This window comes from Narcine bancroftii, chromosome 8 (assembly GCF_036971445.1).
Source record: "Narcine bancroftii isolate sNarBan1 chromosome 8, sNarBan1.hap1, whole genome shotgun sequence".
Classification (NCBI taxonomy): Eukaryota; Metazoa; Chordata; class Chondrichthyes; order Torpediniformes; family Narcinidae; genus Narcine; species Narcine bancroftii.
In genome coordinates, this window is record NC_091476.1 from 110469629 (window position 1) to 110541260 (window position 71632).

A 71632-nucleotide genomic window follows, 5' to 3' on the forward strand; every position below is an offset into this window, starting at 1 on the left:
AGGCGGGGAATCAGAGGCGGGGAAACAGAGGCGGGGAATCAGATATGGGGAATCAGAGGTGGGGAATCAGGGGCAGGGAATCAGTGGCAGGGAATCAGAGGCGGGGAATCAGAGGCGGGGAATCAGAGGTGGGGAATCAGAGTTGGGGAATCAGAGGCAGGGATTTGGATGTGCGGAATCAGAGATGGGGAATCGGAGGTGGGGAATCAGAGGCGGTGAATCAGAAATGGGGAATCAGAGGCGGGGAATTGGATGTGCGGAATCAGAGATGGGGAATCAGAGGTGGGGAATCAGAGGCGGTGAATCAGAAATGGGGAATCAGAGGCGGGGATTCAGAGCTGGGGAATCAGAGGCGGGGAATCAGAGTTGGGGAATCAGAGGCAGGGAATCAGATATGGGGAATCAGAGGCGGGGAATCAGAGGCGGGGAAACAGAGGCGGGGAATCAGATATGGGGAATCAGAGGTGGGGAATCAGGGGCAGGGAATCAGTGGCAGGGAATCAGAGGCGGGGAATCAGATGCGGGGAATCAGAGGCAGGGAATCAGACACGGGGAATCAGAGGCGGGGAATCAGAGATGGGGAATCAGAGGCGGGGAATCACAGGCAGGGAATCGGATGCCGGGAATCAGAGTCGGGGAATCAGAGCTGGGGAATCAGAGGCGGGGAATCAGAGGCGGGGAATCATAGGCAGGGAATCAGAGGCCGGGAATCAGATGCTGGGAATAAGAGGCCGGGAATCAGAGGTGGGGAAACAGAGGCGGGGAATCAGATATGGGGAATCAGAGGTGGGGAATCAGGGGCGGGGAATCAGTTGCAGGGAATCAGAGGACGGGAATAAAAGGCGGAGAATCAGAGCTGGGGAATCAGAGGCGGGGAATCAGAGTTGGGGAATCAGAGGAGGGGAATCAGGTATGGGGAAACAGTGGCCGGGAATCAGAGGCAGGGAAACAGAGGCGGGGAATCAGATATGGGGAATCAGAGGTGGGGAATTAGAGGTTGCGAATCAGAGGCGTGGAATCAGAGGCGGGGAATCAGAGGCAGGGAATCGGATGTGCGGAATCAGAGTTGGGGAATCAGAGGCGGGGAATCAGAATCAGAAGCAGGGAATCAGAGGCCGGGAATCAGAGGCCGGAATCAGATGCTGGGAATCAGAGGCCTGGAATCAGAGGCGGGGAATCAGAGGCAGGGAATCAGATGCGGGGAATCAGAGGCGGGGAATCAGAGCTGGGGAATCAGAGGCAGGGTATTAGAGTTGGGGAATCAGAGGCGGGGAATCAGATATGGGGAAACAGAGGTGGGGAATCAGAGGCGGGGAAACAGAGGCAGGGAATCAGATATGGGGAATCAGAGGCGGGGAATCAGAGGTGGGGAATCATAGGCAGGGAATCGGATGTGCGGAATCAGAGATGGGGAATCAGAGGCCGGGAATCAGAGGTGGTGAATCAGATATGGGGAATCAGAGGCGGGGAATAAGAGGCAGGGAATCAGACGCGGGGAATCAGAGGTGGGCAATCAGAGGCGGGGAATCAGATATGGGGAATCAGAGGCGGGGAATCAGAGGCGGGGAAACAGAGGCGGGGAATCAGATATGGGGAATCAGAGGTGGGGCATCAGAGGTTGTGAATCACAGATGGGGAATTAGAGGCGGGGAATCAGAGGCAGGGAATCAGACGCGGGGAATCAGAGGCGGGGATTCTGAGCTGGGGAATCAGAAGCGGGGAATCAGAGTTGGGGAATCAGAGGCGGGGAATCAGAGGTGGGGAATCAGAGTTGGGGAATCAGAAGCAGGGAATTGGATGTGCGGAATCAGAGATGGGGAATCAGAGGTGGGGAATCAGAGGCGGTGAATCAGAAATGGGGAATCAGAGGCGGGGAATCAGAGGCATGAAATCAGACACGGGGATTCAGAGGCTGGGAATCAGACGGTGGGAATCAAAGGCGGGGAATCAGAGCTGGGGAATCTGAGGCAGGGAATCAGAGTTGGGGATTCAGAGGCGGGGAATAAGATATGGGGAAACAGAGGCGGGGAATCAGAGGCGGGAAAACAGAGGCGGGGAATTAGATATGGGGAATCAGAGGTGGGGAATCAGAGGTGGTGAATCAGTGATGGGGAATCACAGGCGGGGAATCAGAGGCAGGGAATAGAACGCGGGGAATCAGAGGCAGGGAATCAGAGCTGGGGAATCAGAGGCGGGGAATCATAGTTGGGAATCAGAGGCGGGGAATCAGATATGGGGAAACAGAGGCAGGGAATCAGAGGCGGGGAAACAGAGGCGGGGAATCAGATATGGGGAATCGGATGCAGGGAATCAGAGGCGGGGAATCAGAGCTGGGGAATCAGAGGCGGGGAATCAGAGTTGGGGCATCAGAGGTGGGGAATTAGATATAGGGAAACAGAGGCGGAGAATCAGAGGCGGGGAAACAGAGGCGGGGAATCAGATATGGGGAATCAGAGGTGGGTAATCAGAGGCAGGGAATCAGATGTGCGGAATCAGAGATGGGGAATCAGAGGCAGGGAATCAGAATCAGAAGCGGGGAATCAGAGGCCGGGAATAAGAGGCCGGGAATCAGATGCTGGGAATAAGAGGCCGGGAATCAGAGGTGGGGAATCAGAGTCCGGGAATCAGAGATGGGGATTCAGAGGTGGGGAATGAGATATGGAGAATCAGAGGCGGGGAATCAGAGGCGGGGAAACAGAAGTGGGGAATCAGATATGGGGAATCAGAGGTGGCGAATCAAAGGCGGTGAATCAGAGATGGGGAATCAGAGGCGGGGAATCAGAGGCAGGGAATCAGATGCGGGGAATCAGAGGCGAGAATCGGAGCTGGCGAACCAGAGGCGGGGAATCAGAGGTGGGCAATCAGAGGCGGGGAATCAGATATGGGGAATCAGAGGCGGGGAATCAGAGGCGGGGAAACAGAGGCGGGGAATCAAATATAGGGAATCAGAGGTGGGGAATCAGAGGTTGTGAATCAGAGATGGGGAATCAAGGCGGGGAATCAGAGGCAGGGAATCAGACGCGGGGAATCAGAGGCGGGGATTCAGAGCTGGGGAATCAGAGGCGGGGAATCAGAGTTGGGGAATCAGAGGCAGGGAATCAGATATGGGGAATCAGAGGCGGGGAATCAGAGGCGGGGAAACAGAGGCGGGGAATCAGATATGGGGAATCAGAGGTGGGGAATCAGGGGCAGGGAATCAGTGGCAGGGAATCAGAGGCGGGGAATCAGAGGCGGGGAATCAGAGGCAGGGAATCAGACACGGGGAATCAGAGGCGGGGAATCAGAGATGGGGAATCAGAGGCGGGGAATCAGAGGCAGGGAATCGGATGCCGGGAATCAGAGTCGGGGAATCAGAGCTGGGGAATCAGAGGCGGGGAATCAGAGTTGGGGAATCAGAGGCGGGGAATCAGATATGGGGAAATAGAGGCGGGGAATCGGATATGGGGAATCAGAGTTGTGGAATCAGAGGTTGGGAATCAGAGGCAGGGAATCAGAGGCGGGGAATCAGAGGCGGAGAATCAGAGGAAGGGAATCAGATTGCTGAATCGGAGATGGGGAATCAGAGGCAGGGAATCAGAGGCGGGGAATCAGAGGCGGGGAATCAGAGGCCGGGAATCAGATATGGGGAAACAGAGGCGGGGAATCCGAGGCGGGGAAACAGAGGCGGGGAATCAGATATGGGGAATCAGAGGTGGGGAATCAGAGGTTGGGAATCAGAGGCAGGGAATCAGAGGCTTGGAATCAGATGCAGGGAATCAGATGCGGGGAATCAGAGGCGGGGAATCAGAGCTGGGGAATCAGAGGTGGGGAATCAGATTTGGGGAATCAGAGGCGGGGACTTAGATATTGGGAAACAGAGGCGGGGAATCAGATATGGGGAATCAGAGGTGGGGAATCAGAGGCAGGGAATCAGATGTGCGGAATCAGAGATGGGGAATCAGAGGCAGGGAATCAGAATCAGAAGCAGGGAATCAGAGGCGGGGATTCAGAGCTAGGGAATCAGAGGCGGGGAATCAGAGTTGGGGAATCAGAGGCAGGGAATCAGATATGGGGAATCAGAGGCGGGGAATCAGAGGCGGGGAAACAGAGGCGGGGAATCAGATATGGGGAATCAGAGGTGGGGAATCAGGGGCAGGGAATCAGTGGCAGGGAATCAGAGGCGGGGAATCAGAGGCGGGGAATCAGAGGCAGGGAATCAGACACGGGGAATCAGAGGCGGGGAATCAGAGATGGGGAATCAGAGGCGGGGAATCAGAGGCAGGGAATCGGATGCCGGGAATCAGAGTCGGGGAATCAGAGCTGGGGAATCAGAGGCGGGGAATCAGAGGCGGGGAATCAGAGGCAGGGATTCAGAGGCCGGGAAACAGAGGCGGGGAATCGGATGTGCGGAATCAGAGATGGGGAATCAGAGGTGGGGATTCAGAGGTGGTGAATCAGAGAAGGGGAATCAGAGGCTGGGAATCAGAGGCAGGGAAACAGACGCAGGGAATCAGAGGCGAGGAATCATAGCTGGCGAATTAGAGGAGGGGAATCAGTGTTGGGGAATCAGAGGCGGGGAATCAGATATGGGGAAACAGAGGCGGGGAATCAGAGGCGGGGAAACAGAGGCGGGGAATCAGATATGGGGAATCAGAGGTGGGGAATCAGAGGAAGGGAATCAGATGTGCGGAATCAGAGATGGGGAATCAGAGGCAGGGAATCAGAATCAGAAGCAGGGAATCAGAGGCCGGGAATCAGAGGCCGGAATCAGATGCTGGGAATCAGAGGCCTGGAATCAGAGGCGGGGAATCAGATGTGGGGAAACAGAGGCGTGGAATCAGAGGCGGGGAAACAGAGGCGGGGAATCAGATATGGGGAATCAGAGGTGGGGAATCAGAGGCAGGGAATCAGATGTGCGGAATCAGAGATGGGGAATCAGAGGCAGGGAATCAGAATCAGAAGCAGGGAATCAGAGGCCGGGAATCAGAGGCCGGAATCAGATGCTGGGAATCAGAGGCCTGGAATCAGATGCGGGGAATCAGAGGCAGGGAATCAGATGCGGGGAATCAGAGGCGGGGAATCAGAGCTGGGGAATCAGAGGCAGGGTATTAGAGTTGGGGAATCAGAGGCGGGGAATCAGATATTGGGAAACAGAGGTGGGGAATCAGAGGCGGGGAAACAAAGGCAGGGAATCAGATATGGGGAATCAGAGGCGGGGAATCAGAGGTGGGGAATCATAGGCAGGGAATCGGATGTGCGGAATCAGAGATGGGGAATCAGAGGCCGGGAATCAGAGGTGGTGAATCAGATATGGGGAATCAGAGGCGGGGAATCAGAGGCAGGGAATCAGACGCGGGGAATCAGAGCTGGGCATTCAGAGGCGGGGAATCAGATATGGGGAATCAGAGGCGGGGAATCAGAGGCGGGGAAACAGAGGCGGGGAATCAGATATGGGGAATCAGAGGTGGGGCATCAGAGGTTGTGAATCACAGATGGGGAATTAGAGGCGGGGAATCAGAGGCAGGGAATCAGACGCGGGGAATCAGAGGCGGGGATTCAGAGCTGGGGAATCAGAAGCGGGGAATCAGAGTTGGGGAATCAGAGGCGGGGAATCAGATATGGGGAATCAGAGGCAGGGAATCAGAGGCGGGGAATCAGAGGCAGGGAATCAGACGCGGGGAATCTGAGGCGGGGAAACAGAGCTGGGGAATCAGAGGTGGGGAATCAGAGTTGGGGAATCAGAGGCAGGGAATTGGATGTGCGGAATCAGAGATGGGGAATCACAGGTGGGGAATCAGAGGCGGTGAATCAGTGATGGGGAATCAGAGGCGGGGAATCAGAGGCAGGAAATCAGACACGGGGATTCAGAGGCTGGGAATCAGACGGTGGGAATCAAAGGCGGGGAATCAGAGCTGGGGAATCTGAGGCAGGGAATCAGTGTTGGGGATTCAGAGGCGGGGAATCAGATATGTGGAAACAGAGGCGGGGAATCAGAGGCGGGAAAACAGAGGCGGGGAATTAGATATGGGGAATCAGAGGTGGGGAATTAGAGGTGGTGAATCAGTGATGGGGAATCACAGGCGGAGAATCAGAGGCAGGGAATAGAACGCGGGGAATCAGAGGCAGGGAATCAGAGCTGGGGAATCAGAGGCCGGGAATCATAGTTGGGAATCAGAGGCGGGGAATCAGATATGGGGAAACAGAGGCGGGGAATCAGAGGCGGGGAAACAGAGGCGGGGAATCAGATATGGGGAATCGGATGCAGGGAATCAGAGGCGGGGAATCAGAGCTGGGGAATCAGAGGCGGGGAATAAGAGTTGGGGCATCAGAGGTGGGGAATTAGATATAGGGAAAGAGAGGCGGGGAATCAGAGGCGGGGAAACAGAGGCGGGGAATCAGATATGGGGAATCAGAGGTGGGGAATCAGAGGCAGGGAATCAGATGTGCGGAATCAGAGATGGGGAATCAGAGGCAGGGAATCAGAATAAGAAGCGGGGAATCAGAGGCCGGGAATCAGAGGCCGGGAATCAGATGCTGGGAATAAGAGGCCGGGAATCAGAGGTGGGGAATCAGAGTCCGGGAATAAGAGATGGGGATTCAGAGGCGGGGAATGAGATATGGAGAATCAGAGGCGGGGAATCAGAGGCGGGGAATCAGAGGTGGGGAATCAGAGGTGGCGAATCAAAGGCGGTGAATCAGAGATGGGGAATCAGAGGCGGGGAATCAGAGGCAGGGAATCAGATGCGGGGAATCAGAGGCGGGGAATCGGAGCTGGCGAATCAGAGGCGGGGAATCAGAGGTGGGCAATCAGAGGCGGGGAATCAGATATGGGGAATCAGAGGCGGGGAATCAGAGGCGGGGAAACAGAGGCGGGGAATCAAATATAGGGAATCAGAGGTGGGAAATCAGAGGTTGCTAATCAGAGATGGGGAATCAAGGCGGGGAATCAGAGGCAGGGAATCAGACGCGGGGAATCAGAGGCGGGGATTCAGAGCTGGGGAATCAGAGGCGGGGAATCAGAGTTGGGGAATCAGAGGCAGGGAATCAGATATGGGGAATCAGAGGCGGGGAATCAGAGGCGGGGAAACAGAGGCGGGGAATCAGATATGGGGAATCAGAGGTGGGGAATCAGGGGCAGGGAATCAGTGGCAGGGAATCAGAGGCGGGGAATCAGAGGCGGGGAATCAGAGGCAGGGAATCAGACACGGGGAATCAGAGGCGGGGAATCAGAGATGGGGAATCAGAGGCGGGGAATCAGAGGCAGGGAATCGGATGCCGGGAATCAGAGTCGGGGAATCAGAGCTGGGGAATCAGAGGAGGGGAATCAGAGGCGGGGAATCAGAGGCAGGGAATCAGAGGCCGGGAATCAGATGCTGGGAATAAGAGGCCGGGAATCAGAGGTGGGGAAACAGAGGCGGGGAATCAGATATGGGGAATCAGAGGTGGGCAATCAGGGGCGGGGAATCAGTGGCAGGGAATCAGAGGCCGGGAATAAAAGGCGGAGAATCAGAGCTGGGGAATCAGAGGCGGGGAATCAGAGTTGGGGAATCAGAGGAGGGGAATCAGAGGCGGGGAATCAGATGCAGAGAATCAGACGCGGGGAATCTGAGGCGGGGAATCAGAGCTGGGGAATCAGAGGTGGGGAATCAGAGTTGGGGAATCAGAGGCAGGGAATTGGATGTGCTGAATCAGAGATGGGGAATCAGAGGTGGGGAATCAGAGGCGGTGAATCAGAAATGGGGAATCAGAGGCGGGGATTCAGAGCTGGGGAATCAGAGGCGGGGAATCAGAGTTGGGGAATCAGAGGCAGGGAATCAGATATGGGGAATCAGAGGCGGGGAATCAGAGGCGGGGAAACAGAGGCGGGGAATCAGATATGGGGAATCAGAGGTGGGGAATCAGGGGCAGGGAATCAGTGGCAGGGAATCAGAGGCGGGGAATCAGAGGCGGGGAATCAGAGGTGGGGAATCAGAGTTGGGGAATCAGAGGCAGGGATTTGGATGTGCGGAATCAGAGATGGGGAATCAGAGGTGGGGAATCAGAGGCGGTGAATCAGAAATGGGGAATCAGAGGCGGGGAATTGGATGTGCGGAATCAGAGATGGGGAATCAGAGGTGGGGAATCAGAGGCGGTGAATCAGAAATGGGGAATCAGAGGCGGGGATTCAGAGCTGGGGAATCAGAGGCGGGGAATCAGAGTTGGGGAATCAGAGGCAGGGAATCAGATATGGGGAATCAGAGGCGGGGAATCAGAGTCGGGGAATCAGAGCTGGGGAATCAGAGGCGGGGAATCAGAGGCGGGGAATCAGAGGCAGGGAATCAGAGGCCGGGAATCAGATGCTGGGAATAAGAGGCCGGGAATCAGAGGTGGGGAAACAGAGGCGGGGAATCAGATATGGGGAATCAGAGGTGGGCAATCAGGGGCGGGGAATCAGTGGCAGGGAATCAGAGGCCGGGAATAAAAGGCGGAGAATCAGAGCTGGGGAATCAGAGGCGGGGAATCAGAGTTGGGGAATCAGAGGAGGGGAATCAGAGGCGGGGAATCAGATGCAGGGAATCAGACGCTGGGAATCTGAGGCGGGGAATCAGAGCTGGGGAATCAGAGGTGGGGAATCAGAGTTGGGGAATCAGAGGCAGGGAATTGGATGTGCTGAATCAGAGATGGGGAATCAGAGGTGGGGAATCAGAGGCGGTGAATCAGAAATGGGGAATCAGAGGCGGGGATTCAGAGCTGGGGAATCAGAGGCGGGGAATCAGAGTTGGGGAATCAGAGGCAGGGAATCAGATATGGGGAATCAGAGGCGGGGAATCAGAGGCGGGGAAACAGAGGCGGGGAATCAGATATGGGGAATCAGAGGTGGGGAATCAGGGGCAGGGAATCAGTGGCAGGGAATCAGAGGCGGGGAATCAGAGGCGGGGAATCAGAGGTGGGGAATCAGAGTTGGGGAATCAGAGGCAGGGATTTGGATGTGCGGAATCAGAGATGGGGAATCAGAGGTGGGGAATCAGAGGCGGTGAATCAGAAATGGGGAATCAGAGGCGGGGAATTGGATGTGCGGAATCAGAGATGGGGAATCAGAGGTGGGGAATCAGAGGCGGTGAATCAGAAATGGGGAATCAGAGGCGGGGATTCAGAGCTGGGGAATCAGAGGCGGGGAATCAGAGTTGGGGAATCAGAGGCAGGGAATCAGATATGGGGAATCAGAGGCGGGGAATCAGAGGCGGGGAAACAGAGGCGGGGATTCAGATATGGGGAATCAGAGGTGGGGAATCAGGGGCAGGGAATCAGTGGCAGGGAATCAGAGGCGGGGAATCAGAGGTGGGGAATCAGAGGCAGGGAATCAGACACGGGGAATCAGAGGCGGGGAATCAGAGATGGGGAATCAGAGGCGGGGAATCAGAGGCAGGGAATCGGATGCCGGGAATCAGAGTCGGGGAATCAGAGCTGGGGAATCAGAGGCGGGGAATCAGAGGCGGGGAATCAGAGGCAGGGAATCAGAGGCCGGGAATCAGATGCTGGGAATAAGAGGCCGGGAATCAGATGTGGGGAAACAGAGGCGGGGAATCAGATATGGGGAATCAGAGGTGGGGAATCAGGGGCGGGGAATCAGTTGCAGGGAATCAGAGGCCGGGAATAAAAGGCGGAGAATCAGAGCTGGGGAATCAGAGGCGGGGAATCAGAGTTGGGGAATCAGAGGAGGGGAATCAGGTATGGGGAAACAGTGGCCGGGAATCAGAGGCAGGGAAACAGAGGCGTGGAATCAGATATGGGGAATCAGAGGTGGGGAATTAGAGGTTGTGAATCAGAGGCGTGGAATCAGAGGCGGGGAATCAGAGGCAGGGAATCGGATGTGCGGAATCAGAGTTGGGGAATCAGAGGCGGGGAATCAGATATGGGGATACAGAGGCGGGGAATCAGAGGCGGGGAAACAGAGGCGGGGAATCAGATATGGGGAATCAGAGGTGGGGAATCAGAGGCAGGGAATCAGATGTGCGGAATCAGAGATGGGGAATCAGAGGCAGGGAATCAGAATCAGAAGCAGGGAATCAGAGGCCGGGAATCAGAGGCCGGAATCAGATGCTGGGAATCAGAGGCCTGGAATCAGAGGCGGGGAATCAGAGGCAGGGAATCAGATGCGGGGAATCAGAGGCGGGGAATCAGAGCTGGGGAATCAGAGGCAGGGTATTAGAGTTGGGGAATCAGAGGCAGGGATTTGGATGTGCGGAATCAGAGATGGGGAATCAGAGGTGGGGAATCAGAGGCGGTGAATCAGAAATGGGGAATCAGAGGCGGGGAATTGGATGTGCGGAATAAGAGATGGGGAATCAGAGGTGGGGAATAAGAGGCGGTGAATCAGAAATGGGGAATCAGAGGCGGGGATTCAGAGCTGGGGAATCAGAGGCGGGGAATCAGAGTTGGGGAATCAGAGGCAGGGAATCAGATATGGGGAATCAGAGGCGGGGAATCAGAGGCGGTGAAACAGAGGCGGGGAATCAGATATGGGGAATCAGAGGTGGGGAATCAGGGGCAGGGAATCAGTGGCAGGGAATCAGAGGCGGGGAATCAGAGGCGGGGAATCAGAGGCAGGGAATCAGACACGGGGAATCAGAGGCGGGGAATCAGAGATGGGGAATCAGAGGCGGGGAATCAGAGGCAGGGAATCGGATGCCGGGAATCAGAGTCGGGGAATCAGAGCTGGGGAATCAGAGGCGGGGAATCAGAGGCGGGGAATCAGAGGCAGGGAATCAGAGGCCGGGAATCAGATGCTGGGAATAAGAGGCCGGGAATCAGAGGTGGGGAAACAGAGGCGGGGAATCAGATATGGGGAATCAGAGTTGGGGAATCAGGGGCGGGGAATCAATTGCAGGGAATCAGAGGCCGGGAATAAAAGGCGGAGAATCAGAGCTGGGGAATCAGAGGCGGGGAATCAGAGTTGGGGAATCAGAGGAGGGGAATCAGGTATGGGGAAACAGTGGCCGGGAATCAGAGGCAGGGAAACAGAGGCGGGGAATCAGATATGGGGAATCAGAGGTGGGGAATTAGAGGTTGCGAATCAGAGGCGTGGAATCAGAGGCGGGGAATCAGAGGCAGGGAATCGGATGTGCGGAATCAGAGTTGGGGAATCAGAGGCGGGGAATCAGATATGGGGAAACAGAGGCGGGGAATCAGAGGCGGGGAAACAGAGGCGGGGAATCAGATATGGGGAATCAGAGGTGGGGAATCAGAGGCAGGGAATCAGAATCAGAAGCAGGGAATCAGAGGCCGGGAATCAGAGGCCGGAATCAGATGCTGGGAATCAGAGGCCTGGAATCAGAGGCGGCGAAACAGAGGCAGGGAATCAGATGCGGGGAATCAGAGGCGGGGAATCAGAGCTGGGGAATCAGAGGCAGGGTATTAGAGTTGGGGAATCAGAGGCGGCGAATCAGATATGGGGAAACAGAGGTGGGGAATCAGAGGAGGGGAAACAGAGGCAGGGAATCAGATATGGGGAATCAGAGGCGGGGAATCAGAGGTGGGGAATCATAGGAAGGGAATCGGATGTGCGGAATCAGAGATGGGGAATCAGAGGCAGGGAATCAGAATCAGAAGCAGGGAATCAGAGGCCGGGAATCAGAGGCCGGAATCAGATGCTGGGAATCAGAGGCCTGGAATCAGAGGCGGCGAAACAGAGGCAGGGAATCAGATGCGGGGAATCAGAGGCGGGGAATCAGAGCTGGGGAATCAGAGGCAGGGTATTAGAGTTGGGGAATCAGAGGCGGCGAATCAGATATGGGGAAACAGAGGTGGGGAATCAGAGGAGGGGAAACAGAGGCAGGGAATCAGATATGGGGAATCAGAGGCGGGGAATCAGAGGTGGGGAATCATAGGAAGGGAATCGGATGTGCGGAATCAGAGATGGGGAATCAGAGGCCGGGAATCAGAGGTGGTGAATCAGATATGGGGAATCAGAGGCGGGGAATCAGAGGCAGGGAATCAGACGCGGGGAATCAGAGGTGGGCAATCAGAGGCGGGGAATCAAAGGCGGGGAATCAGAGCTGGGGAATCTGAGGCAGGGAATCAGAGGTTGTGAATCAGAGATGGGGAATCAAGGCGGGGAATCAGAGGCAGGGAATCAGACGCGGGGAATCAGAGGCGGGGATTCAGAGCTAGGGAATCAGAGGCGGGGAATCAGAGTTGGGGAATCAGAGGCAGGGAATCAGATGTGCGGAATCAGAGATGGGGAATCAGAGGCAGGGAATCAGAATCAGAAGCAGGGAATCAGAGGCCGGGAATCAGAGGCCGGAATCAGATGCTGGGAATCAGAGGCCTGGAATCAGAGGCGGCGAAACAGAGGCAGGGAATCAGATGCGGGGAATCAGAGGCGGGGAATCAGAGCTGGGGAATCAGAGGCAGGGTATTAGAGTTGGGGAATCAGAGGCGGCGAATCAGATATGGGGAAACAGAGGTGGGGAATCAGAGGAGGGGAAACAGAGGCAGGGAATCAGATATGGGGAATCAGAGGCGGGGAATCAGAGGTGGGGAATCATAGGAAGGGAATCGGATGTGCGGAATCAGAGATGGGGAATCAGAGGCCGGGAATCAGAGGTGGTGAATCAGATATGGGGAATCAGAGGCGGGGAATCAGAGGCAGGGAATCAGACGCGGGGAATCAGAGGTGGGCAATCAGAGGCGGGGAATCAAAGGCGGGGAATCAGAGCTGGGGAATCTGAGGCAGGGAATCAGAGGTTGTGAATCAGAGATGGGGAATCAAGGCGGGGAATCAGAGGCAGGGAATCAGACGCGGGGAATCAGAGGCGGGGATTCAGAGCTAGGGAATCAGAGGCGGGGAATCAGAGTTGGGGAATCAGAGGCAGGGAATCAGATATGGGGAATCAGAGGCGGGGAATCAGAGGCGGGGAAACAGAGGCGGGGAATCAGACATGGGGAATCAGAGGTGGGGAATCAGGGGCAGGGAATCAGTGGCTGGGAATCAGAGGCGGGGAATCAGAGGCGGGGAATCAGAGGCAGGGAATCAGACACGGGGAATCAGAGGCGGGGAATCAGAGATGGGGAATCAGAGGCGGGGAATCAGAGGCAGGGAATCGGATGCCGGGAATCAGAGTCGGGGAATCAGAGCTGGGGAATCAGAGGCGGGGAATCAGAGGCGGGGAATCAGAGGCAGGGAATCAGAGGCCGGGAATCAGATGCTGGGAATAAGAGGCCGGGAATCAGAGGTGGGGAAACAGAGGCGGGGAATCAGATATGGGGAATCAGAGGTGGGGAATCAGGGGCAGGGAATCAGTGGCAGGGAATCAGAGGCCGGGAATAAAAGGCGGAGAATCAGAGCTGGGGAATCAGAGGCGGGGAATCAGAGGTGGGGAATCAGAGGAGGGGAATCAGATATGGGGAAACAGAGGCCGGGAATCAGAGGCAGGGAAACAGAGGCGGGGAATCAGATATGGGGAATCAGAGGTGGGGAATTAGAGGTTGCGAATCAAAGGCGGGGAATCAGAGGCGGGGAATCAGAGGCAGGGATTCGGATGTGTGGAATCAGAGATGGGGAATCAGAGGTGGGGATTCAGAGGTGGTGAATCAGAGAAGGGGAATCAGAGGCTGGGAATCAGAGGCAGGGAATCAGACGCAGGGAATCAGAGGCGGGGAATCATAGCTGGCGAATTAGAGGAGGGGAATCAGTGTTGGGGAATCAGAGGCGGGTAATCAGATATGGGGAAACAGAGGCGGGGAATCAGAGGCGGGGAAACAGAGGCGGGGAATCAGATATGGGGAATCAGAGGTGGGGAATCAGAGGCAGGGAATCAGATGTGCGGGATCAGAGATGGGGAATCAGAGGCAGGGAATCAGAATCAGAAGCAGGGAATCAGAGGCCGGGAATCAGAGGCTGGAATCAGATGCTGGGAATCAGAGGCCTGGAATCAGAGGCGGGGAATCAGAGGCAGGGAATCAGATGCGGGGAATCAGAGGCGGGGAATCAGAGCTGGGGAATCAGAGGCAGGGTATTAGAGTTGGGGAATCAGAGGCGGGGAATCAGATATGGGGAAACAGAGGTGGGGAATCAGAGGCGGGGAAACAGAGGCAGGGAATCAGATATGGGGAATCAGAGGCGGGGAATCAGAGGTGGGGAATCATAGGCAGGGAATCGGATGTGCGGAATCAGAGATGGGGAATCAGAGGCCGGGAATCAGAGGTGGTGAATCAGATATGGGGAATCAGAGGCGGGGAATCAGAGGCAGGGAATCAGACGCGGGGAATCAGAGGTGGGCAATCAGAGGCGGGGAATCAGATATGGGGAATCAGAGGCGGGGAATCAGAGGCGGGGAAACAGAGGCGGGGAATCAGATATGGGGAATCAGAGGTGGGGCATCAGAGGTTGTGAATCACAGATGGGGAATTAGAGGCGGGGAATCAGAGGCAGGGAATCAGACGCGGGGAATCAGAGGCGGGGATTCTGAGCTGGGGAATCAGAAGCGGGGAATCAGAGTTGGGGAATCAGAGGCGGGGAATCAGAGGTGGGGAATCAGAGGCGGGGAAACAGAGGCAGGGAATCAGATATGGGGAATCAGAGGCGGGGAATCAGAGGTGGGCAATCAGAGGCGGGGAATCAGATATGGGGAATCAGAGGCGGGGAATCAGAGGCGGGGAAACAGAGGCAGGGAATCAGATATGGGGAATCAGAGGCGGGGAATCAGAGGTGGGCAATCAGAGGCGGGGAATCAGATATGGGGAATCAGAGGCGGGGAATCAGATGCAGGGAATCAGACGCGGGGAATCTGAGGCGGGGAATCAGAGCTGGGGAATCAGAGGTGGGGAATCAGAGTTGGGGAATCAGAGGCAGGGAATTGGATGTGCTGAATCAGAGATGGGGAATCAGAGGTGGGGAATCAGAGGCGGTGAATCAGAAATGGGGAATCAGAGGCGGGGATTCAGAGCTGGGGAATCAGAGGCGGGGAATCAGAGTTGGGGAATCAGAGGCAGGGAATCAGATATGGGGAATCAGAGGCGGGGAATCAGAGGCGGGGAAACAGAGGCGGGGAATCAGATATGGGGAATCAGAGGTGGGGAATCAGGGGCAGGGAATCAGTGGCAGGGAATCAGAGGCGGGGAATCAGAGGCGGGGAATCAGAGGTGGGGAATCAGAGTTGGGGAATCAGAGGCAGGGATTTGGATGTGCGGAATCAGAGATGGGGAATCGGAGGTGGGGAATCAGAGGCGGTGAATCAGAAATGGGGAATCAGAGGCGGGGAATTGGATGTGCGGAATCAGAGATGGGGAATCAGAGGTGGGGAATCAGAGGCGGTGAATCAGAAATGGGGAATCAGAGGCGGGGATTCAGAGCTGGGGAATCAGAGGCGGGGAATCAGAGTTGGGGAATCAGAGGCAGGGAATCAGATATGGGGAATCAGAGGCGGGGAATCAGAGGCGGGGAAACAGAGGCGGGGAATCAGATATGGGGAATCAGAGGTGGGGAATCAGGGGCAGGGAATCAGTGGCAGGGAATCAGAGGCGGGGAATCAGATGCGGGGAATCAGAGGCAGGGAATCAGACACGGGGAATCAGAGGCGGGGAATCAGAGATGGGGAATCAGAGGCGGGGAATCACAGGCAGGGAATCGGATGCCGGGAATCAGAGTCGGGGAATCAGAGCTGGGGAATCAGAGGCGGGGAATCAGAGGCGGGGAATCAGAGGCAGGGAATCAGAGGCCGGGAATCAGATGCTGGGAATAAGAGGCCGGGAATCAGAGGTGGGGAAACAGAGGCGGGGAATCAGATATGGGGAATCAGAGGTGGGGAATCAGGGGCGGGGAATCAGTTGCAGGGAATCAGAGGACGGGAATAAAAGGCGGAGAATCAGAGCTGGGGAATCAGAGGCGGGGAATCAGAGTTGGGGAATCAGAGGAGGGGAATCAGGTATGGGGAAACAGTGGCCGGGAATCAGAGGCAGGGAAACAGAGGCGGGGAATCAGATATGGGGAATCAGAGGTGGGGAATTAGAGGTTGCGAATCAGAGGCGTGGAATCAGAGGCGGGGAATCAGAGGCAGGGAATCGGATGTGCGGAATCAGAGTTGGGGAATCAGAGGCGGGGAATCAGAATCAGAAGCAGGGAATCAGAGGCCGGGAATCAGAGGCCGGAATCAGATGCTGGGAATCAGAGGCCTGGAATCAGAGGCGGGGAATCAGAGGCAGGGAATCAGATGCGGGGAATCAGAGGCGGGGAATCAGAGCTGGGGAATCAGAGGCAGGGTATTAGAGTTGGGGAATCAGAGGCGGGGAATCAGATATGGGGAAACAGAGGTGGGGAATCAGAGGCGGGGAAACAGAGGCAGGGAATCAGATATGGGGAATCAGAGGCGGGGAATCAGAGGTGGGGAATCATAGGCAGGGAATCGGATGTGCGGAATCAGAGATGGGGAATCAGAGGCCGGGAATCAGAGGTGGTGAATCAGATATGGGGAATCAGAGGCGGGGAATAAGAGGCAGGGAATCAGACGCGGGGAATCAGAGGTGGGCAATCAGAGGCGGGGAATCAGATATGGGGAATCAGAGGCGGGGAATCAGAGGCGGGGAAACAGAGGCGGGGAATCAGATATGGGGAATCAGAGGTGGGGCATCAGAGGTTGTGAATCACAGATGGGGAATTAGAGGCGGGGAATCAGAGGCAGGGAATCAGACGCGGGGAATCAGAGGCGGGGATTCTGAGCTGGGGAATCAGAAGCGAGGAATCAGAGTTGGGGAATCAGAGGCGGGGAATCAGAGGTGGGGAATCAGAGTTGGGGAATCAGAAGCAGGGAATTGGATGTGCGGAATCAGAGATGGGGAATCAGAGGTGGGGAATCAGAGGCGGTGAATCAGAAATGGGGAATCAGAGGCGGGGAATCAGAGGCATGAAATCAGACACGGGGATTCAGAGGCTGGGAATCAGACGGTGGGAATCAAAGGCGGGGAATCAGAGCTGGGGAATCTGAGGCAGGGAATCAGAGTTGGGGATTCAGAGGCGGGGAATAAGATATGGGGAAACAGAGGCGGGGAATCAGAGGCGGGAAAACAGAGGCGGGGAATTAGATATGGGGAATCAGAGGTGGGGAATCAGAGGTGGTGAATCAGTGATGGGGAATCACAGGCGGGGAATCAGAGGCAGGGAATAGAACGCGGGGAATCAGAGGCAGGGAATCAGAGCTGGGGAATCAGAGGCGGGGAATCATAGTTGGGAATCAGAGGCGGGGAATCAGATATGGGGAAACAGAGGCAGGGAATCAGAGGCGGGGAAACAGAGGCGGGGAATCAGATATGGGGAATCGGATGCAGGGAATCAGAGGCGGGGAATCAGAGCTGGGGAATCAGAGGCGGGGAATCAGAGTTGGGGCATCAGAGGTGGGGAATTAGATATAGGGAAACAGAGGCGGAGAATCAGAGGCGGGGAAACAGAGGCGGGGAATCAGATATGGGGAATCAGAGGTGGGTAATCAGAGGCAGGGAATCAGATGTGCGGAATCAGAGATGGGGAATCAGAGGCAGGGAATCAGAATCAGAAGCGGGGAATCAGAGGCCGGGAATAAGAGGCCGGGAATCAGATGCTGGGAATAAGAGGCCGGGAATCAGAGGTGGGGAATCAGAGTCCGGGAATCAGAGATGGGGATTCAGAGGTGGGGAATGAGATATGGAGAATCAGAGGCGGGGAATCAGAGGCGGGGAAACAGAAGTGGGGAATCAGATATGGGGAATCAGAGGTGGCGAATCAAAGGCGGTGAATCAGAGATGGGGAATCAGAGGCGGGGAATCAGAGGCAGGGAATCAGATGCGGGGAATCAGAGGCGAGAATCGGAGCTGGCGAACCAGAGGCGGGGAATCAGAGGTGGGCAATCAGAGGCGGGGAATCAGATATGGGGAATCAGAGGCGGGGAATCAGAGGCGGGGAAACAGAGGCGGGGAATCAAATATAGGGAATCAGAGGTGGGGAATCAGAGGTTGTGAATCAGAGATGGGGAATCAAGGCGGGGAATCAGAGGCAGGGAATCAGACGCGGGGAATCAGAGGCGGGGATTCAGAGCTGGGGAATCAGAGGCGGGGAATCAGAGTTGGGGAATCAGAGGCAGGGAATCAGATATGGGGAATCAGAGGCGGGGAATCAGAGGCGGGGAAACAGAGGCGGGGAATCAGATATGGGGAATCAGAGGTGGGGAATCAGGGGCAGGGAATCAGTGGCAGGGAATCAGAGGCGGGGAATCAGAGGCGGGGAATCAGAGGCAGGGAATCAGACACGGGGAATCAGAGGCGGGGAATCAGAGATGGGGAATCAGAGGCGGGGAATCAGAGGCAGGGAATCGGATGCCGGGAATCAGAGTCGGGGAATCAGAGCTGGGGAATCAGAGTCGGGGAATCAGAGCTGGGGAATCAGAGGCGGGGAATCAGAGTTGGGGAATCAGAGGCGGGGAATCAGATATGGGGAAATAGAGGCGGGGAATCGGATATGGGGAATCAGAGTTGTGGAATCAGAGGTTGGGAATCAGAGGCAGGGAATCAGAGGCGGGGAATCAGAGGCGGAGAATCAGAGGAAGGGAATCAGATTGCTGAATCGGAGATGGGGAATCAGAGGCAGGGAATCAGAGGCGGGGAATCAGAGGCGGGGAATCAGAGGCCGGGAATCAGATATGGGGAAACAGAGGCGGGGAATCCGAGGCGGGGAAACAGAGGCGGGGAATCAGATATGGGGAATCAGAGGTGGGGAATCAGAGGTTGGGAATCAGAGGCAGGGAATCAGAGGCTTGGAATCAGATGCAGGGAATCAGATGCGGGGAATCAGAGGCGGGGAATCAGAGCTGGGGAATCAGAGGTGGGGAATCAGATTTGGGGAATCAGAGGCGGGGACTTAGATATTGGGAAACAGAGGCGGGGAATCAGATATGGGGAATCAGAGGTGGGGAATCAGAGGCAGGGAATCAGATGTGCGGAATCAGAGATGGGGAATCAGAGGCAGGGAATCAGAATCAGAAGCAGGGAATCAGAGGCGGGGATTCAGAGCTAGGGAATCAGAGGCGGGGAATCAGAGTTGGGGAATCAGAGGCAGGGAATCAGATATGGGGAATCAGAGGCGGGGAATCAGAGGCGGGGAAACAGAGGCGGGGAATCAGATATGGGGAATCAGAGGTGGGGAATCAGGGGCAGGGAATCAGTGGCAGGGAATCAGAGGCGGGGAATCAGAGGCGGGGAATCAGAGGCAGGGAATCAGACACGGGGAATCAGAGGCGGGGAATCAGAGATGGGGAATCAGAGGCGGGGAATCAGAGGCAGGGAATCGGATGCCGGGAATCAGAGTCGGGGAATCAGAGCTGGGGAATCAGAGGCGGGGAATCAGAGGCGGGGAATCAGAGGCAGGGAATCAGAGGCCGGGAAACAGAGGCGGGGAATCGGATGTGCGGAATCAGAGATGGGGAATCAGAGGTGGGGATTCAGAGGTGGTGAATCAGAGAAGGGGAATCAGAGGCTGGGAATCAGAGGCAGGGAAACAGACGCAGGGAATCAGAGGCGAGGAATCATAGCTGGCGAATTAGAGGAGGGGAATCAGTGTTGGGGAATCAGAGGCGGGGAATCAGATATGGGGAAACAGAGGCGGGGAATCAGAGGCGGGGAAACAGAGGCGGGGAATCAGATATGGGGAATCAGAGGTGGGGAATCAGGGGAAGGGAATCAGATGTGCGGAATCAGAGATGGGGAATCAGAGGCAGGGAATCAGAATCAGAAGCAGGGAATCAGAGGCCGGGAATCAGAGGCCGGAATCAGATGCTGGGAATCAGAGGCCTGGAATCAGAGGCGGGGAATCAGATGTGGGGAAACAGAGGCGTGGAATCAGAGGCGGGGAAACAGAGGCGGGGAATCAGATATGGGGAATCAGAGGTGGGGAATCAGAGGCAGGGAATCAGATGTGCGGAATCAGAGATGGGGAATCAGAGGCAGGGAATCAGAATCAGAAGCAGGGAATCAGAGGCCGGGAATCAGAGGCCGGAATCAGATGCTGGGAATCAGAGGCCTGGAATCAGAGGCGGGGAATCAGAGGCAGGGAATCAGATGCGGGGAATCAGAGGCGGGGAATCAGAGCTGGGGAATCAGAGGCAGGGTATTAGAGTTGGGGAATCAGAGGCGGGGAATCAGATATTGGGAAACAGAGGTGGGGAATCAGAGGCGGGGAAACAAAGGCAGGGAATCAGATATGGGGAATCAGAGGCGGGGAATCAGAGGTGGGGAATCATAGGCAGGGAATCGGATGTGCGGAATCAGAGATGGGGAATCAGAGGCCGGGAATCAGAGGTGGTGAATCAGATATGGGGAATCAGAGGCGGGGAATCAGAGGCAGGGAATCAGACGCGGGGAATCAGAGCTGGGCATTCAGAGGCGGGGAATCAGATATGGGGAATCAGAGGCGGGGAATCAGAGGCGGGGAAACAGAGGCGGGGAATCAGATATGGGGAATCAGAGGTGGGGCATCAGAGGTTGTGAATCACAGATGGGGAATTAGAGGCGGGGAATCAGAGGCAGGGAATCAGACGCGGGGAATCAGAGGCGGGGATTCAGAGCTGGGGAATCAGAAGCGGGGAATCAGAGTTGGGGAATCAGAGGCGGGGAATCAGATATGGGGAATCAGAGGCAGGGAATCAGAGGCGGGGAATCAGAGGCAGGGAATCAGACGCGGGGAATCTGAGGCGGGGAAACAGAGCTGGGGAATCAGAGGTGGGGAATCAGAGTTGGGGAATCAGAGGCAGGGAATTGGATGTGCGGAATCAGAGATGGGGAATCACAGGTGGGGAATCAGAGGCGGTGAATCAGTGATGGGGAATCAGAGGCGGGGAATCAGAGGCAGGAAATCAGACACGGGGATTCAGAGGCTGGGAATCAGACGGTGGGAATCAAAGGCGGGGAATCAGAGCTGGGGAATCTGAGGCAGGGAATCAGTGTTGGGGATTCAGAGGCGGGGAATCAGATATGTGGAAACAGAGGCGGGGAATCAGAGGCGGGAAAACAGAGGCGGGGAATTAGATATGGGGAATCAGAGGTGGGGAATTAGAGGTGGTGAATCAGTGATGGGGAATCACAGGCGGAGAATCAGAGGCAGGGAATAGAACGCGGGGAATCAGAGGCAGGGAATCAGAGCTGGGGAATCAGAGGCCGGGAATCATAGTTGGGAATCAGAGGCGGGGAATCAGATATGGGGAAACAGAGGCGGGGAATCAGAGGCGGGGAAACAGAGGCGGGGAATCAGATATGGGGAATCGGATGCAGGGAATCAGAGGCGGGGAATCAGAGCTGGGGAATCAGAGGCGGGGAATAAGAGTTGGGGCATCAGAGGTGGGGAATTAGATATAGGGAAAGAGAGGCGGGGAATCAGAGGCGGGGAAACAGAGGCGGGGAATCAGATATGGGGAATCAGAGGTGGGGAATCAGAGGCAGGGAATCAGATGTGCGGAATCAGAGATGGGGAATCAGAGGCAGGGAATCAGAATAAGAAGCGGGGAATCAGAGGCCGGGAATCAGAGGCCGGGAATCAGATGCTGGGAATAAGAGGCCGGGAATCAGAGGTGGGGAATCAGAGTCCGGGAATAAGAGATGGGGATTCAGAGGCGGGGAATGAGATATGGAGAATCAGAGGCGGGGAATCAGAGGCGGGGAATCAGAGGTGGGGAATCAGAGGTGGCGAATCAAAGGCGGTGAATCAGAGATGGGGAATCAGAGGCGGGGAATCAGAGGCAGGGAATCAGATGCGGGGAATCAGAGGCGGGGAATCGGAGCTGGCGAATCAGAGGCGGGGAATCAGAGGTGGGCAATCAGAGGCGGGGAATCAGATATGGGGAATCAGAGGCGGGGAATCAGAGGCGGGGAAACAGAGGCGGGGAATCAAATATAGGGAATCAGAGGTGGGAAATCAGAGGTTGCTAATCAGAGATGGGGAATCAAGGCGGGGAATCAGAGGCAGGGAATCAGACGCGGGGAATCAGAGGCGGGGATTCAGAGCTGGGGAATCAGAGGCGGGGAATCAGAGTTGGGGAATCAGAGGCAGGGAATCAGATATGGGGAATCAGAGGCGGGGAATCAGAGGCGGGGAAACAGAGGCGGGGAATCAGATATGGGGAATCAGAGGTGGGGAATCAGGGGCAGGGAATCAGTGGCAGGGAATCAGAGGCGGGGAATCAGAGGCGGGGAATCAGAGGCAGGGAATCAGACACGGGGAATCAGAGGCGGGGAATCAGAGATGGGGAATCAGAGGCGGGGAATCAGAGGCAGGGAATCGGATGCCGGGAATCAGAGTCGGGGAATCAGAGCTGGGGAATCAGAGGAGGGGAATCAGAGGCGGGGAATCAGAGGCAGGGAATCAGAGGCCGGGAATCAGATGCTGGGAATAAGAGGCCGGGAATCAGAGGTGGGGAAACAGAGGCGGGGAATCAGATATGGGGAATCAGAGGTGGGCAATCAGGGGCGGGGAATCAGTGGCAGGGAATCAGAGGCCGGGAATAAAAGGCGGAGAATCAGAGCTGGGGAATCAGAGGCGGGGAATCAGAGTTGGGGAATCAGAGGAGGGGAATCAGAGGCGGGGAATCAGATGCAGAGAATCAGACGCGGGGAATCTGAGGCGGGGAATCAGAGCTGGGGAATCAGAGGTGGGGAATCAGAGTTGGGGAATCAGAGGCAGGGAATTGGATGTGCTGAATCAGAGATGGGGAATCAGAGGTGGGGAATCAGAGGCGGTGAATCAGAAATGGGGAATCAGAGGCGGGGATTCAGAGCTGGGGAATCAGAGGCGGGGAATCAGAGTTGGGGAATCAGAGGCAGGGAATCAGATATGGGGAATCAGAGGCGGGGAATCAGAGGCGGGGAAACAGAGGCGGGGAATCAGATATGGGGAATCAGAGGTGGGGAATCAGGGGCAGGGAATCAGTGGCAGGGAATCAGAGGCGGGGAATCAGAGGCGGGGAATCAGAGGTGGGGAATCAGAGTTGGGGAATCAGAGGCAGGGATTTGGATGTGCGGAATCAGAGATGGGGAATCAGAGGTGGGGAATCAGAGGCGGTGAATCAGAAATGGGGAATCAGAGGCGGGGAATTGGATGTGCGGAATCAGAGATGGGGAATCAGAGGTGGGGAATCAGAGGCGGTGAATCAGAAATGGGGAATCAGAGGCGGGGATTCAGAGCTGGGGAATCAGAGGCGGGGAATCAGAGTTGGGGAATCAGAGGCAGGGAATCAGATATGGGGAATCAGAGGCGGGGAATCAGAGTCGGGGAATCAGAGCTGGGGAATCAGAGGCGGGGAATCAGAGGCGGGGAATCAGAGGCAGGGAATCAGAGGCCGGGAATCAGATGCTGGGAATAAGAGGCCGGGAATCAGAGGTGGGGAAACAGAGGCGGGGAATCAGATATGGGGAATCAGAGGTGGGCAATCAGGGGCGGGGAATCAGTGGCAGGGAATCAGAGGCCGGGAATAAAAGGCGGAGAATCAGAGCTGGGGAATCAGAGGCGGGGAATCAGAGTTGGGGAATCAGAGGAGGGGAATCAGAGGCGGGGAATCAGATGCAGGGAATCAGACGCTGGGAATCTGAGGCGGGGAATCAGAGCTGGGGAATCAGAGGTGGGGAATCAGAGTTGGGGAATCAGAGGCAGGGAATTGGATGTGCTGAATCAGAGATGGGGAATCAGAGGTGGGGAATCAGAGGCAGGGAATCAGACGCGGGGAATCAGAGCTGGGCATTCAGAGGCGGGGAATCAGATATGGGGAATCAGAGGCGGGGAATCAGAGGCGGGGAAACAGAGGCGGGGAATCAGATATGGGGAATCAGAGGTGGGGCATCAGAGGTTGTGAATCACAGATGGGGAATTAGAGGCGGGGAATCAGAGGCAGGGAATCAGACGCGGGGAATCAGAGGCGGGGATTCAGAGCTGGGGAATCAGAAGCGGGGAATCAGAGTTGGGGAATCAGAGGCGGGGAATCAGATATGGGGAATCAGAGGCAGGGAATCAGAGGCGGGGAATCAGAGGCAGGGAATCAGACGCGGGGAATCTGAGGCGGGGAAACAGAGCTGGGGAATCAGAGGTGGGGAATCAGAGTTGGGGAATCAGAGGCAGGGAATTGGATGTGCGGAATCAGAGATGGGGAATCACAGGTGGGGAATCAGAGGCGGTGAATCAGTGATGGGGAATCAGAGGCGGGGAATCAGAGGCAGGAAATCAGACACGGGGATTCAGAGGCTGGGAATCAGACGGTGGGAATCAAAGGCGGGGAATCAGAGCTGGGGAATCTGAGGCAGGGAATCAGTGTTGGGGATTCAGAGGCGGGGAATCAGATATGTGGAAACAGAGGCGGGGAATCAGAGGCGGGAAAACAGAGGCGGGGAATTAGATATGGGGAATCAGAGGTGGGGAATTAGAGGTGGTGAATCAGTGATGGGGAATCACAGGCGGAGAATCAGAGGCAGGGAATAGAACGCGGGGAATCAGAGGCAGGGAATCAGAGCTGGGGAATCAGAGGCCGGGAATCATAGTTGGGAATCAGAGGCGGGGAATCAGATATGGGGAAACAGAGGCGGGGAATCAGAGGCGGGGAAACAGAGGCGGGGAATCAGATATGGGGAATCGGATGCAGGGAATCAGAGGCGGGGAATCAGAGCTGGGGAATCAGAGGCGGGGAATAAGAGTTGGGGCATCAGAGGTGGGGAATTAGATATAGGGAAAGAGAGGCGGGGAATCAGAGGCGGGGAAACAGAGGCGGGGAATCAGATATGGGGAATCAGAGGTGGGGAATCAGAGGCAGGGAATCAGATGTGCGGAATCAGAGATGGGGAATCAGAGGCAGGGAATCAGAATAAGAAGCGGGGAATCAGAGGCCGGGAATCAGAGGCCGGGAATCAGATGCTGGGAATAAGAGGCCGGGAATCAGAGGTGGGGAATCAGAGTCCGGGAATAAGAGATGGGGATTCAGAGGCGGGGAATGAGATATGGAGAATCAGAGGCGGGGAATCAGAGGCGGGGAATCAGAGGTGGGGAATCAGAGGTGGCGAATCAAAGGCGGTGAATCAGAGATGGGGAATCAGAGGCGGGGAATCAGAGGCAGGGAATCAGATGCGGGGAATCAGAGGCGGGGAATCGGAGCTGGCGAATCAGAGGCGGGGAATCAGAGGTGGGCAATCAGAGGCGGGGAATCAGATATGGGGAATCAGAGGCGGGGAATCAGAGGCGGGGAAACAGAGGCGGGGAATCAAATATAGGGAATCAGAGGTGGGAAATCAGAGGTTGCTAATCAGAGATGGGGAATCAAGGCGGGGAATCAGAGGCAGGGAATCAGACGCGGGGAATCAGAGGCGGGGATTCAGAGCTGGGGAATCAGAGGCGGGGAATCAGAGTTGGGGAATCAGAGGCAGGGAATCAGATATGGGGAATCAGAGGCGGGGAATCAGAGGCGGGGAAACAGAGGCGGGGAATCAGATATGGGGAATCAGAGGTGGGGAATCAGGGGCAGGGAATCAGTGGCAGGGAATCAGAGGCGGGGAATCAGAGGCGGGGAATCAGAGGCAGGGAATCAGACACGGGGAATCAGAGGCGGGGAATCAGAGATGGGGAATCAGAGGCGGGGAATCAGAGGCAGGGAATCGGATGCCGGGAATCAGAGTCGGGGAATCAGAGCTGGGGAATCAGAGGAGGGGAATCAGAGGCGGGGAATCAGAGGCAGGGAATCAGAGGCCGGGAATCAGATGCTGGGAATAAGAGGCCGGGAATCAGAGGTGGGGAAACAGAGGCGGGGAATCAGATATGGGGAATCAGAGGTGGGCAATCAGGGGCGGGGAATCAGTGGCAGGGAATCAGAGGCCGGGAATAAAAGGCGGAGAATCAGAGCTGGGGAATCAGAGGCGGGGAATCAGAGTTGGGGAATCAGAGGAGGGGAATCAGAGGCGGGGAATCAGATGCAGAGAATCAGACGCGGGGAATCTGAGGCGGGGAATCAGAGCTGGGGAATCAGAGGTGGGGAATCAGAGTTGGGGAATCAGAGGCAGGGAATTGGATGTGCTGAATCAGAGATGGGGAATCAGAGGTGGGGAATCAGAGGCGGTGAATCAGAAATGGGGAATCAGAGGCGGGGATTCAGAGCTGGGGAATCAGAGGCGGGGAATCAGAGTTGGGGAATCAGAGGCAGGGAATCAGATATGGGGAATCAGAGGCGGGGAATCAGAGGCGGGGAAACAGAGGCGGGGAATCAGATATGGGGAATCAGAGGTGGGGAATCAGGGGCAGGGAATCAGTGGCAGGGAATCAGAGGCGGGGAATCAGAGGCGGGGAATCAGAGGTGGGGAATCAGAGTTGGGGAATCAGAGGCAGGGATTTGGATGTGCGGAATCAGAGATGGGGAATCAGAGGTGGGGAATCAGAGGCGGTGAATCAGAAATGGGGAATCAGAGGCGGGGAATTGGATGTGCGGAATCAGAGATGGGGAATCAGAGGTGGGGAATCAGAGGCGGTGAATCAGAAATGGGGAATCAGAGGCGGGGATTCAGAGCTGGGGAATCAGAGGCGGGGAATCAGAGTTGGGGAATCAGAGGCAGGGAATCAGATATGGGGAATCAGAGGCGGGGAATCAGAGTCGGGGAATCAGAGCTGGGGAATCAGAGGCGGGGAATCAGAGGCGGGGAATCAGAGGCAGGGAATCAGAGGCCGGGAATCAGATGCTGGGAATAAGAGGCCGGGAATCAGAGGTGGGGAAACAGAGGCGGGGAATCAGATATGGGGAATCAGAGGTGGGCAATCAGGGGCGGGGAATCAGTGGCAGGGAATCAGAGGCCGGGAATAAAAGGCGGAGAATCAGAGCTGGGGAATCAGAGGCGGGGAATCAGAGTTGGGGAATCAGAGGAGGGGAATCAGAGGCGGGGAATCAGATGCAGGGAATCAGACGCTGGGAATCTGAGGCGGGGAATCAGAGCTGGGGAATCAGAGGTGGGGAATCAGAGTTGGGGAATCAGAGGCAGGGAATTGGATGTGCTGAATCAGAGATGGGGAATCAGAGGTGGGGAATCAGAGGCGGTGAATCAGAAATGGGGAATCAGAGGCGGGGATTCAGAGCTGGGGAATCAGAGGCGGGGAATCAGAGTTGGGGAATCAGAGGCAGGGAATCAGATATGGGGAATCAGAGGCGGGGAATCAGAGGCGGGGAAACAGAGGCGGGGAATCAGATATGGGGAATCAGAGGTGGGGAATCAGGGGCAGGGAATCAGTGGCAGGGAATCAGAGGCGGGGAATCAGAGGCGGGGAATCAGAGGTGGGGAATCAGAGTTGGGGAATCAGAGGCAGGGATTTGGATGTGCGGAATCAGAGATGGGGAATCAGAGGTGGGGAATCAGAGGCGGTGAATCAGAAATGGGGAATCAGAGGCGGGGAATTGGATGTGCGGAATCAGAGATGGGGAATCAGAGGTGGGGAATCAGAGGCGGTGAATCAGAAATGGGGAATCAGAGGCGGGGATTGAGAGCTGGGGAATCAGAGGCGGGGAATCAGAGTTGGGGAATCAGAGGCAGGGAATCAGATATGGGGAATCAGAGGCGGGGAATCAGAGGCGGGGAAACAGAGGCGGGGATTCAGATATGGGGAATCAGAGGTGGGGAATCAGGGGCAGGGAATCAGTGGCAGGGAATCAGAGGCGGGGAATCAGAGGTGGGGAATCAGAGGCAGGGAATCAGACACGGGGAATCAGAGGCGGGGAATCAGAGATGGGGAATCAGAGGCGGGGAATCAGAGGCAGGGAATCGGATGCCGGGAATCAGAGTCGGGGAATCAGAGCTGGGGAATCAGAGGCGGGGAATCAGAGGCGGGGAATCAGAGGCAGGGAATCAGAGGCCGGGAATCAGATGCTGGGAATAAGAGGCCGGGAATCAGATGTGGGGAAACAGAGGCGGGGAATCAGATATGGGGAATCAGAGGTGGGGAATCAGGGGCGGGGAATCAGTTGCAGGGAATCAGAGGCCGGGAATAAAAGGCGGAGAATCAGAGCTGGGGAATCAGAGGCGGGGAATCAGAGTTGGGGAATCAGAGGAGGGGAATCAGGTATGGGGAAACAGTGGCCGGGAATCAGAGGCAGGGAAACAGAGGCGTGGAATCAGATATGGGGAATCAGAGGTGGGGAATTAGAGGTTGTGAATCAGAGGCGTGGAATCAGAGGCGGGGAATCAGAGGCAGGGAATCGGATGTGCGGAATCAGAGTTGGGGAATCAGAGGCGGGGAATCAGATATGGGGATACAGAGGCGGGGAATCAGAGGCGGGGAAACAGAGGCGGGGAATCAGATATGGGGAATCAGAGGTGGGGAATCAGAGGCAGGGAATCAGATGTGCGGAATCAGAGATGGGGAATCAGAGGCAGGGAATCAGAATCAGAAGCAGGGAATCAGAGGCCGGGAATCAGAGGCCGGAATCAGATGCTGGGAATCAGAGGCCTGGAATCAGAGGCGGGGAATCAGAGGCAGGGAATCAGATGCGGGGAATCAGAGGCGGGGAATCAGAGCTGGGGAATCAGAGGCAGGGTATTAGAGTTGGGGAATCAGAGGCAGGGATTTGGATGTGCGGAATCAGAGATGGGGAATCAGAGGTGGGGAATCAGAGGCGGTGAATCAGAAATGGGGAATCAGAGGCGGGGAATTGGATGTGCGGAATAAGAGATGGGGAATCAGAGGTGGGGAATCAGAGGCGGTGAATCAGAAATGGGGAATCAGAGGCGGGGATTCAGAGCTGGGGAATCAGAGGCGGGGAATCAGAGTTGGGGAATCAGAGGCAGGGAATCAGATATGGGGAATCAGAGGCGGGGAATCAGAGGCGGTGAAACAGAGGCGGGGAATCAGATATGGGGAATCAGAGGTGGGGAATCAGGGGCAGGGAATCAGTGGCAGGGAATCAGAGGCGGGGAATCAGAGGCGGGGAATCAGAGGCAGGGAATCAGACACGGGGAATCAGAGGCGGGGAATCGGAGATGGGGAATCAGAGGCGGGGAATCAGAGGCAGGGAATCGGATGCCGGGAATCAGAGTCGGGGAATCAGAGCTGGGGAATCAGAGGCGGGGAATCAGAGGCGGGGAATCAGAGGCAGGGAATCAGAGGCCGGGAATCAGATGCTGGGAATAAGAGGCCGGGAATCAGAGGTGGGGAAACAGAGGCGGGGAATCAGATATGGGGAATCAGAGTTGGGGAATCAGGGGCGGGGAATCAATTGCAGGGAATCAGAGGCCGGGAATAAAAGGCGGAGAATCAGAGCTGGGGAATCAGAGGCGGGGAATCAGAGTTGGGGAATCAGAGGAGGGGAATCAGGTATGGGGAAACAGTGGCCGGGAATCAGAGGCAGGGAAACAGAGGCGGGGAATCAGATATGGGGAATCAGAGGTGGGGAATTAGAGGTTGCGAATCAGAGGCGTGGAATCAGAGGCGGGGAATCAGAGGCAGGGAATCGGATGTGTGGAATCAGAGTTGGGGAATCAGAGGCGGGGAATCAGATATGGGGAAACAGAGGCGGGGAATCAGAGGCGGGGAAACAGAGGCGGGGAATCAGATATGGGGAATCAGAGGTGGGGAATCAGAGGCAGGGAATCAGAATCAGAAGCAGGGAATCAGAGGCCGGGAATCAGAGGCCGGAATCAGATGCTGGGAATCAGAGGCCTGGAATCAGAGGCGGCGAAACAGAGGCAGGGAATCAGATGCGGGGAATCAGAGGCGGGGAATCAGAGCTGGGGAATCAGAGGCAGGGTATTAGAGTTGGGGAATCAGAGGCGGCGAATCAGATATGGGGAAACAGAGGTGGGGAATCAGAGGAGGGGAAACAGAGGCAGGGAATCAGATATGGGGAATCAGAGGCGGGGAATCAGAGGTGGGGAATCATAGGAAGGGAATCGGATGTGCGGAATCAGAGATGGGGAATCAGAGGCAGGGAATCAGAATCAGAAGCAGGGAATCAGAGGCCGGGAATCAGAGGCCGGAATCAGATGCTGGGAATCAGAGGCCTGGAATCAGAGGCGGCGAAACAGAGGCAGGGAATCAGATGCGGGGAATCAGAGGCGGGGAATCAGAGCTGGGGAATCAGAGGCAGGGTATTAGAGTTGGGGAATCAGAGGCGGCGAATCAGATATGGGGAAACAGAGGTGGGGAATCAGAGGAGGGGAAACAGAGGCAGGGAATCAGATATGGGGAATCAGAGGCGGGGAATCAGAGGTGGGGAATCATAGGAAGGGAATCGGATGTGCGGAATCAGAGATGGGGAATCAGAGGCCGGGAATCAGAGGTGGTGAATCAGATATGGGGAATCAGAGGCGGGGAATCAGAGGCAGGGAATCAGACGCGGGGAATCAGAGGCGGGGATTCAGAGCTGGGGAATCAGAAGCGGGGAATCAGAGTTGGGGAATCAGAGGCGGGGAATCAGATATGGGGAATCAGAGGCAGGGAATCAGAGGCGGGGAATCAGAGGCAGGGAATCAGACGCGGGGAATCTGAGGCGGGGAAACAGAGCTGGGGAATCAGAGGTGGGGAATCAGAGTTGGGGAATCAGAGGCAGGGAATTGGATGTGCGGAATCAGAGATGGGGAATCACAGGTGGGGAATCAGAGGCGGTGAATCAGTGATGGGGAATCAGAGGCGGGGAATCAGAGGCAGGAAATCAGACACGGGGATTCAGAGGCTGGGAATCAGACGGTGGGAATCAAAGGCGGGGAATCAGAGCTGGGGAATCTGAGGCAGGGAATCAGTGTTGGGGATTCAGAGGCGGGGAATCAGATATGTGGAAACAGAGGCGGGGAATCAGAGGCGGGAAAACAGAGGCGGGGAATTAGATATGGGGAATCAGAGGTGGGGAATTAGAGGTGGTGAATCAGTGATGGGGAATCACAGGCGGAGAATCAGAGGCAGGGAATAGAACGCGGGGAATCAGAGGCAGGGAATCAGAGCTGGGGAATCAGAGGCCGGGAATCATAGTTGGGAATCAGAGGCGGGGAATCAGATATGGGGAAACAGAGGCGGGGAATCAGAGGCGGGGAAACAGAGGCGGGGAATCAGATATGGGGAATCGGATGCAGGGAATCAGAGGCGGGGAATCAGAGCTGGGGAATCAGAGGCGGGGAATAAGAGTTGGGGCATCAGAGGTGGGGAATTAGATATAGGGAAAGAGAGGCGGGGAATCAGAGGCGGGGAAACAGAGGCGGGGAATCAGATATGGGGAATCAGAGGTGGGGAATCAGAGGCAGGGAATCAGATGTGCGGAATCAGAGATGGGGAATCAGAGGCAGGGAATCAGAATAAGAAGCGGGGAATCAGAGGCCGGGAATCAGAGGCCGGGAATCAGATGCTGGGAATAAGAGGCCGGGAATCAGAGGTGGGGAATCAGAGTCCGGGAATAAGAGATGGGGATTCAGAGGCGGGGAATGAGATATGGAGAATCAGAGGCGGGGAATCAGAGGCGGGGAATCAGAGGTGGGGAATCAGAGGTGGCGAATCAAAGGCGGTGAATCAGAGATGGGGAATCAGAGGCGGGGAATCAGAGGCAGGGAATCAGATGCGGGGAATCAGAGGCGGGGAATCGGAGCTGGCGAATCAGAGGCGGGGAATCAGAGGTGGGCAATCAGAGGCGGGGAATCAGATATGGGGAATCAGAGGCGGGGAATCAGAGGCGGGGAAACAGAGGCGGGGAATCAAATATAGGGAATCAGAGGTGGGAAATCAGAGGTTGCTAATCAGAGATGGGGAATCAAGGCGGGGAATCAGAGGCAGGGAATCAGACGCGGGGAATCAGAGGCGGGGATTCAGAGCTGGGGAATCAGAGGCGGGGAATCAGAGTTGGGGAATCAGAGGCAGGGAATCAGATATGGGGAATCAGAGGCGGGGAATCAGAGGCGGGGAAACAGAGGCGGGGAATCAGATATGGGGAATCAGAGGTGGGGAATCAGGGGCAGGGAATCAGTGGCAGGGAATCAGAGGCGGGGAATCAGAGGCGGGGAATCAGAGGCGGGGAATCAGTGGCAGGGAATCAGAGGCCGGGAATAAAAGGCGGAGAATCAGAGCTGGGGAATCAGAGGCGGGGAATCAGAGTTGGGGAATCAGAGGAGGGGAATCAGAGGCGGGGAATCAGATGCAGGGAATCAGACGCTGGGAATCTGAGGCGGGGAATCAGAGCTGGGGAATCAGAGGTGGGGAATCAGAGTTGGGGAATCAGAGGCAGGGAATTGGATGTGCTGAATCAGAGATGGGGAATCAGAGGTGGGGAATCAGAGGCGGTGAATCAGAAATGGGGAATCAGAGGCGGGGATTCAGAGCTGGGGAATCAGAGGCGGGGAATCAGAGTTGGGGAATCAGAGGCAGGGAATCAGATATGGGGAATCAGAGGCGGGGAATCAGAGGCGGGGAAACAGAGGCGGGGAATCAGATATGGGGAATCAGAGGTGGGGAATCAGGGGCAGGGAATCAGTGGCAGGGAATCAGAGGCGGGGAATCAGAGGCGGGGAATCAGAGGTGGGGAATCAGAGTTGGGGAATCAGAGGCAGGGATTTGGATGTGCGGAATCAGAGATGGGGAATCAGAGGTGGGGAATCAGAGGCGGTGAATCAGAAATGGGGAATCAGAGGCGGGGAATTGGATGTGCGGAATCAGAGATGGGGAATCAGAGGTGGGGAATCAGAGGCGGTGAATCAGAAATGGGGAATCAGAGGCGGGGATTCAGAGCTGGGGAATCAGAGGCGGGGAATCAGAGTTGGGGAATCAGAGGCAGGGAATCAGATATGGGGAATCAGAGGCGGGGAATCAGAGGCGGGGAAACAGAGGCGGGGATTCAGATATGGGGAATCAGAGGTGGGGAATCAGGGGCAGGGAATCAGTGGCAGGGAATCAGAGGCGGGGAATCAGAGGTGGGGAATCAGAGGCAGGGAATCAGACACGGGGAATCAGAGGCGGGGAATCAGAGATGGGGAATCAGAGGCGGGGAATCAGAGGCAGGGAATCGGATGCCGGGAATCAGAGTCGGGGAATCAGAGCTGGGGAATCAGAGGCGGGGAATCAGAGGCGGGGAATCAGAGGCAGGGAATCAGAGGCCGGGAATCAGATGCTGGGAATAAGAGGCCGGGAATCAGATGTGGGGAAACAGAGGCGGGGAATCAGATATGGGGAATCAGAGGTGGGGAATCAGGGGCGGGGAATCAGTTGCAGGGAATCAGAGGCCGGGAATAAAAGGCGGAGAATCAGAGCTGGGGAATCAGAGGCGGGGAATCAGAGTTGGGGAATCAGAGGAGGGGAATCAGGTATGGGGAAACAGTGGCCGGGAATCAGAGGCAGGGAAACAGAGGCGTGGAATCAGATATGGGGAATCAGAGGTGGGGAATTAGAGGTTGTGAATCAGAGGCGTGGAATCAGAGGCGGGGAATCAGAGGCAGGGAATCGGATGTGCGGAATCAGAGTTGGGGAATCAGAGGCGGGGAATCAGATATGGGGATACAGAGGCGGGGAATCAGAGGCGGGGAAACAGAGGCGGGGAATCAGATATGGGGAATCAGAGGTGGGGAATCAGAGGCAGGGAATCAGATGTGCGGAATCAGAGATGGGGAATCAGAGGCAGGGAATCAGAATCAGAAGCAGGGAATCAGAGGCCGGGAATCAGAGGCCGGAATCAGATGCTGGGAATCAGAGGCCTGGAATCAGAGGCGGGGAATCAGAGGCAGGGAATCAGATGCGGGGAATCAGAGGCGGGGAATCAGAGCTGGGGAATCAGAGGCAGGGTATTAGAGTTGGGGAATCAGAGGCAGGGATTTGGATGTGCGGAATCAGAGATGGGGAATCAGAGGTGGGGAATCAGAGGCGGTGAATCAGAAATGGGGAATCAGAGGCGGGGAATTGGATGTGCGGAATAAGAGATGGGGAATCAGAGGTGGGGAATCAGAGGCGGTGAATCAGAAATGGGGAATCAGAGGCGGGGATTCAGAGCTGGGGAATCAGAGGCGGGGAATCAGAGTTGGGGAATCAGAGGCAGGGAATCAGATATGGGGAATCAGAGGCGGGGAATCAGAGGCGGTGAAACAGAGGCGGGGAATCAGATATGGGGAATCAGAGGTGGGGAATCAGGGGCAGGGAATCAGTGGCAGGGAATCAGAGGCGGGGAATCAGAGGCGGGGAATCAGAGGCAGGGAATCAGACACGGGGAATCAGAGGCGGGGAATCAGAGATGGGGAATCAGAGGCGGGGAATCAGAGGCAGGGAATCGGATGCCGGGAATCAGAGTCGGGGAATCAGAGCTGGGGAATCAGAGGCGGGGAATCAGAGGCGGGGAATCAGAGGCAGGGAATCAGAGGCCGGGAATCAGATGCTGGGAATAAGAGGCCGGGAATCAGAGGTGGGGAAAAAGAGGCGGGGAATCAGATATGGGGAATCAGAGTTGGGGAATCAGGGGCGGGGAATCAATTGCAGGGAATCAGAGGCCGGGAATAAAAGGCGGAGAATCAGAGCTGGGGAATCAGAGGCGGGGAATCAGAGTTGGGGAATCAGAGGAGGGGAATCAGGTATGGGGAAACAGTGGCCGGGAATCAGAGGCAGGGAAACAGAGGCGGGGAATCAGATATGGGGAATCAGAGGTGGGGAATTAGAGGTTGCGAATCAGAGGCGTGGAATCAGAGGCGGGGAATCAGAGGCAGGGAATCGGATGTGCGGAATCAGAGTTGGGGAATCAGAGGCGGGGAATCAGATATGGGGAAACAGAGGCGGGGAATCAGAGGCGGGGAAACAGAGGCGGGGAATCAGATATGGGGAATCAGAGGTGGGGAATCAGAGGCAGGGAATCAGAATCAGAAGCAGGGAATCAGAGGCCGGGAATCAGAGGCCGGAATCAGATGCTGGGAATCAGAGGCCTGGAATCAGAGGCGGCGAAACAGAGGCAGGGAATCAGATGCGGGGAATCAGAGGCGGGGAATCAGAGCTGGGGAATCAGAGGCAGGGTATTAGAGTTGGGGAATCAGAGGCGGCGAATCAGATATGGGGAAACAGAGGTGGGGAATCAGAGGAGGGGAAACAGAGGCAGGGAATCAGATATGGGGAATCAGAGGCGGGGAATCAGAGGTGGGGAATCATAGGAAGGGAATCGGATGTGCGGAATCAGAGATGGGGAATCAGAGGCAGGGAATCAGAATCAGAAGCAGGGAATCAGAGGCCGGGAATCAGAGGCCGGAATCAGATGCTGGGAATCAGAGGCCTGGAATCAGAGGCGGCGAAACAGAGGCAGGGAATCAGATGCGGGGAATCAGAGGCGGGGAATCAGAGCTGGGGAATCAGAGGCAGGGTATTAGAGTTGGGGAATCAGAGGCGGCGAATCAGATATGGGGAAACAGAGGTGGGGAATCAGAGGAGGGGAAACAGAGGCAGGGAATCAGATATGGGGAATCAGAGGCGGGGAATCAGAGGTGGGGAATCATAGGAAGGGAATCGGATGTGCGGAATCAGAGATGGGGAATCAGAGGCCGGGAATCAGAGGTGGTGAATCAGATATGGGGAATCAGAGGCGGGGAATCAGAGGCAGGGAATCAGACGCGGGGAATCAGAGGTGGGCAATCAGAGGCGGGGAATCAAAGGCGGGGAATCAGAGCTGGGGAATCTGAGGCAGGGAATCAGAGGTTGTGAATCAGAGATGGGGAATCAAGGCGGGGAATCAGAGGCAGGGAATCAGACGCGGGGAATCAGAGGCGGGGATTCAGAGCTAGGGAATCAGAGGCGGGGAATCAGAGTTGGGGAATCAGAGGCAGGGAATCAGATGTGCGGAATCAGAGATGGGGAATCAGAGGCAGGGAATCAGAATCAGAAGCAGGGAATCAGAGGCCGGGAATCAGAGGCCGGAATCAGATGCTGGGAATCAGAGGCCTGGAATCAGAGGCGGCGAAACAGAGGCAGGGAATCAGATGCGGGGAATCAGAGGCGGGGAATCAGAGCTGGGGAATCAGAGGCAGGGTATTAGAGTTGGGGAATCAGAGGCGGCGAATCAGATATGGGGAAACAGAGGTGGGGAATCAGAGGAGGGGAAACAGAGGCAGGGAATCAGATATGGGGAATCAGAGGCGGGGAATCAGAGGTGGGGAATCATAGGAAGGGAATCGGATGTGCGGAATCAGAGATGGGGAATCAGAGGCCGGGAATCAGAGGTGGTGAATCAGATATGGGGAATCAGAGGCGGGGAATCAGAGGCAGGGAATCAGACGCGGGGAATCAGAGGTGGGCAATCAGAGGCGGGGAATCAAAGGCGGGGAATCAGAGCTGGGGAATCTGAGGCAGGGAATCAGAGGTTGTGAATCAGAGATGGGGAATCAAGGCGGGGAATCAGAGGCAGGGAATCAGACGCGGGGAATCAGAGGCGGGGATTCAGAGCTAGGGAATCAGAGGCGGGGAATCAGAGTTGGGGAATCAGAGGCAGGGAATCAGATATGGGGAATCAGAGGCGGGGAATCAGAGGCGGGGAAACAGAGGCGGGGAATCAGACATGGGGAATCAGAGGTGGGGAATCAGGGGCAGGGAATCAGTGGCTGGGAATCAGAGGCGGGGAATCAGAGGCGGGGAATCAGAGGCAGGGAATCAGACACGGGGAATCAGAGGCGGGGAATCAGAGATGGGGAATCAGAGGCGGGGAATCAGAGGCAGGGAATCGGATGCCGGGAATCAGAGTCGGGGAATCAGAGCTGGGGAATCAGAGGCGGGGAATCAGAGGCGGGGAATCAGAGGCAGGGAATCAGAGGCCGGGAATCAGATGCTGGGAATAAGAGGCCGGGAATCAGAGGTGGGGAAACAGAGGCGGGGAATCAGATATGGGGAATCAGAGGTGGGGAATCAGGGGCAGGGAATCAGTGGCAGGGAATCAGAGGCCGGGAATAAAAGGCGGAGAATCAGAGCTGGGGAATCAGAGGCGGGGAATCAGAGGTGGGGAATCAGAGGAGGGGAATCAGATATGGGGAAACAGAGGCCGGGAATCAGAGGCAGGGAAACAGAGGCGGGGAATCAGATATGGGGAATCAGAGGTGGGGAATTAGAGGTTGCGAATCAAAGGCGGGGAATCAGAGGCGGGGAATCAGAGGCAGGGATTCGGATGTGTGGAATCAGAGATGGGGAATCAGAGGTGGGGATTCAGAGGTGGTGAATCAGAGAAGGGGAATCAGAGGCTGGGAATCAGAGGCAGGGAATCAGACGCAGGGAATCAGAGGCGGGGAATCATAGCTGGCGAATTAGAGGAGGGGAATCAGTGTTGGGGAATCAGAGGCGGGTAATCAGATATGGGGAAACAGAGGCGGGGAATCAGAGGCGGGGAAACAGAGGCGGGGAATCAGATATGGGGAATCAGAGGTGGGGAATCAGAGGCAGGGAATCAGATGTGCGGGATCAGAGATGGGGAATCAGAGGCAGGGAATCAGAATCAGAAGCAGGGAATCAGAGGCCGGGAATCAGAGGCCGGAATCAGATGCTGGGAATCAGAGGCCTGGAATCAGAGGCGGGGAATCAGAGGCAGGGAATCAGATGCGGGGAATCAGAGGCGGGGAATCAGAGCTGGGGAATCAGAGGCAGGGTATTAGAGTTGGGGAATCAGAGGCGGGGAATCAGATATGGGGAAACAGAGGTGGGGAATCAGAGGCGGGGAAACAGAGGCAGGGAATCAGATATGGGGAATCAGAGGCGGGGAATCAGAGGTGGGGAATCATAGGCAGGGAATCGGATGTGCGGAATCAGAGATGGGGAATCAGAGGCCGGGAATCAGAGGTGGTGAATCAGATATGGGGAATCAGAGGCGGGGAATCAGAGGCAGGGAATCAGACGCGGGGAATCAGAGGTGGGCAATCAGAGGCGGGGAATCAGATATGGGGAATCAGAGGCGGGGAATCAGAGGCGGGGAAACAGAGGCGGGGAATCAGATATGGGGAATCAGAGGTGGGGCATCAGAGGTTGTGAATCACAGATGGGGAATTAGAGGCGGGGAATCAGAGGCAGGGAATCAGACGCGGGGAATCAGAGGCGGGGATTCTGAGCTGGGGAATCAGAAGCGGGGAATCAGAGTTGGGGAATCAGAGGCGGGGAATCAGAGGTGGGGAATCAGAGGCGGGGAAACAGAGGCAGGGAATCAGATATGGGGAATCAGAGGCGGGGAATCAGAGGTGGGCAATCAGAGGCGGGGAATCAGATATGGGGAATCAGAGGCGGGGAATCAGAGGCGGGGAAACAGAGGCGGGGAATCAGATATGGGGAATCAGAGGTGGGGCATCAGAGGTTGTGAATCACAGATGGGGAATTAGAGGCGGGGAATCAGAGGCAGGGAATCAGACGCGGGGAATCAGAGGCGGTGAATCAGAAATGGGGAATCAGAGGCGGGGAATCAGAGGCATGAAATCAGACACGGGGATTCAGAGGCTGGGAATCAGACGGTGGGAATCAAAGGCGGGGAATCAGAGCTGGGGAATCTGAGGCAGGGAATCAGAGTTGGGGATTCAGAGGCGGGGAATCAGATATGGGGAAACAGAGGCGGGGAATCAGAGGTGGGGAATCAGAGTTGGGGAATCAGAAGCAGGGAATTGGATGTGCGGAATCAGAGATGGGGAATCAGAGGTGGGGAATCAGAGGCGGTGAATCAGAAATGGGGAATCAGAGGCGGGGAATCAGAGGCATGAAATCAGACACGGGGATTCAGAGGCTGGGAATCAGACGGTGGGAATCAAAGGCGGGGAATCAGAGCTGGGGAATCTGAGGCAGGGAATCAGAGTTGGGGATTCAGAGGCGGGGAATCAGATATGGGGAAACAGAGGCGGGGAATCAGAGGCGGGAAAACAGAGGCGGGGAATTAGATATGGGGAATCAGAGGTGGGGAATCAGAGGTGGTGAATCAGTGATGGGGAATCACAGGCGGGGAATCAGAGGCAGGGAATAGAACGCGGGGAATCAGAGGCAGGGAATCAGAGCTGGGGAATCAGAGGCGGGGAATCATAGTTGGGAATCAGAGGCGGGGAATCAGATATGGGGAAACAGAGGCGGGGAATCAGAGGCGGGGAAACAGAGGCGGGGAATCAGATATGGGGAATCGGATGCAGGGAATCAGTGGCGGGGAATCAGAGCTGGGGAATCAGAGGCGGGGAATCAGAGTTGGGGCATCAGAGGTGGGGAATTAGATATAGGGAAACAGAGGCGGAGAATCAGAGGCGGGGAAACAGAGGCGGGGAATCAGATATGGGGAATCAGAGGTGGGGAATCAGAGGCAGGGAATCAGATGTGCGGAATCAGAGATGGGGAATCAGAGGCAGGGAATCAGAATCAGAAGCGGGGAATCAGAGGCCGGGAATAAGAGGCCGGGAATCAGATGCTGGGAATAAGAGGCCGGGAATCAGAGGTGGGGAATCAGAGTCCGGGAATCAGAGATGGGGATTCAGAGGTGGGGAATGAGATATGGAGAATCAGAGGCGGGGAATCAGAGGCGGGGAAACAGAAGTGGGGAATCAGATATGGGGAATCAGAGGTGGCGAATCAAAGGCGGTGAATCAGAGATGGGGAATCAGAGGCGGGGAATCAGAGGCAGGGAATCAGATGCGGGGAATCAGAGGCGAGAATCGGAGCTGGCGAATCAGAGGCGGGGAATCAGAGGTGGGCAATCAGAGGCGGGGAATCAGATATGGGGAATCAGAGGCGGGGAATCAGAGGCGGGGAAACAGAGGCGGGGAATCAAATATAGGGAATCAGAGGTGGGGAATCAGAGTTGGGGAATCAGAGGCAGGGAATCAGATATGGGGAATCAGAGGCGGGGAATCAGAGGCGGGGAAACAGAGGCGGGGAATCAGATATGGGGAATCAGAGGTGGGGAATCAGGGGCAGGGAATCAGTGGCAGGGAATCAGAGGCGGGGAATCAGAGGCGGGGAATCAGAGATGGGGAATCAGAGGCGGGGAATCAGAGGCAGGGAATCGGATGCCGGGAATCAGAGTCGGGGAATCAGAGCTGGGGAATCAGAGGCGGGGAATCAGAGTTGGGGAATCAGAGGCGGGGAATCAGATATGGGGAAATAGAGGCGGGGAATCGGATATGGGGAATCAGAGGTGTGGAATCAGAGGTTGGGAATCAGAGGCAGGGAATCAGAGGCGGGGAATCAGAGGCGGAGAATCAGAGGAAGGGAATCAGATTGCTGAATCGGAGATGGGGAATCAGAGGCAGGGAATCAGAGGCGGGGAATCAGAGGCGGGGAATCAGAGGCCGGGAATCAGATATGGGGAAACAGAGGCGGGGAATCCGAGGCGGGGAAACAGAGGCGGGGAATCAGATATGGGGAATCAGAGGTGGGGAATCAGAGGTTGGGAATCAGAGGCAGGGAATCAGAGGCTTGGAATCAGATGCAGGGAATCAGATGCGGGGAATCAGAGGCGGGGAATCAGAGCTGGGGAATCAGAGGTGGGGAATCAGATTTGGGGAATCTGAGGCGGGGACTTAGATATTGGGAAACAGAGGCGGGGAATCAGATATGGGGAATCAGAGGTGGGGAATCAGAGGCAGGGAATCAGATGTGCGGAATCAGAGATCGGGAATCAGAGGCAGGGAATCAGAATCAGAAGCAGGGAATCAGAGGCTGGGAATCAGAGGCCGGAATCAGATGCTGGGAATCAGAGGCCTGGAATCAGAGGCGGGGAATCAGAGGCAGGGAATCAGATGCGGGGAATCAGAGGCGGGGAATCAGAGCTGGGGAATCAGAGGCGGGGTATTAGAGTTGGGGAATCAGAGGCGGGGAATCAGATATGGGGAAACAGAGGTGGGGAATCAGAGGCGGGGAAACAGAGGCAGGGAATCAGATATGGGGAATCAGAGGCGGGGATTCAGAGGTGGGGAATCATAGGCAGGGAATCGGATGTGCGGAATCAGAGATGGGGAATCAGAGGCCGGGAATCAGAGGTGGTGAATCAGAGATGGGGAATCAGAGGCGGGGAATCAGAGGCGGGAATCAGACGTGGGGAATCAGAGGTGGGCAATCAGAGGCGGGGAATCAGATATGGGGAATCAGAGGCGGGGAATCAGAGGCGGGGAAACAGAGGCCGGGAATCAGATATGGGGAATCAGAGGTGGGGCATCAGAGGTTGTGAATCACAGATGGGGAATCAGAGGCGGGGAATGAGAGGCAGGGAATCAGACGCGGGGAATCAGAGGCGGGGATTCAGAGCTGGGGAATCAGAGGTGGGGAATCAGAGTTGGGGAATCAGAGGCGGGGAATCAGATATGGGGAATCAGAGGCAGGGAATCAGAGGTGGGAAAACAGAGGCGGGGAATCAGATATGGGGAATCAGAGGCGGGGAATCAGAGGCAGGGAATCAGAGGTGGGGAATCAGAGGCAGGGAATCGGATGCCGGGAATCAGAGGCGGGAAATCAGAGCTGGGGAATCAGAGGTGGGGAATCAGCGTTGGGGAATCAGAGGCGGTGAAGCAGATATGGGGAAATAGAGGCGGGGAATCAGATATGGGGAATCAGAGGCGTGGAATCAGATATGGGGAATCAGAGGCTGGGAATCAGAGGGGGGAAACAGAGGCGGGGAATAAGATATGGGGAATCAGAGGCAGGGAATCAGAGGCGGGGAATCAGAGGCAGGGAATCAGACGCGGGGAATCTGAGGCGGGGAATCAGAGCTGGGGAATCAGAGGTGGGGAATCAGAGTTGGGGAATCAGAGGCAGGGAATTGGATGTGCGGAATCAGAGATGGGGAATCAGAGGTGGGGAATCAGAGGCGGTGAATCAGAAATGGGGAATCAGGGGCGGGGAATCAGAGGCAGGAAATCAGACACGGGGATTCAGAGGCTGGGAATCAGACGGTGGGAATCAAAGGCGGGGAATCAGAGCTGGGGAATCTGAGGCAGGGAATCAGAGTTGGGGATTCAGAGGCGGGGAATCAGATATGGGGAAACAGAGGCGGGGAATCAGAGGCGGGAAAACAGAGGCGGGGAATTAGATATGGGGAATCAGAGGTGGGGAATCAGAGGTGCTGAATCAGTGATGGGGAATCACAGGCGGGGAATCAGAGGCAGGGAATAGAACGCGGGGAATCAGAGGCAGAGAATCAGAGCTGGGGAATCAGAGGCAGGGAATCATAGTTGGGAATCAGAGGTGGGGAATCAGATATGGGGAAACAGAGGCGGGGAATCAGAGGCGGGGAAACAGAGGCGGGGAATCAGATATGGGGAATCGGATGCAGGGAATCAGAGGCGGGGAATCAGAGCTGGGGATCAGAGGCGGGGAATCAGAGTTGGGGCATCAGAGGTGGGGAATTAGATATAGGGAAACAGAGGCGAGGAATCAGAGGCGGGGAAACAGAGTCGGGGAATCAGATATGGGCAATCAGAGGTGGGGAATCAGAGGCAGGGATTCAGATGTGCGGAATCAGAGATGGGGAATCAGAGGCAGGGAATCAGAATCAGAAGCGGGGAATCAGAGGCCGGGAATCAGAGGGCGGGAATCAGATGCTGGGAATAAGAGGCCGGGAATCAGAGGTGGGGAATCAGAGTCCGGGAATCAGAGATGGGGATTCAGAGGCGGGGAATGAGATATGGAGAATCAGAGGCGGGGAATCAGAGGCGGGGTAACAGAGGTGGGGAATCAGATATGGGGAATCAGAGGTGGCGAATCAAAGGCGGTGAATCAGAGATGGGGAATCAGAGGCGGGGAATCAGAGGCAGGGAATCAGATGCGGAGAATCAGAGGCGGGGAATCGGAGCTGGCGAATCAGAGGCGGGGAATCAGAGGTGGGCAATCAGAGGCGGGGAATCAGATATGGGGAATCAGAGGCGGGGAATCAGAGGCGGGTAAACAGAGGCGGGGAATCAAATATAGGGAATCAGAGGTGGGGAATCAGAGGCGGGGAATCAGAGGCAGGGAAACAGAGGCGGGGAATCAGATATGGGGTATCAGAGGTGGGGAATTAGAGGTTGCGAATCAAAGGCGGGGAATCAGAGGCGGGGAATCAGAGGCAGGGAATCGGATGTGCGGAATCAGAGATGGGGAATCAGAGGTGGGGATTCAGAGGTGGTGAATCAGAGAAGGGGAATCAGAGGCTGGGAATCAGAGGCAGGGAATCAGACGCAGGGAATCAGAGGCGGGGAATCATAGCTGGCGAATTAGAGGAGGGGAATCAGAGATGGGGAATCTGAGGCAGGGAATCAGAGTTGGGGATTCAGAGGCGGGGAATCAGATATGGGGAAACAGAGGCGGGGATTCAGAGGCGGGAAAACAGAGGCGGGGAATTAGATATGGGGAATCAGAGGTGGGGAATCAGAGGTGCTGAATCAGTGATGGGGAATCACAGGCGGGGAATCAGAGGCAGGGAATAGAACGCGGGGAATCAGAGGCAGAGAATCAGAGCTGGGGAATCAGAGGCAGGGAATCATAGTTGGGAATCAGAGGCGGGGAATCAGATATGGGGAAACAGAGGCGGGGAATCAGAGGCGGGGAAACAGAGGCGGGGAATCAGATATGGGGAATCGGATGCAGGGAATCAGAGGCGGGGAATCAGAGCTGGGGATCAGAGGCGGGGAATCAGAGTTGGGGCATCAGAGGTGGGGAATTAGATATAGGGAAACAGAGGCGGGGAATCAGAGGCGGGGAAACAGAGGCGGGGAATCAGATATGGGCAATCAGAGGTGGGGAATCAGAGGCAGGGATTCAGATGTGCGGAATCAGAGATGGGGAATCAGAGGCAGGGAATCAGAATCAGAAGCGGGGAATCAGAGGCCGGGAATCAGAGGCCGGGAATCAGATGCTGGGAATAAGAGGCCGGGAATCAGAGGTGGGGAATCAGAGTCCGGGAATCAGAGATGGGGATTCAGAGGCGGGGAATGAGATATGGAGAATCAGAGGCGGGGAATCAGAGGCGGGGTAACAGAGGTGGGGAATCAGATATGGGGAATCAGAGGTGGCGAATCAAAGGCGGTGAATCAGAGATGGGGAATCAGAGGCGGGGAATCAGAGGCAGGGAATCAGATGCGGGGAATCAGAGGCGGGGAATCGGAGCTGGCGAATCAGAGGCGGGGAATCAGAGGTGGGCAATCAGAGGCGGGGAATCAGATATGGGGAATCAGAGGCGGGGAATCAGAGGCGGGTAAACAGAGGCGGGGAATCAAATATAGGGAATCAGAGGTGGGGAATCAGAGGCGGGGAATCAGAGGCAGGGAAACAGAGGCGGGGAATCAGATATGGGGTATCAGAGGTGGGGAATTAGAGGTTGCGAATCAAAGGCGGGGAATCAGAGGCGGGGAATCAGAGGCAGGGAATCGGATGTGCGGAATCAGAGATGGGGAATCAGAGGTGGGGTTCAGAGGTGGTGAATCAGAGAAGGGGAATCAGAGGCTGGGAATCAGAGGCAGGGAATCAGACGCAGGGAATCAGAGGCGGGGAATCATAGCTGGCGAATTAGAGGAGGGGAATCAGTGTTGGGGAATCAGAGGCGGGGAATCAGATATGGGGAAACAGAGGCGGGGAATCAGAGGCGGGGAAACAGAGGCGGGGAATCAGATATGGGGAATCAGAGGTTGGGAATCAGAGGCAGGGAATCAGATGTGCGGAATCAGAGATGGGGAGAGGCAGGGAATCAGAATCAGAAGCAGGGAATCAGAGGCCGGGAATCAGAGGCCGGAATCAGATGCTGGGAATCAGAGGCCTGGAATCAGAGGCGGGGAATCAGAGGCAGGGAATCAGATGCGGGGAATCAGAGGCGGGGAATCAGAGCTGGGGAATCAGAGGCAGGGTATTAGAGTTGGGGAATCAGAGGCGGGGAATCAGATATGGGGAAACAGAGGTGGGGAATCAGAGGCGGGGAAACAGAGGCAGGGAATCAGATATGGGGAATCAGAGGCGGGGAATCAGAGGTGGGGAATCATAGGCAGGGAATCGGATGTGCGGAATCAGAGATGGGGAATCAGAGGCCGGGATTCAGAGGTGGTGAATCAGATATGGGGAATCAGAGGCGGGGAATCAGAGGCAGGGAATCAGACGCGGGGAATCAGAGGTGGGAAATCAGAGGCGGGGAATCAGATATGGGGAATCAGAGGCGGGGAATCAGAGGCGGGGAAACAGAGGCGGGGAATCAGATATGGGGAATCAGAGGTGGGGCATCAGAGGTTGTGAATCACAGATGGGGAATTAGAGGCGGGGAATCAGAGCTAGGGAATCAGACGCGGGGAATCAGAGGCGGGGATTCTGAGCTGGGGAATCAGAAGCGGGGAATCAGAGTTGGGGAATCAGAGGCGGGGAATCAGAGGTGGGGAATCAGAGTTGGGGAATCAGAAGCAGGGAATTGGATGTGCGGAATCAGAGATGGGGAATCAGAGGTGGGGAATCAGAGGCGGTGAATCAGAAATGGGGAATCAGAGGCGGGGAATCAGAGGCATGAAATCAGACACGGGGATTCAGAGGCTGGGAATCAGACGGTGGGAATCAAAGGCGGGGAATCAGAGCTGGGGAATCTGAGGCAGGGAATCAGAGTTGGGGATTCAGAGGCGGGGAATCAGATATGGGGAAACAGAGGCGGGGAATCAGAGGCGGGAAAACAGAGGCGGGGAATTAGATATGGGGAATCAGAGATGGGGAATCAGAGGTGGTGAATCAGTGATGGGGAATCACAGGCGGGGAATCAGAGGCAGGGAATAGAACGCGGGGAATCAGAGGCAGGGAATCAGAGCTGGGGAATCAGAGGCGGGGAATCATAGTTGGGAATCAGAGGCGGGGAATCAGATATGGGGAAACAGAGGCGGGGAATCAGAGGCGGGGAAACAGAGGCGGGGAATGAGATATGGGGAATCGGATGCAGGGAATCAGAGGCGGGGAATCAGAGTTGGGGCATCAGAGGTGGGGAATTAGATATAGGGAAACAGAGGCGGAGAATCAGAGGCGGGGAAACAGAGGCGGGGAATCAGATATGGGGAATCAGAGGTGGGTAATCAGAGGCAGGGAATCAGATGTGCGGAATCAGAGATGGGGAATCAGAGGCAGGGAATCAGAATCAGAAGCGGGGAATCAGAGGCCGGGAATAAGAGGCCGGGAATCAGATGCTGGGAATAAGAGGCCGGGAATCAGAGGTGGGGAATCAGAGTCCGGGAATCAGAGATGGGGATTCAGAGGCGGGGAATGAGATATGGAGAATCAGAGGCGGGGAATCAGAGGCGGGGAAACAGAGGTGGGGAATCAGATATGGGGAATCAGAGGTGGCGAATCAAAGGCGGTGAATCAGAGATGGGGAATCAGAGGCGGGGAATCAGAGGCAGGGAATCAGATGCGGGTAATCAGAGGCGAGAATCGGAGCTGGCGAATCAGAGGCGGGGAATCAGAGGTGGGCAATCAGAGGCGGGGAATCAGATATGGGGAATCAGAGGCGGGGAATCAGACGCGGGGAAACAGAGGCGGGGAATCAAATATAGGGAATCAGAGGTGGGGAATCGGAGCTGGCGAATCAGAGGCGGGGAATCAGAGGTGGGCAATCAGAGGCGGGGAATCAGATATGGGGAATCAGAGGCGGGGAATCAGAGGCGGGGAAACAGAGGCGGGGAATCAAATATAGGGAATCAGAGGTGGGGAATCAGAGGTTGTGAATCAGAGATGGGGAATCAAGGCGGGGAATCAGAGGCAGGGAATCAGACGCGGGGAATCAGAGGCGGGGATTCAGAGCTGGGGAATCAGAGGCGGGGAATCAGAGTTGGGGAATCAGAGGCAGGGAATCAGATATGGGGAATCAGAGGCGGGGAATCAGAGGCGGGGAAACAGAGGCGGGGAATCAGATATGGGGAATCAGAGGTGGGGAATCAGGGGCAGGGAATCAGTGGCAGGGAATCAGAGGCGGGGAATCAGAGGCGGGGAATCAGAGGCAGGGAATCAGACACGGGGAATCAGAGGCGGGGAATCAGAGATGGGGAATCAGAGGCGGGGAATCAGAGGCAGGGAATCGGATGCAGGGAATCAGAGTCGGGGAATCAGAGCTGGGGAATCAGAGGCGGGGAATCAGAGTTGGGGAATCAGAGGCGGGGAATCAGATATGGGGAAATAGAGGCGGGGAATCGGATATGGGGAATCAGAGGTGTGGAATCAGAGGTTGGGAATCAGAGGCAGGGAATCAGAGGCGGGGAATCAGAGGCGGAGAATCAGAGGAAGGGAATCAGATTGCTGAATCGGAGATGGGGAATCAGAGGCAGGGAATCAGAGGCGGGGAATCAGAGGCGGGGAATCAGAGGCCGGGAATCAGATATGGGGAAACAGAGGCGGGGAATCCGAGGCGGGGAAACAGAGGCGGGGAATCAGATATGGGGAATCAGAGGTGGGGAATCAGAGGTTGGGAATCAGAGGCAGGGAATCAGAGGCTTGGAATCAGATGCAGGGAATCAGATGCGGGGAATCAGAGGCGGGGAATCAGAGCTGGGGAATCAGAGGTGGGGAATCAGATTTGGGGAATCAGAGGCGGGGACTTAGATATTGGGAAACAGAGGCGGGGAATCAGATATGGGGAATCAGAGGTGGGGAATCAGAGGCAGGGAATCAGATGTGCGGAATCAGAGATGGGGAATCAGAGGCAGGGAATCAGAATCAGAAGCAGGGAATCAGAGGCCGGGAATCAGAGGCCGGAATAAGATGCTGGGAATCAGAGGCCTGGAATCAGAGGCGGGGAATCAGAGGCAGGGAATCAGATGCGGGGAATCAGAGGCGGGGAATCAGAGCTGGGGAATCAGAGGCGGGGTATTAGAGTTGGGGAATCAGAGGCGGGGAATCAGATATGGGGAAACAGAGGTGGGGAATCAGAGGCGGGGAAACAGAGGCAGGGAATCAGATATGGGGAATCAGAGGCGGGGATTCAGAGGTGGGGAATCATAGGCAGGGAATCGGATGTGCGGAATCAGAGATGGGGAATCAGAGGCCGGGAATCAGAGGTGGTGAATCAGAGATGGGGAATCAGAGGCGGGGAATCAGAGGCGGGAATCAGACGTGGGGAATCAGAGGTGGGCAATCAGAGGCGGGGAATCAGATATGGGGAATCAGAGGCGGGGGATCAGAGGCGGGGAAACAGAAGCCGGGAATCAGATATGGGGAATCAGAGGTGGGGCATCAGAGGTTGTGAATCACAGATGGGGAATCAGAGGCGGGGAATGAGAGGCAGGGAATCAGACGCGGGGAATCAGAGGCGGGGATTCAGAGCTGGGGAATCAGAGGTGGGGAATCAGAGTTGGGGAATCAGAGGCGGGGAATCAGATATGGGGAATCAGAGGCAGGGAATCAGAGGTGGGAAAACAGAGGCGGGGAATCAGATATGGGGAATCAGAGGCGGGGAATCAGAGGCAGGGAATCAGACACGGGGAATCAGAGGCGGGGAATCAGAGATGGGGAATCAGAGGCGGGGAATCAGAGGCAGGGAATCGGATGCCGGGAATCAGAGGCGGGAAATCAGAGCTGGGGAATCAGAGGCGGGGAATCAGCGTTGGGGAATCAGAGGCGGCGAAGCAGATATGGGGAAATAGAGGCGGGGAATCAGATATGGGGAATCAGAGGCGTGGAATCAGATATGGGGAATCAGAGGCTGGGAATCAGAGGGGGGAAACAGAGGCGGGGAATAAGATATGGGGATTCTGAGCTGGGGAATCAGAAGCGGGGAATCAGAGTTGGGGAATCAGAGGCGGGGAATCAGATATGGGGAATCAGAGGCAGGGAATCAGAGGCGGGGAATCAGAGGCAGGGAATCAGACGCGGGGAATCTGAGGCGGGGAATCAGAGCTGGGGAATCAGAGGTGGGGAATCAGAGTTGGGGAATCAGAGGCAGGGAATTGGATGTGCGGAATCAGAGATGGGGAATCAGAGGTGGGGAATCAGAGGCGGTGAATCAGAAATGGGGAATCAGGGGCGGGGAATCAGAGGCAGGAAATCAGACACAGGGATTCAGAGGCTGGGAATCAGACGGTGGGAATCAAAGGCGGGGAATCAGAGCTGGGGAATCTGAGGCAGGGAATCAGAGTTGGGGATTCAGAGGCGGGGAATCAGATATGGGGAAACAGAGGCGGGGAATCAGAGGCGGGAAAACAGAGGCGGGGAATTAGATATGGGGAATCAGAGGTGGGGAATCAGAGGTGGTGAATCAGTGATGGGGAATCACAGGCGGGGAATCAGAGGCAGGGAATAGAACGCGGGGAATCAGAGGCAGGGAATCAGAGCTGGGGAATCAGAGGCGGGGAATCATAGTTGGGAATCAGAGGCGGGGAATCAGATATGGGGAAACAGAGGCGGGGAATCAGAGGCGGGGAAACAGAGGCGGGGAATCAGATATGGGGAATCGGATGCAGGGAATCAGAGGCGGGGAATCAGAGCTGGGGAATCAGAGGCGGGGAATCAGAGTTGGGGCATCAGAGGTGGGGAATTAGATATAGGGAAACAGAGGCGGAGAATCAGAGGCGGGGAAACAGAGGCGGTGAATCAGATATGGGGAATCACAGGTGGGTAATCAGAGGCAGGGAATCAGATGTGCGGAATCAGAGATGGGGAATCAGAGGCAGGGAATCAGAATCAGAAGCGGGGGATCAGAGGCCGGGAATAAGAGGCCGGGAATCAGATGCTGGGAATAAGAGGCCGGGAATCAGAGGTGGGGAATCAGAGTCCGGGAATCAGAGATGGGGATTCAGAGGCGGGGAATGAGATATGGAGAATCAGAGGCGGGGAATCAGAGGCGGGGAAACAGAGGCGGGGAATCAGATATGGGGAATCAGAGGTGGGGAATCAGGGGCAGGGAATCAGTGGCAGGGAATCAGAGGCGGGGAATCAGAGGCGGGGAATCAGAGGCAGGGAATCAGACACGGGGAATCAGAGGCGGGGAATCAGAGATGGGGAATCAGAGGCGGGGAATCAGAGGCAGGGAATCGGATGCCGGGAATCAGAGTCGGGGAATCAGAGCTGGGGAATCAGAGGCGGGGAATCAGAGTTGGGGAATCAGAGGCGGGGAATCAGATATGGGGAAATAGAGGCGGGGAATCGGATATGGGGAATCAGAGGTGTGGAATCAGAGGTTGGGAATCAGAGGCAGGGAATCAGAGGCGGGGAATCAGAGGCGGAGAATCAGAGGAAGGGAATCAGATTGCTGAATCGGAGATGGGGAATCAGAGGCAGGGAATCAGAGGCGGGGAATCAGAGGCGGGGAATCAGAGGCCGGGAATCAGATATGGGGAAACAGAGGCGGGGAATCCGAGGCGGGGAAACAGAGGCGGGGAATCAGATATGGGGAATCAGAGGTGGGGAATCAGAGGTTGGGAATCAGAGGCAGGGAATCAGAGGCTTGGAATCAGATGCAGGGAATCAGATGCGGGGAATCAGAGGCGGGGAATCAGAGCTGGGGAATCAGAGGTGGGGAATCAGATTTGGGGAATCAGAGGCGGGGACTTAGATATTGGGAAACAGAGGCGGGGAATCAGATATGGGGAATCAGAGGTGGGGAATCAGAGGCAGGGAATCAGATGTGCGGAATCAGAGATGGGGAATCAGAGGCAGGGAATCAGAATCAGAAGCAGGGAATCAGAGGCCGGGAATCAGAGGCCGGAATAAGATGCTGGGAATCAGAGGCCTGGAATCAGAGGCGGGGAATCAGAGGCAGGGAATCAGATGCGGGGAATCAGAGGCGGGGAATCAGAGCTGGGGAATCAGAGGCGGGGTATTAGAGTTGGGGAATCAGAGGCGGGGAATCAGATATGGGGAAACAGAGGTGGGGAATCAGAGGCGGGGAAACAGAGGCAGGGAATCAGATATGGGGAATCAGAGGCGGGGATTCAGAGGTGGGGAATCATAGGCAGGGAATCGGATGTGCGGAATCAGAGATGGGGAATCAGAGGCCGGGAATCAGAGGTGGTGAATCAGAGATGGGGAATCAGAGGCGGGGAATCAGAGGCGGGAATCAGACGTGGGGAATCAGAGGTGGGCAATCAGAGGCGGGGAATCAGATATGGGGAATCAGAGGCGGGGGATCAGAGGCGGGGAAACAGAAGCCGGGAATCAGATATGGTGAATCAGAGGTGGGGCATCAGAGGTTGTGAATCACAGATGGGGAATCAGAGGCGGGGAATGAGAGGCAGGGAATCAGACGCGGGGAATCAGAGGCGGGGATTCAGAGCTGGGGAATCAGAGGTGGGGAATCAGAGTTGGGGAATCAGAGGCGGGGAATCAGATATGGGGAATCAGAGGCAGGGAATCAGAGGTGGGAAAACAGAGGCGGGGAATCAGATATGGGGAATCAGAGGCGGGGAATCAGAGGCAGGGAATCAGACACGGGGAATCAGAGGCGGGGAATCAGAGATGGGGAATCAGAGGCGGGGAATCAGAGGCAGGGAATCGGATGCCGGGAATCAGAGGCGGGAAATCAGAGCTGGGGAATCAGAGGCGGGGAATCAGCGTTGGGGAATCAGAGGCGGCGAAGCAGATATGGGGAAATAGAGGCGGGGAATCAGATATGGGGAATCAGAGGCGTGGAATCAGATATGGGGAATCAGAGGCTGGGAATCAGAGGGGGGAAACAGAGGCGGGGAATAAGATATGGGGATTCTGAGCTGGGGAATCAGAAGCGGGGAATCAGAGTTGGGGAATCAGAGGCGGGGAATCAGATATGGGGAATCAGAGGCAGGGAATCAGAGGCGGGGAATCAGAGGCAGGGAATCAGACGCGGGGAATCTGAGGCGGGGAATCAGAGCTGGGGAATCAGAGGTGGGGAATCAGAGTTGGGGAATCAGAGGCAGGGAATTGGATGTGCGGAATCAGAGATGGGGAATCAGAGGTGGGGAATCAGAGGCGGTGAATCAGAAATGGGGAATCAGGGGCGGGGAATCAGAGGCAGGAAATCAGACACAGGGATTCAGAGGCTGGGAATCAGACGGTGGGAATCAAAGGCGGGGAATCAGAGCTGGGGAATCTGAGGCAGGGAATCAGAGTTGGGGATTCAGAGGCGGGGAATCAGATATGGGGAAACAGAGGCGGGGAATCAGAGGCGGGAAAACAGAGGCGGGGAATTAGATATGGGGAATCAGAGGTGGGGAATCAGAGGTGGTGAATCAGTGATGGGGAATCACAGGCGGGGAATCAGAGGCAGGGAATAGAACGCGGGGAATCAGAGGCAGGGAATCAGAGCTGGGGAATCAGAGGCGGGGAATCATAGTTGGGAATCAGAGGCGGGGAATCAGATATGGGGAAACAGAGGCGGGGAATCAGAGGCGGGGAAACAGAGGCGGGGAATCAGATATGGGGAATCGGATGCAGGGAATCAGAGGCGGGGAATCAGAGCTGGGGAATCAGAGGCGGGGAATCAGAGTTGGGGCATCAGAGGTGGGGAATTAGATATAGGGAAACAGAGGCGGAGAATCAGAGGCGGGGAAACAGAGGCGGGGAATCAGATATGGGGAATCAGAGGTGGGTAATCAGAGGCAGGGAATCAGATGTGCGGAATCAGAGATGGGGAATCAGAGGCAGGGAATCAGAATCAGAAGCGGGGGATCAGAGGCCGGGAATAAGAGGCCGGGAATCAGATGCTGGGAATAAGAGGCCGGGAATCAGAGGTGGGGAATCAGAGTCCGGGAATCAGAGATGGTGATTCCGAGGCGGGGAATGAGATATGGAGAATCAGAGGCGGGGAATCAGAGGCGGGGAAACAGAGGTGGGGAATCAGATATGGGGAATCAGAGGTGGCGAATCAAAGGCGGTGAATCAGAGATGGGGAATCAGAGGCGGGGAATCAGAGGCAGGGAATCAGATGCGGGGAATCAGAGGCGAGAATCGGAGCTGGCGAATCAGAGGCGGGGAATCAGAGGTGGGCAATCAGAGGCAGGGAATCAGATATGGGGAATCAGAGGCGGGGAATCAGAGGCGGGGAAACAGAGGCGGGGAATCAAATATAGGGAATCAGAGGTGGGGAATCGGAGCTGGCGAATCAGAGGCGGGGAATCAGAGGCGGGGAATCAGAGGTGGGCAATCAGAGGCGGGGAATCAGATATGGGGAATCAGAGGCGGGGAATCAGAGGCGGGGAAACAGAGGCGGGGAATCAAATATAGGGAATCAGAGGTGGGGAATCAGAGGTTGTGAATCAGAGATGGGGAATCAAGGCGGGGAATCAGAGGCAGGGAATCAGACGCGGGGAATCAGAGGCGGGGATTCAGAGCTGGGGAATCAGAGGCGGGGAATCAGAGTTGGGGAATCAGAGGCAGGGAATCAGATATGGGGAATCAGAGGCGGGGAATCAGAGGCGGGGAAACAGAGGCGGGGAATCAGATATGGGGAATCAGAGGTGGGGAATCAGGGGCAGGGAATCAGTGGCAGGGAATCAGAGGCGGGGAATCAGAGGCGGGGAATCAGAGGCAGGGAATCAGACACGGGGAATCAGAGGCGGGGAATCAGAGATGGGGAATCAGAGGCGGGGAATCAGAGGCAGGGAATCGGATGCCGGGAATCTGAGGCGGGGAATCAGAGCTGGGGAATCAGAGGTGGGGAATCAGAGTTGGGGAATCAGAGGCAGGGAATTGGATGTGCGGAATCAGAGATGGGGAATCAGAGGTGGGGAATCAGAGGCGGTGAATCAGAAATGGGGAATCAGGGGCGGGGAATCAGAGGCAGGAAATCAGACACGGGGATTCAGAGGCTGGGAATCAGACGGTGGGAATCAAAGGCGGGGAATCAGAGCTGGGGAATCTGAGGCAGGGAATCAGAGTTGGGGATTCAGAGGCGGGGAATCAGATATGGGGAAACAGAGGCGGGGAATCAGAGGCGGGAAAACAGAGGCGGGGAATTAGATATGGGGAATCAGAGGTGGGGAATCAGAGGTGCTGAATCAGTGATGGGGAATCACAGGCGGGGAATCAGAGGCAGGGAATAGAACGCGGGGAATCAGAGGCAGAGAATCAGAGCTGGGGAATCAGAGGCAGGGAATCATAGTTGGGAATCAGAGGTGGGGAATCAGATATGGGGAAACAGAGGCGGGGAATCAGAGGCGGGGAAACAGAGGCGGGGAATCAGATATGGGGAATCGGATGCAGGGAATCAGAGGCGGGGAATCAGAGCTGGGGATCAGAGGCGGGGAATCAGAGTTGGGGCATCAGAGGTGGGGAATTAGATATAGGGAAACAGAGGCGGGGAATCAGAGGCGGGGAAACAGAGGCGGGGAATCAGATATGGGCAATCAGAGGTGGGGAATCAGAGGCAGGGATTCAGATGTGCGGAATCAGAGATGGGGAATCAGAGGCAGGGAATCAGAATCAGAAGCGGGGAATCAGAGGCCGGGAATCAGAGGCCGGGAATCAGATGCTGGGAATAAGAGGCCGGGAATCAGAGGTGGGGAATCAGAGTCCGGGAATCAGAGATGGGGATTCAGAGGCGGGGAATGAGATATGGAGAATCAGAGGCGGGGAATCAGAGGCGGGGTAACAGAGGTGGGGAATCAGATATGGGGAATCAGAGGTGGCGAATCAAAGGCGGTGAATCAGAGATGGGGAATCAGAGGCGGGGAATCAGAGGCAGGGAATCAGATGCGGGGAATCAGAGGCGGGGAATCGGAGCTGGCGAATCAGAGGCGGGGAATCAGAGGTGGGCAATCAGAGGCGGGGAATCAGATATGGGGAATCAGAGGCGGGGAATCAGAGGCGGGTAAACAGAGGCGGGGAATCAAATATAGGGAATCAGAGGTGGGGAATCAGAGGCGGGGAATCAGAGGCAGGGAAACAGAGGCGGGGAATCAGATATGGGGTATCAGAGGTGGGGAATTAGAGGTTGCGAATCAAAGGCGGGGAATCAGAGGCGGGGAATCAGAGGCAGGGAATCGGATGTGCGGAATCAGAGATGGGGAATCAGAGGTGGGGATTCAGAGGTGGTGAATCAGAGAAGGGGAATCAGAGGCTGGGAATCAGAGGCAGGGAATCAGACGCAGGGAATCAGAGGCGGGGAATCATAGCTGGCGAATTAGAGGAGGGGAATCAGAGATGGGGAATCTGAGGCAGGGAATCAGAGTTGGGGATTCAGAGGCGGGGAATCAGATATGGGGAAACAGAGGCGGGGATTCAGAGGCGGGAAAACAGAGGCGGGGAATTAGATATGGGGAATCAGAGGTGGGGAATCAGAGGTGCTGAATCAGTGATGGGGAATCACAGGCGGGGAATCAGAGGCAGGGAATAGAACGCGGGGAATCAGAGGCAGAGAATCAGAGCTGGGGAATCAGAGGCAGGGAATCATAGTTGGGAATCAGAGGCGGGGAATCAGATATGGGGAAACAGAGGCGGGGAATCAGAGGCGGGGAAACAGAGGCGGGGAATCAGATATGGGGAATCGGATGCAGGGAATCAGAGGCGGGGAATCAGAGCTGGGGATCAGAGGCGGGGAATCAGAGTTGGGGCATCAGAGGTGGGGAATTAGATATAGGGAAACAGAGGCGGGGAATCAGAGGCGGGGAAACAGAGGCGGGGAATCAGATATGGGCAATCAGAGGTGGGGAATCAGAGGCAGGGATTCAGATGTGCGGAATCAGAGATGGGGAATCAGAGGCAGGGAATCAGAATCAGAAGCGGGGAATCAGAGGCCGGGAATCAGAGGCCGGGAATCAGATGCTGGGAATAAGAGGCCGGGAATCAGAGGTGGGGAATCAGAGTCCGGGAATCAGAGATGGGGATTCAGAGGCGGGGAATGAGATATGGAGAATCAGAGGCGGGGAATCAGAGGCGGGGTAACAGAGGTGGGGAATCAGATATGGGGAATCAGAGGTGGCGAATCAAAGGCGGTGAATCAGAGATGGGGAATCAGAGGCGGGGAATCAGAGGCAGGGAATCAGATGCGGGGAATCAGAGGCGGGGAATCGGAGCTGGCGAATCAGAGGCGGGGAATCAGAGGTGGGCAATCAGAGGCGGGGAATCAGATATGGGGAATCAGAGGCGGGGAATCAGAGGCGGGTAAACAGAGGCGGGGAATCAAATATAGGGAATCAGAGGTGGGGAATCAGAGGCGGGGAATCAGAGGCAGGGAAACAGAGGCGGGGAATCAGATATGGGGTATCAGAGGTGGGGAATTAGAGGTTGCGAATCAAAGGCGGGGAATCAGAGGCGGGGAATCAGAGGCAGGGAATCGGATGTGCGGAATCAGAGATGGGGAATCAGAGGTGGGGTTCAGAGGTGGTGAATCAGAGAAGGGGAATCAGAGGCTGGGAATCAGAGGCAGGGAATCAGACGCAGGGAATCAGAGGCGGGGAATCATAGCTGGCGAATTAGAGGAGGGGAATCAGTGTTGGGGAATCAGAGGCGGGGAATCAGATATGGGGAAACAGAGGCGGGGAATCAGAGGCGGGGAAACAGAGGCGGGGAATCAGATATGGGGAATCAGAGGTTGGGAATCAGAGGCAGGGAATCAGATGTGCGGAATCAGAGATGGGGAGAGGCAGGGAATCAGAATCAGAAGCAGGGAATCAGAGGCCGGGAATCAGAGGCCGGAATCAGATGCTGGGAATCAGAGGCCTGGAATCAGAGGCGGGGAATCAGAGGCAGGGAATCAGATGCGGGGAATCAGAGGCGGGGAATCAGAGCTGGGGAATCAGAGGCAGGGTATTAGAGTTGGGGAATCAGAGGCGGGGAATCAGATATGGGGAAACAGAGGTGGGGAATCAGAGGCGGGGAAACAGAGGCAGGGAATCAGATATGGGGAATCAGAGGCGGGGAATCAGAGGTGGGGAATCATAGGCAGGGAATCGGATGTGCGGAATCAGAGATGGGGAATCAGAGGCCGGGATTCAGAGGTGGTGAATCAGATATGGGGAATCAGAGGCGGGGAATCAGAGGCAGGGAATCAGACGCGGGGAATCAGAGGTGGGAAATCAGAGGCGGGGAATCAGATATGGGGAATCAGAGGCGGGGAATCAGAGGCGGGGAAACAGAGGCGGGGAATCAGATATGGGGAATCAGAGGTGGGGCATCAGAGGTTGTGAATCACAGATGGGGAATTAGAGGCGGGGAATCAGAGCTAGGGAATCAGACGCGGGGAATCAGAGGCGGGGATTCTGAGCTGGGGAATCAGAAGCGGGGAATCAGAGTTGGGGAATCAGAGGCGGGGAATCAGAGGTGGGGAATCAGAGTTGGGGAATCAGAAGCAGGGAATTGGATGTGCGGAATCAGAGATGGGGAATCAGAGGTGGGGAATCAGAGGCGGTGAATCAGAAATGGGGAATCAGAGGCGGGGAATCAGAGGCATGAAATCAGACACGGGGATTCAGAGGCTGGGAATCAGACGGTGGGAATCAAAGGCGGGGAATCAGAGCTGGGGAATCTGAGGCAGGGAATCAGAGTTGGGGATTCAGAGGCGGGGAATCAGATATGGGGAAACAGAGGCGGGGAATCAGAGGCGGGAAAACAGAGGCGGGGAATTAGATATGGGGAATCAGAGATGGGGAATCAGAGGTGGTGAATCAGTGATGGGGAATCACAGGCGGGGAATCAGAGGCAGGGAATAGAACGCGGGGAATCAGAGGCAGGGAATCAGAGCTGGGGAATCAGAGGCGGGGAATCATAGTTGGGAATCAGAGGCGGGGAATCAGATATGGGGAAACAGAGGCGGGGAATCAGAGGCGGGGAAACAGAGGCGGGGAATCAGATATGGGGAATCGGATGCAGGGAATCAGAGGCGGGGAATCAGAGTTGGGGCATCAGAGGTGGGGAATTAGATATAGGGAAACAGAGGCGGAGAATCAGAGGCGGGGAAACAGAGGCGGGGAATCAGATATGGGGAATCAGAGGTGGGTAATCAGAGGCAGGGAATCAGATGTGCGGAATCAGAGATGGGGAATCAGAGGCAGGGAATCAGAATCAGAAGCGGGGAATCAGAGGCCGGGAATAAGAGGCCGGGAATCAGATGCTGGGAATAAGAGGCCGGGAATCAGAGGTGGGGAATCAGAGTCCGGGAATCAGAGATGGGGATTCAGAGGCGGGGAATGAGATATGGAGAATCAGAGGCGGGGAATCAGAGGCGGGGAAACAGAGGTGGGGAATCAGATATGGGGAATCAGAGGTGGCGAATCAAAGGCGGTGAATCAGAGATGGGGAATCAGAGGCGGGGAATCAGAGGCAGGGAATCAGATGCGGGTAATCAGAGGCGAGAATCGGAGCTGGCGAATCAGAGGCGGGGAATCAGAGGTGGGCAATCAGAGGCGGGGAATCAGATATGGGGAATCAGAGGCGGGGAATCAGAGGCGGGGAAACAGAGGCGGGGAATCAAATATAGGGAATCAGAGGTGGGGAATCGGAGCTGGCGAATCAGAGGCGGGGAATCAGAGGTGGGCAATCAGAGGCGGGGAATCAGATATGGGGAATCAGAGGCGGGGAATCAGAGGCGGGGAAACAGAGGCGGGGAATCAAATATAGGGAATCAGAGGTGGGGAATCAGAGGTTGTGAATCAGAGATGGGGAATCAAGGCGGGGAATCAGAGGCAGGGAATCAGACGCGGGGAATCAGAGGCGGGGATTCAGAGCTGGGGAATCAGAGGCGGGGAATCAGAGTTGGGGAATCAGAGGCAGGGAATCAGATATGGGGAATCAGAGGCGGGGAATCAGAGGCGGGGAAACAGAGGCGGGGAATCAGATATGGGGAATCAGAGGTGGGGAATCAGGGGCAGGGAATCAGTGGCAGGGAATCAGAGGCGGGGAATCAGAGGCGGGGAATCAGAGGCAGGGAATCAGACACGGGGAATCAGAGGCGGGGAATCAGAGATGGGGAATCAGAGGCGGGGAATCAGAGGCAGGGAATCGGATGCCGGGAATCAGAGTCGGGGAATCAGAGCTGGGGAATCAGAGGCGGGGAATCAGAGTTGGGGAATCAGAGGCGGGGAATCAGATATGGGGAAATAGAGGCGGGGAATCGGATATGGGGAATCAGAGGTGTGGAATCAGAGGTTGGGAATCAGAGGCAGGGAATCAGAGGCGGGGAATCAGAGGCGGAGAATCAGAGGAAGGGAATCAGATTGCTGAATCGGAGATGGGGAATCAGAGGCAGGGAATCAGAGGCGGGGAATCAGAGGCGGGGAATCAGAGGCCGGGAATCAGATATGGGGAAACAGAGGCGGGGAATCCGAGGCGGGGAAACAGAGGCGGGGAATCAGATATGGGGAATCAGAGGTGGGGAATCAGAGGTTGGGAATCAGAGGCAGGGAATCAGAGGCTTGGAATCAGATGCAGGGAATCAGATGCGGGGAATCAGAGGCGGGGAATCAGAGCTGGGGAATCAGAGGTGGGGAATCAGATTTGGGGAATCAGAGGCGGGGACTTAGATATTGGGAAACAGAGGCGGGGAATCAGATATGGGGAATCAGAGGTGGGGAATCAGAGGCAGGGAATCAGATGTGCGGAATCAGAGATGGGGAATCAGAGGCAGGGAATCAGAATCAGAAGCAGGGAATCAGAGGCCGGGAATCAGAGGCCGGAATAAGATGCTGGGAATCAGAGGCCTGGAATCAGAGGCGGGGAATCAGAGGCAGGGAATCAGATGCGGGGAATCAGAGGCGGGGAATCAGAGCTGGGGAATCAGAGGCGGGGTATTAGAGTTGGGGAATCAGAGGCGGGGAATCAGATATGGGGAAACAGAGGTGGGGAATCAGAGGCGGGGAAACAGAGGCAGGGAATCAGATATGGGGAATCAGAGGCGGGGATTCAGAGGTGGGGAATCATAGGCAGGGAATCGGATGTGCGGAATCAGAGATGGGGAATCAGAGGCCGGGAATCAGAGGTGGTGAATCAGAGATGGGGAATCAGAGGCGGGGAATCAGAGGCGGGAATCAGACGTGGGGAATCAGAGGTGGGCAATCAGAGGCGGGGAATCAGATATGGGGAATCAGAGGCGGGGGATCAGAGGCGGGGAAACAGAAGCCGGGAATCAGATATGGGGAATCAGAGGTGGGGCATCAGAGGTTGTGAATCACAGATGGGGAATCAGAGGCGGGGAATGAGAGGCAGGGAATCAGACGCGGGGAATCAGAGGCGGGGATTCAGAGCTGGGGAATCAGAGGTGGGGAATCAGAGTTGGGGAATCAGAGGCGGGGAATCAGATATGGGGAATCAGAGGCAGGGAATCAGAGGTGGGAAAACAGAGGCGGGGAATCAGATATGGGGAATCAGAGGCGGGGAATCAGAGGCAGGGAATCAGACACGGGGAATCAGAGGCGGGGAATCAGAGATGGGGAATCAGAGGCGGGGAATCAGAGGCAGGGAATCGGATGCCGGGAATCAGAGGCGGGAAATCAGAGCTGGGGAATCAGAGGCGGGGAATCAGCGTTGGGGAATCAGAGGCGGCGAAGCAGATATGGGGAAATAGAGGCGGGGAATCAGATATGGGGAATCAGAGGCGTGGAATCAGATATGGGGAATCAGAGGCTGGGAATCAGAGGGGGGAAACAGAGGCGGGGAATAAGATATGGGGATTCTGAGCTGGGGAATCAGAAGCGGGGAATCAGAGTTGGGGAATCAGAGGCGGGGAATCAGATATGGGGAATCAGAGGCAGGGAATCAGAGGCGGGGAATCAGAGGCAGGGAATCAGACGCGGGGAATCTGAGGCGGGGAATCAGAGCTGGGGAATCAGAGGTGGGGAATCAGAGTTGGGGAATCAGAGGCAGGGAATTGGATGTGCGGAATCAGAGATGGGGAATCAGAGGTGGGGAATCAGAGGCGGTGAATCAGAAATGGGGAATCAGGGGCGGGGAATCAGAGGCAGGAAATCAGACACAGGGATTCAGAGGCTGGGAATCAGACGGTGGGAATCAAAGGCGGGGAATCAGAGCTGGGGAATCTGAGGCAGGGAATCAGAGTTGGGGATTCAGAGGCGGGGAATCAGATATGGGGAAACAGAGGCGGGGAATCAGAGGCGGGAAAACAGAGGCGGGGAATTAGATATGGGGAATCAGAGGTGGGGAATCAGAGGTGGTGAATCAGTGATGGGGAATCACAGGCGGGGAATCAGAGGCAGGGAATAGAACGCGGGGAATCAGAGGCAGGGAATCAGAGCTGGGGAATCAGAGGCGGGGAATCATAGTTGGGAATCAGAGGCGGGGAATCAGATATGGGGAAACAGAGGCGGGGAATCAGAGGCGGGGAAACAGAGGCGGGGAATCAGATATGGGGAATCGGATGCAGGGAATCAGAGGCGGGGAATCAGAGCTGGGGAATCAGAGGCGGGGAATCAGAGTTGGGGCATCAGAGGTGGGGAATTAGATATAGGGAAACAGAGGCGGAGAATCAGAGGCGGGGAAACAGAGGCGGGGAATCAGATATGGGGAATCAGAGGTGGGTAATCAGAGGCAGGGAATCAGATGTGCGGAATCAGAGATGGGGAATCAGAGGCAGGGAATCAGAATCAGAAGCGGGGGATCAGAGGCCGGGAATAAGAGGCCGGGAATCAGATGCTGGGAATAAGAGGCCGGGAATCAGAGGTGGGGAATCAGAGTCCGGGAATCAGAGATGGGGATTCAGAGGCGGGGAATGAGATATGGAGAATCAGAGGCGGGGAATCAGAGGCGGGGAAACAGAGGTGGGGAATCAGATATGGGGAATCAGAGGTGGCGAATCAAAGGCGGTGAATCAGAGATGGGGAATCAGAGGCGGGGAATCAGAGGCAGGGAATCAGATGCGGGGAATCAGAGGCGAGAATCGGAGCTGGCGAATCAGAGGCGGGGAATCAGAGGTGGGCAATCAGAGGCAGGGAATCAGATATGGGGAATCAGAGGCGGGGAATCAGAGGCGGGGAAACAGAGGCGGGGAATCAAATATAGGGAATCAGAGGTGGGGAATCGGAGCTGGCGAATCAGAGGCGGGGAATCAGAGGCGGGGAATCAGAGGTGGGCAATCAGAGGCGGGGAATCAGATATGGGGAATCAGAGGCGGGGAATCAGAGGCGGGGAAACAGAGGCGGGGAATCAAATATAGGGAATCAGAGGTGGGGAATCAGAGGTTGTGAATCAGAGATGGGGAATCAAGGCGGGGAATCAGAGGCAGGGAATCAGACGCGGGGAATCAGAGGCGGGGATTCAGAGCTGGGGAATCAGAGGCGGGGAATCAGAGTTGGGGAATCAGAGGCAGGGAATCAGATATGGGGAATCAGAGGCGGGGAATCAGAGGCGGGGAAACAGAGGCGGGGAATCAGATATGGGGAATCAGAGGTGGGGAATCAGGGGCAGGGAATCAGTGGCAGGGAATCAGAGGCGGGGAATCAGAGGCGGGGAATCAGAGGCAGGGAATCAGACACGGGGAATCAGAGGCGGGGAATCAGAGATGGGGAATCAGAGGCGGGGAATCAGAGGCAGGGAATCGGATGCCGGGAATCAGAGTCGGTGAATCAGAGCTGGGGAATCAGAGGCGGGGAATCAGAGTTGGGGAATCAGAGGCGGGGAATCAGATATGGGGAAATAGAGGCGGGGAATCGGATATGGGGAATCAGAGGTGTGGAATCAGAGGTTGGGAATCAGAGGCAGGGAATCAGAGGCGGGGAATCAGAGGCGGAGAATCAGAGGAAGGGAATCAGATTGCTGAATCGGAGATGGGGAATCAGAGGCAGGGAATCAGAGGCGGGGAATCAGAGGCGGGGAATCAGAGGCCGGGAATCAGATATGGGGAAACAGAGGCGGGGAATCCGAGGCGGGGAAACAGAGGCGGGGAATCAGATATGGGGAATCAGAGGTGGGGAATCAGAGGTTGGGAATCAGAGGCAGGGAATCAGAGGCTTGGAATCAGATGCAGGGAATCAGATGCGGGGAATCAGAGGCGGGGAATCAGAGCTGGGGAATCAGAGGTGGGGAATCAGATTTGGGGAATCAGAGGCGGGGACTTAGATATTGGGAAACAGAGGCGGGGAATCAGATATGGGGAATCAGAGGTGGGGAATCAGAGGCAGGGAATCAGATGTGCGGAATCAGAGATGGGGAATCAGAGGCAGGGAATCAGAATCAGAAGCAGGGAATCAGAGGCCGGGAATCAGAGGCCGGAATCAGATGCTGGGAATCAGAGGCCTGGAATCAGAGGCGGGGAATCAGAGGCAGGGAATCAGATGCGGGGAATCAGAGGCGGGGAATCAGAGCTGGGGAATCAGAGGCGGGGTATTAGAGTTGGGGAATCAGAGGCGGGGAATCAGATATGGGGAAACAGAGGTGGGGAATCAGAGGCGGGGAAACAGAGGCAGGGAATCAGATATGGGGAATCAGAGGCGGGGATTCAGAGGTGGGGAATCATAGGCAGGGAATCGGATGTGCGGAATCAGAGATGGGGAATCAGAGGCCGGGAATCAGAGGTGGTGAATCAGAGATGGGGAATCAGAGGCGGGGAATCAGAGGCGGGAATCAGACGTGGGGAATCAGAGGTGGGCAATCAGAGGCTGGGAATCAGATATGGGGAATCAGAGGCGGGGAATCAGAGGCGGGGAAACAGAAGCCGGGAATCAGATATGGGGAATCAGAGGTGGGGCATCAGAGGTTGTGAATCACAGATGGGGAATCAGAGGCGGGGAATGAGAGGCAGGGAATCAGACGCGGGGAATCAGAGGCGGGGATTCAGAGCTGGGGAATCAGAGGTGGGGAATCAGAGTTGGGGAATCAGAGGCGGGGAATCAGATATGGGGAATCAGAGGCAGGGAATCAGAGGTGGGAAAACAGAGGCGGGGAATCAGATATGGGGAATCAGAGGCAGGGAATCTGAGGCAGGGAATCAGACACGGGGAATCAGAGGCGGGGAATCAGAGATGGGGAATCAGAGGCGGGGAATCAGAGGCAGGGAATCGGATGCCGGGAATCAGAGGCGGGAAATCAGAGCTGGGAAATCAGAGGCGGGGAATCAGCGTTGGGGAATCAGAGGCGGCGAAGCAGATATGGGGAAATAGAGGCGGGGAATCAGATATGGGGAATCAGAGGCGTGGAATCAGATATGGGGAATCAGAGGCTGGGAATCAGAGGGGGGAAACAGAGGCGGATAATAAGATATGGGGATTCTGAGCTGGGGAATCAGAAGCGGGGAATCAGAGTTGGGGAATCAGAGGCGGGGAATCAGATATGGGGAATCAGAGGCAGGGAATCAGAGGCGGGGAATCAGAGGCAGGGAATCAGACGCGGGGAATCTGAGGCGGGGAATCAGAGCTGGGGAATCAGAGGTGGGGAATCAGAGGTGGGGAATCAGAGGCGGTGAATCAGAAATGGGGAATCAGGGGCGGGGAATCAGAGGCAGGAAATCAGACACGGGGATTCAGAGGCTGGGAATCAGACGGTGGGAATCAAAGGCGGGGAATCAGAGCTGGGGAATCTGAGGCAGGGAATCAGAGTTGGGGATTCAGAGGCGGGGAATCAGATATGGGGAAACAGAGGCGGGGAATCAGAGGCGGGAAAACAGAGGCGGGGAATTAGATATGGGGAATCAGAGGTGGGGAATCAGAGGTGGTGAATCAGTGATGGGGAATCACAGGCGGGGAATCAGAGGCAGGGAATAGAACGCGGGGAACCAGAGGCAGGGAATCAGAGCTGGGGAATCAGAGGCAGGGAATCATAGTTGGGAATCAGAGGCGGGGAATCAGATATGGGGAAACAGAGGCGGGGAATCAGAGGCGGGGAAACAGAGGCGGGGAATCAGATATGGGGAATCGGATGCAGAGAATCAGAGGCGGTGAATCAGAGCTGGGGATCAGAGGCGGGGAATCAGAGTTGGGGCATCAGAGGTGGGGAATTAGATATAGGGAAACAGAGGCGGGGAATCAGAGGCGGGGAAACAGAGGCGGGGAATCAGATATGGGGAATCAGAGGTGGGGAATCAGAGGCAGGGATTCAGATGTGCGGAATCAGAGATGGGGAATCAGAGGCAGGGAATCAGAATCAGAAGCGGGGAATCAGAGGCCGGGAATCAGAGGCCGGGAATCAGATGCTGGGAATAAGAGGCCGGGAATCAGAGGTGGGGAATCAGAGTCCGGGAATCAGAGATGGGGATTCAGAGGCGGGGAATGAGATATGGAGAATCAGAGGCGGGGAATCAGAGGCGGGGTAACAGAGGTGGGGAATCAGATATGGGGAATCAGAGGTGGCGAATCAAAGGCGGTGAATCAGAGATGGGGAATCAGAGGCGGGGAATCAGATGCGGGGAATCAGAGGCCTGGAATCAGAGGCGGGGAATCAGAGGCAGGGAATCAGATGCGGGGAATCAGAGGCGGGGAATCAGAGCTGGGGAATCAGAGGCAGGGTATTAGAGTTGGGGAATCAGAGGCGGGGAATCAGATATGGGGAAACAGGGGTGGGGAATCAGAGGCGGGGAAACAGAGGCAGGGAATCAGATATGGGGAATCAGAGGCGGGGAATCAGAGGTGGGGAATCATAGGCAGGGAATCGGATGTGCGGAATCAGAGATGGGGAATCAGAGGCCGGGAATCAGAGGTGGTGAATCAGATATGGGGAATCAGAGGCGGGGAATCAGAGTTGGGGCATCAGAGGTGGGGAATTAGATATAGGGAAACAGAGGCGGAGAATCAGAGGCGGGGAAACAGAGGCGGGGAATCAGATATGGGGAATCAGAGGTGGGTAATCAGAGGCAGGGAATCAGATGTGCGGAATCAGAGATGGGGAATCAGAGGCAGGGAATCAGAATCAGAAGCGGGGAATCAGAGGCCGGGAATAAGAGGCCGGGAATCAGATGCTGGGAATAAGAGGCCGGGAATCAGAGGTGGGGAATCAGAGTCCGGGAATCAGAGATGGGGATTCAGAGGCGGGGAATGAGATATGGAGAATCAGAGGCGGGGAATCAGAGGCGGGGAAACAGAGGTGGGGAATCAGATATGGGGAATCAGAGGTGGCGAATCAAAGGCGGTGAATCAGAGATGGGGAATCAGAGGCGGGGAATCAGAGGCAGGGAATCAGATGCGGGGAATCAGAGGCGAGAATCGGAGCTGGCGAATCAGAGGCGGGGAATCAGAGGTGGGCAATCAGAGGCAGGGAATCAGATATGGGGAATCAGAGGCGGGGAATCAGAGGCGGGGAAACAGAGGCGGGGAATCAAATATAGGGAATCAGAGGTGGGGAATCGGAGCTGGCGAATCAGAGGCGGGGAATCAGAGGCGGGGAATCAGAGGTGGGCAATCAGAGGCGGGGAATCAGATATGGGGAATCAGAGGCGGGGAATCAGAGGCGGGGAAACAGAGGCGGGGAATCAAATATAGGGAATCAGAGGTGGGGAATCAGAGGTTGTGAATCAGAGATGGGGAATCAAGGCGGGGAATCAGAGGCAGGGAATCAGACGCGGGGAATCAGAGGCGGGGATTCAGAGCTGGGGAATCAGAGGCGGGGAATCAGAGTTGGGGAATCAGAGGCAGGGAATCAGATATGGGGAATCAGAGGCGGGGAATCAGAGGCGGGGAAACAGAGGCGGGGAATCAGATATGGGGAATCAGAGGTGGGGAATCAGGGGCAGGGAATCAGTGGCAGGGAATCAGAGGCGGGGAATCAGAGGCGGGGAATCAGAGGCAGGGAATCAGACACGGGGAATCAGAGGCGGGGAATCAGAGATGGGGAATCAGAGGCGGGGAATCAGAGGCAGGGAATCGGATGCCGGGAATCAGAGTCGGTGAATCAGAGCTGGGGAATCAGAGGCGGGGAATCAGAGTTGGGGAATCAGAGGCGGGGAATCAGATATGGGGAAATAGAGGCGGGGAATCGGATATGGGGAATCAGAGGTGTGGAATCAGAGGTTGGGAATCAGAGGCAGGGAATCAGAGGCGGGGAATCAGAGGCGGAGAATCAGAGGAAGGGAATCAGATTGCTGAATCGGAGATGGGGAATCAGAGGCAGGGAATCAGAGGCGGGGAATCAGAGGCGGGGAATCAGAGGCCGGGAATCAGATATGGGGAAACAGAGGCGGGGAATCCGAGGCGGGGAAACAGAGGCGGGGAATCAGATATGGGGAATCAGAGGTGGGGAATCAGAGGCGGAGAATCAGAGGAAGGGAATCAGATTGCTGAATCGGAGATGGGGAATCAGAGGCAGGGAATCAGAGGCGGGGAATCAGAGGCGGGGAATCAGAGGCCGGGAATCAGATATGGGGAAACAGAGGCGGGGAATCCGAGGCGGGGAAACAGAGGCGGGGAATCAGATATGGGGAAACAGAGGCGGGGAATCCGAGGCGGGGAAACAGAGGCGGGGAATCAGATATGGGGAATCAGAGGCGGGGAATCAGAGGCGGAGAATCAGAGGAAGGGAATCAGATTGCTGAATCGGAGATGGGGAATCAGAGGCAGGGAATCAGAGGCGGGGAATCAGAGGCGGGGAATCAGAGGCCGGGAATCAGATATGGGGAAACAGAGGCGGGGAATCCGAGGCGGGGAAACAGAGGCGGGGAATCAGATATGGGGAATCAGAGGTGGGGAATCAGGGGCAGGGAATCAGTGGCAGGGAATCAGAGGCGGGGAATCAGAGGCGGGGAATCAGAGGCAGGGAATCAGACACGGGGAATCAGAGGCGGGGAATCAGAGATGGGGAATCAGAGGCGGGGAATCAGAGGCAGGGAATCGGATGCCGGGAATCAGAGTCGGTGAATCAGAGCTGGGGAATCAGAGGCGGGGAATCAGAGTTGGGGAATCAGAGGCGGGGAATCAGATATGGGGAAATAGAGGCGGGGAATCGGATATGGGGAATCAGAGGTGTGGAATCAGAGGTTGGGAATCAGAGGCAGGGAATCAGAGGCGGGGAATCAGAGGCGGAGAATCAGAGGAAGGGAATCAGATTGCTGAATCGGAGATGGGGAATCAGAGGCAGGGAATCAGAGGCGGGGAATCAGAGGCGGGGAATCAGAGGCCGGGAATCAGATATGGGGAAACAGAGGCGGGGAATCCGAGGCGGGGAAACAGAGGCGGGGAATCAGATATGGGGAATCAGAGGTGGGGAATCAGAGGTTGGGAATCAGAGGCAGGGAATCAGAGGCTTGGAATCAGATGCAGGGAATCAGATGAGGGGAATCAGAGGCGGGGAATCAGAGCTGGGGAATCAGAGGTGGGGAATCAGATTTGGGGAATCAGAGGCGGGGACTTAGATATTGGGAAACAGAGGCGGGGAATCAGATATGGAGAATCAGAGGTGGGGAATCAGAGGCAGGGAATCAGATGTGCGGAATCAGAGATGGGGAATCAGAGGCAGGGAATCAGAATCAGAAGCAGGGAATCAGAGGCCGGGAATCAGAGGCCGGAATCAGATGCTGGGAATCAGAGGCCTGGAATCAGAGGCGGGGAATCAGAGGCAGGGAATCAGATGCGGGGAATCAGAGGCGGGGAATCAGAGCTGGGGAATCAGAGGCGGGGTATTAGAGTTGGGGAATCAGAGGCGGGGAATCAGATATGGGGAAACAGAGGTGGGGAATCAGAGGCGGGGAAACAGAGGCAGGGAATCAGATATGGGGAATCAGAGGCGGGGATTCAGAGGTGGGGAATCATAGGCAGGGAATCGGATGTGCGGAATCAGAGATGGGGAATCAGAGGCCGGGAATCAGAGGTGGTGAATCAGAGATGGGGAATCAGAGGCGGGGAATCAGAGGCGGGAATCAGACGTGGGGAATCAGAGGTGGGCAATCAGAGGCTGGGAATCAGATATGGGGAATCAGAGGCGGGGAATCAGAGGCGGGGAAACAGAAGCCGGGAATCAGATATGGGGAATCAGAGGTGGGGCATCAGAGGTTGTGAATCACAGATGGGGAATCAGAGGCGGGGAATGAGAGGCAGGGAATTAGACGCGGGGAATCAGAGGCGGGGATTCAGAGCTGGGGAATCAGAGGTGGGGAATCAGAGTTGGGGAATCAGAGGCGGGGAATCAGATATGGGGAATCAGAGGCAGGGAATCAGAGGTGGGAAAACAGAGGCGGGGAATCAGATATGGGGAATCAGAGGCGGGGAATCAGAGGCAGGGAATCAGACACGGGGAATCAGAGGCGGGGAATCAGAGATGGGGAATCAGAGGCGGGGAATCAGAGGCAGGGAATCGGATGCCGGGAATCAGAGGCGGGAAATCAGAGCTGGGAAATCAGAGGCGGGGAATCAGCGTTGGGGAATCAGAGGCGGCGAAGCAGATATGGGGAAATAGAGGCGGGGAATCAGATATGGGGAATCAGAGGCGTGGAATCAGATATGGGGAATCAGAGGCTGGGAATCAGAGGGGGGAAACAGAGGCGGGGAATAAGATATGGGGATTCTGAGCTGGGGAATCAGAAGCGGGGAATCAGAGTTGGGGAATCAGAGGCGGGGAATCAGATATGGGGAATCAGAGGCAGGGAATCAGAGGCGGGGAATCAGAGGCAGGGAATCAGACGCGGGGAATCTGAGGCGGGGAATCAGAGCTGGGGAATCAGAGGTGGGGAATCAGAGGTGGGGAATCAGAGGCGGTGAATCAGAAATGGGGAATCAGGGGCGGGGAATCAGAGGCAGGAAATCAGACACGGGGATTCAGAGGCTGGGAATCAGACGGTGGGAATCAAAGGCGGGGAATCAGAGCTGGGGAATCTGAGGCAGGGAATCAGAGTTGGGGATTCAGAGGCGGGGAATCAGATATGGGGAAACAGAGGCGGGGAATCAGAGGCGGGAAAACAGAGGCGGGGAATTAGATATGGGGAATCAGAGGTGGGGAATCAGAGGTGGTGAATCAGTGATGGGGAATCACAGGCGGGGAATCAGAGGCAGGGAATAGAACGCGGGGAACCAGAGGCAGGGAATCAGAGCTGGGGAATCAGAGGCAGGGAATCATAGTTGGGAATCAGAGGCGGGGAATCAGATATGGGGAAACAGAGGCGGGGAATCAGAGGCGGGGAAACAGAGGCGGGGAATCAGATATGGGGAATCGGATGCAGAGAATCAGAGGCGGTGAATCAGAGCTGGGGATCAGAGGCGGGGAATCAGAGTTGGGGCATCAGAGGTGGGGAATTAGATATAGGGAAACAGAGGCGGGGAATCAGAGGCGGGGAAACAGAGGCGGGGAATCAGATATGGGGAATCAGAGGTGGGGAATCAGAGGCAGGGATTCAGATGTGCGGAATCAGAGATGGGGAATCAGAGGCAGGGAATCAGAATCAGAAGCGGGGAATCAGAGGCCGGGAATCAGAGGCCGGGAATCAGATGCTGGGAATAAGAGGCCGGGAATCAGAGGTGGGGAATCAGAGTCCGGGAATCAGAGATGGGGATTCAGAGGCGGGGAATGAGATATGGAGAATCAGAGGCGGGGAATCAGAGGCGGGGTAACAGAGGTGGGGAATCAGATATGGGGAATCAGAGGTGGCGAATCAAAGGCGGTGAATCAGAGATGGGGAATCAGAGGCGGGGAATCAGATGCGGGGAATCAGAGGCCTGGAATCAGAGGCGGGGAATCAGAGGCAGGGAATCAGATGCGGGGAATCAGAGGCGGGGAATCAGAGCTGGGGAATCAGAGGCAGGGTATTAGAGTTGGGGAATCAGAGGCGGGGAATCAGATATGGGGAAACAGGGGTGGGGAATCAGAGGCGGGGAAACAGAGGCAGGGAATCAGATATGGGGAATCAGAGGCGGGGAATCAGAGGTGGGGAATCATAGGCAGGGAATCGGATGTGCGGAATCAGAGATGGGGAATCAGAGGCCGGGAATCAGAGGTGGTGAATCAGATATGGGGAATCAGAGGCGGGGAATCAGAGGCAGGGAATCAGACGCGGGGAATCAGAGGTGGGCAATCAGAGGCGGGGAATCAGATATGGGGAATCAGAGGCGGGGAATCAGAGGCGGGGAAACAGAGGCGGGGAATCAGATATGGGGAATCAGAGGTGGGGCATCAGAGGTTGTGAATCACAGATGGGGAATTAGAGGCGGGGAATCAGAGGCAGGGAATCAGACGCGGGGAATCAGAGGCGGGGATTCTGAGCTGGGGAATCAGAAGCGGGGAATCAGAGTTGGGGAATCAGAGGCGGGGAATCAGAGGTGGGGAATCAGAGTTGGGGAATCAGAAGCAGGGAATTGGATGTGCGGAATCAGAGATGGGGAATCAGAGGTGGGGAATCAGAGGCGGTGAATCAGAAATGGGGAATCAGAGGCGGGGAATCAGAGGCATGAAATCAGACACGGGGATTCAGAGGCTGGGAATCAGACGGTGGGAATCAAAGGCGGGGAATCAGAGCTGGGGAATCTGAGGCAGGGAATCAGAGTTGGGGATTCAGAGGCGGGGAATCAGATATGGGGAAACAGAGGCGGGGAATCAGAGGCGGGAAAACAGAGGCGGGGAATTAGATATGGGGAATCAGAGGTGGGGAATCAGAGGTGGTGAATCAGTGATGGGGAATCACAGGCGGGGAATCAGAGGCAGGGAATAGAACGCGGGGAATCAGAGGCAGGGAATCAGAGCTGGGGAATCAGAGGCGGGGAATCATAGTTGGGAATCAGAGGCGGGGAATCAGATATGGGGAAACAGAGGCGGGGAATCAGAGGCGGGGAAACAGAGGCGGGGAATCAGATATGGGGAATCGGATGCAGGGAATTAGAGGCGGGGAATCAGAGCTGGGGAATCAGAGGCGGGGAATCAGAGTTGGGGCATCAGAGGTGGGGAATTAGATATAGGGAAACAGAGGCGGAGAATCAGAGGCGGGGAAACAGAGGCGGGGAATCAGATATGGGGAATCAGAGGTGGGTAATCAGAGGCAGGGAA